This window comes from Cynocephalus volans, chromosome 4 (assembly GCF_027409185.1).
Source record: "Cynocephalus volans isolate mCynVol1 chromosome 4, mCynVol1.pri, whole genome shotgun sequence".
Taxonomy (NCBI): Eukaryota; Metazoa; Chordata; class Mammalia; order Dermoptera; family Cynocephalidae; genus Cynocephalus; species Cynocephalus volans.
In genome coordinates this window covers 155,489,374-155,561,462 of record NC_084463.1, presented here as the reverse complement: position 1 = coordinate 155,561,462, position 72,089 = coordinate 155,489,374, and the positions used below count along the sequence as shown (strand labels likewise).

General features: G+C 36.6%; 4 protein-coding genes across 4 annotated transcripts in view; all 4 read right to left on the bottom strand.

The window, feature by feature from the left end:
* The window catches only part of MS4A2 (membrane spanning 4-domains A2), a 6,833-nt gene extending 2,806 nt beyond the window's left edge, over positions 1-4,027 (bottom strand). The window contains exons 1-4 of the mRNA XM_063096005.1: positions 3,966-4,027; positions 2,975-3,098; positions 2,330-2,464; positions 53-109 (exon numbers count right to left, since the gene is read on the bottom strand). Coding sequence (XP_062952075.1) covers positions 53-109; positions 2,330-2,464; positions 2,975-3,098; positions 3,966-4,027 — 378 coding nt within the window. The remainder of the gene's footprint in view (positions 1-52; positions 110-2,329; positions 2,465-2,974; positions 3,099-3,965) is intronic.
* Positions 4,028-22,992: 18,965 nt separating this feature from the next.
* Positions 22,993-31,766, bottom strand: MS4A3 (membrane spanning 4-domains A3). The gene is given in 9 exon segments (XM_063095143.1): positions 22,993-23,082; positions 23,084-23,131; positions 23,290-23,311; positions 23,660-23,730; positions 25,019-25,176; positions 26,032-26,092; positions 27,437-27,484; positions 30,756-30,901; positions 31,610-31,766. Coding segments are annotated over 9 exon segments (801 nt in total).
* A 648-nt stretch (positions 31,767-32,414) lies between these two features.
* On the bottom strand, positions 32,415-47,922 carry OOSP2 (oocyte secreted protein 2). The gene is made up of 5 exons (XM_063095142.1): positions 47,859-47,922; positions 45,498-45,676; positions 44,394-44,497; positions 42,542-42,660; positions 32,415-32,494 (listed from the first exon to the last, which is right to left on the bottom strand). Exons 1-5 carry the CDS (start codon positions 47,920-47,922, stop codon positions 32,415-32,417), a joined length of 546 nt encoding a protein of 181 aa, XP_062951212.1.
* Positions 47,923-52,537: 4,615 nt separating this feature from the next.
* Positions 52,538-64,941, bottom strand: OOSP4B (oocyte secreted protein family member 4B). Its single transcript, XM_063095141.1, has 5 exons — positions 64,920-64,941; positions 61,064-61,245; positions 60,422-60,519; positions 55,956-56,103; positions 52,538-52,543 (listed from the first exon to the last, which is right to left on the bottom strand). The coding sequence occupies exons 1-5, from the start codon at positions 64,939-64,941 to the stop codon at positions 52,538-52,540; spliced, it is 456 nt and encodes a 151-aa protein (XP_062951211.1).
* Positions 64,942-72,089: the final 7,148 nt, after the last annotated feature.

Sequence of the window (72,089 nt, the reverse complement as noted above, 5' to 3'; positions counted from 1 at the left end):
CCTAAAATTCCATTTTCTTACCTTATCTGGGATAGACAAAGTTGCAACTCACCAGATATGTTGTATTTTTCTTTTCTAATATAATTGACAAAAGTCCTGAAATATCAAACTGTCCAAAAGAGAAGGGAAAAAGACACAGTGAGTCTCTGCTCTCCAATGTGTCCCTTTTACCCTCATCCCCCCAAAATAAAGTAAAATTTGGGGTGCCCCATAAAGCTGTGTATTAATGACCCCCATGAGCCCAGTATTTCCTTATTCTTATTTTCTATAGATGCTTCTGAAAATTAAATATGTATATAAATCATGTGAGGGTCTTGTTAAAATGCAGATTCTTATACATTAGGTCCTGGATGGGGCTTGGGACTCTTCATTTCTACCAGGCTCCCAGGTGATTCTTCCCCTGACAGTCAGGGGTTACTCTGGGAGTGGGAAGGTCCAGCAACATGTGGTGCATGACCGTTATACCACTATTGTCATTTGGTGGTAACTGTCTGTGCATCCTCTGTGTTAGACTGTCTGCTCCTTTAGGCAAGAGACGTGTATATATGTGGCATGTACATCTCCAGAGACTAACATATCTCATGTAGACATATAGTGATTATGAAAATATACGTGATAAAAGATTTAGTAAAAAATATAAGTCAATAACACAAATTCATAACAATCTCTTAAGATTGTATGATGGGTTGAGAGACACCTAATAAGCTAAGTGTTTGGAATGAAAAGACAGTGGAGGGAAGTTTTAAAAAACTATGGTAGAGGTTCAAGGAGAGTCCTGGACAAATGTTTTGAGTAGTTTCAAGCCAATGCGATATTTATTATAGTTAAAATATATACTTGTGAATGGAGTATTAATACAAAAACCAACATGAATAATTGCAAAACAATGTATGAGAGTTCTTTTTTCTCCGCAACCTCACCAGCATTTATCGTTCAGAGTCTTTTGGATTTTATCCATCATCGATACGGAAAATGTGGTACATCTACACAATGGAATACTACTCAGCTATAAAAACGAATGAAATACTGCCATTTGCAACAACATGGATGGACCTTGAGAGAATTATATTAAGTGAAACAAGTCAGGCACAGAAAGAGAAATACCACATGTTCTCACTTATTGGTGGGAGCTAAAAATTAATATATAAATTCACACACACACACACACACACACACTCACACACACACAAACTGAGGGGGTGCGGGGAAGAAGACATAACAACTACAATTCCTTGAAGTTGGTACGACAAGCAAACAGAAAGGACATTGTTGGGTGGGAGGAGGGAGAGGGAGGAGGGAGGGAGGTTTCGGTAATGGGCCACAATAATCAACCACATTGTATATCGACAAAATAAAATTAAGAAAAAAATAAAAAATAAATAAAGCTATTATTGATTTAGTTGGTAAAAATAAATAAATAAATAAATAAATTGCAAAACAATTATGTGGAACAAATGAAGACAGACAATAAAGATAGTGTGCTGTGTCACTCCATTTATATAAAGCTCTAGAAAATGTGAAGTAATCTGTAATTGTAAAAAGCAGATCAGCGACTGCTTGCAGATGGAAGACAAGAAAGGGGGGAGGGAAGGAGGGTTTACAAAGAAGCACAGGAAACTCTTGGAGATGATGGATACATTCATTGTATGTATGTAGTGATGTTTTTATGTGTGAATAATGTGTCAAAACTTATCAAATTGTATATTTAAATATGTGCGATTCGTTGTATGTCAATGATATCTCAATAGCCTCATGATGTCATTCAGCCATCTGTTTTCCAGACAGCAGAATGATTAAAGTGATACAATTAGAAAGTACCTAGAAGTCTTTCTTAGGGTATGATAGAAGTTTATCTTCTCCTTACCGCAGAATCTTTCCCCTCCCTGCATGAAGATAACTTTGTTTTTATTATTCTTTTTAACCGACAAGATAAAATGGTATGTATTTATTGTGTAACTTTATTGGTGAATAGTCTTAAGGGTATTTTCCTGGAATTGGATTTTGAAAATTCAGGTTTAATTTCTATTAGCTAAAAGATCCCTTGGGCAAGTCCTTTAACTTTTATTAGTCTCAGGTTTCTCATCTGATAAAAGTATGCTGAATGTTTGACCCACAGCTAATTATAGTAAGAATCCTTTGTTGTTGTTAATGAGCACATATATATATGAAAAAGTGCTTTGTGAACTGCAAAGATATATATATATGTTGTATACATATATGTAAAGAATTATAAATATAAATACTGAATATAAACAACTGATTAGATCTGAGTAAGAGAAAAAATCTATGTTCAGTGTTATTTCAGAAACAATTATAGATATATACTCACAAATATTGCTCCCCAGAACGGATAGCCTGCTTTAAATGATAAAAAAAAGTCTTCCTCAAAGTCTGAAAAATTGAATGCAGAGCAGACAATTGTTCCAAAACAAAGGCATATCAAACCAATCAGAATTTGTGTTACCTGTTAGAAAAACACATGGATTTTGTGAAATTACGAGATATTTCCCAAAGATTGTATCAATTTTCTTATAGTTGAGGCCAAATATAAGAAATTATTTTAGTGCTTTAGACTGTCCTAAGTAAGAAATGATTCAATCTGAAATTTTCCAGGATCCCCTGGCCACTATGAGAATTGATACAAGCATTACCTAATGCATGGATGGCTGACACCTTTCTCATATGCCTTTATTTATGTAGCCATGGCAGACTTCAGTAATAGTTCTTTCCATAAGTAAAGATTAAGAATTCTTCACTCCTATTTGCCATTCTTGTCCTAGTAATTTAAAATCTTTATGAGAAAATGTTTCTCTTTTCCTAAAAGGGCTCGATTAGTGACAACTCTTTATCTACCAGGATTTTTAGAGGACCTGTCACTCCTCATGAACCCTATTGGAGAAAGAGTTGATGCAATCAAATATTCTTTTCTAGAGCCAATTCTTACTCCAGCTGAGATTGGAGGATGCTAACTCACCCCCAGGAATATCACCTCTTTCTTCAAAAATGTCAGCCATGTATGCTGGGGTAGAGATGAGGCAGACTTCTTCAGCGGGGTATTATCGTGGACAGATATTTCTGAGAGTTCAAATTCAGGCACCCTGTGGAATTTAACAGAAATTTGGTCATGAGAAAGTTCTCTAACTTCCTGACATGAAGGGAAGTTTCATTTGTTAATTTTTTCAAAACAATCCTGCAATTGAAATCTTCATTGTCATGACTAAGAAACTGAGGTTCAGAGGGTCCAAGTAACTGACCAAGAAGACTTGAACAATGTCTGAGTAATTACATGCAACAAAAACCATACCAAGTTTTCTTATACTTAATCCAGGGTAACTAGCACCAAGGTCTTTCCCATTAACCTATACTGATAAATAAAACTGAAAACAGTCAAACAAACACGTTTACCTATGCATATCATAGTCCTTCTATCATTGAAGTGTATCTGAATATGTTTTGTCAATGATACACCCAACTTCATGTGCACCGAGGACAGTAGGGTAACAGCTTTGAACGGCTACTTGGATCTCTATTACTATTTTCTTCTTCAAAGCCGTGTCCCACAGTTTATGGTTCATAAAGATCAACCAGGAAGGTCACTTTGGAAAGCATTTGTAAGAGCATGTGTGATGGATAAGTGTCCCTCAGCTCATAGACACACAGGCAAGAGATCAATATGCATTGTAAGAACTCTCCTGTCTCACACCCAGAATATGAGCCTCTAGTGTTAGAAAACCTGTTTCTCCAATACACCAGGTGATTAAAAATCTTCCTCCCTACCCGTGAGAGAGAACCACTTGGAAAGTATAGCAAATAGGTATTAATAGGTACCAAATATATTAATTAAACTAGATGGGTCCATGCTTAAATCCATGAATTGACATCTCCCCCAAGCTGTTACTTTCTCTGGTCCACTAAGTGACTAAGTATTAAAAAAAAAAAAGATGATAATAATAGCCTGTACCTACCTGGAGGGCCCTTGTGGATTTGGGAGAGCGAGATCTGTCCTGCTCTTATTTTCCATGTCCATTTTTTCATTAACTGGGCTACCCAGGAGTAAAGAATATTGTTATATTAAGACTTGGTGGACTTCCTCTCACAGTGTGCTCTGGATGGCCAGTTAAAATGAGTTGACTCATGGCATTGATGAATATCTTCATACGGAAGCCATTTGTCAGACAGATAAGTTTCCCAGCTGATTAAGATCAACAGGGTTTTCTTGTATTGAATAGGAAAATTAAGAAGGCTACTGAATGGACACTAGTGTGAAATGAGAATATTAGCAACCCCCCAAGTATACTTCTGCCTGAGACCAGGATTTACAGAAACTAAAAATGAGACATTTTATGGGGGTTGAGGAGGTGAAAGAACTGCAGAACAGAAAAAGATGTGCCTGTCTTCTGGAGCTTTCTCTACTTATGTCCCAGTTCAGCCATTTCTATGTCAGTTCTCCAACTGCATTTTTGAAAAGCCTATCTTCACTGTTTAAGGCACATTTGGATGCACACATAGACTCAAGACTGAAGCACTGTTTCTGTGTATGAGTGTGTCTCAGTCTCTGAATCTGTGGATACATCTCTGACTTCAGTATCTATTGTCTTTCTCTCCCTTCCTTTCTTTTGGACACTGAGAAGTTTTCACACTAAAGATTCCATTGTCTGCTAAAACCTTAGACTGACTCTCTGCTGCTTAGATCTTTGTAATGGCAAGAAAGGGCCAATGGTATCACTGAGGGTTATGAACTTGTTAACAAATCCTATGAGCAATTCTAAACAGCACTGTAATGAGCAGCGTGCCTAAATTAGGGTTAGAGCCAAACCAATGTGCTCATTCTAATAACATAACTAGCCAGATCATAGCACAATGAATAAGATAAGATTCACAGAAGGTTTGGATCTCTTTTATTTCAGTTTAATTATAGACATAACCTGGAATGGCTCATCAGTAAACTGCAAGATACAACGAATTGTACCTCAAATCGCCTGTGTTGTTTTTCTGAGATGTGATAAAATTTATCCTCACAGGAAACTAAGATATTTGCATGACAAGGGATACTAAAAAACACATGGCCATTCCTTTCATAGGAAAAATGTATTAACCCAAGTGCCATCTTCCATTGTGTCTTTAAGAATTGGTGGACCTAACCAATGCACGATTGGAATTAAGAAATAAACCTTAATCATTTATACATTGATTCAGAGAGGACTTAATGCTCTATGCCAGGTGCTTCTCTTATCACTGAGCAGGCACAGATGAAAACCATAGTCCCAACCTCTGCCTAGCCCACAATCTAGCAGAGTAGAACAAAGATAAATATTACCCAGTATGTCCGAAACTAGAGGCTTTTGTAACACACAGGAGGGTGTAACAACTCTGTCTGCCAAGGGGTATGTTGAGTTTGAGGAAGGAATTCCCAGAGACAGTAACATTTAATTCCCAGAGACAGTAACATTCAACTTAATATGATAGCCTCAGGAATTTTCATTTGCTTGCCTCTCCCTCAGTGAAATTACCCCACATCTGCTGAGAAAAGTCCTGAAGTAATGGATGGTTTCTTATGATGTTTCCTAGGAGTATATAATAGTTCATTACGTATGCAGCAAATAATCAGGAATCACACTTGAGATTTAGGCAACTAACAAATCAATCGTGGTTTTTGGTGTTTGAACACAATGCTAGTTTTCTGAGAATTTTCAACAGAACCTTGAAAAATGCAAATCAGAAACTGAGACATATAACTTTCCAATTGTTTCATATCCCAATTTTCACTAGCACCTTCTTCTTACCCCTTTCTGAGATGCTTATCTTCTGTGCCCACACCTTGGTTCCCTACAGCCATTTTCTTTCATCTTTCACAATAGGGAACTTTGAAGCATATGACAAAATAACATTTTTTTTTTTTTTTGGTGGGGCAAAATTATCAAGATAAATTTTAACCATGCCTCTGCCTGAAAGGAAGAGATAATAGAGCTAACATTCCTCGCCCAGCACGTATCTTTCCTCCTTCTGGCACGGCCTTTGCACATGGCTGTCACCTGCTCTGCATCTCCAGCTTCCTCTTTGACAAGCAAAGTTTCTTCTCTCAGTTGCATACTAGATTTATTGCCCCAACCTCAAAACAAATTTGCTTTCAGATCCCACATGAACAATTGTTTTCTCAGTCTGAATGCTCTATTTACTTAAAACAAATGGGCACAAATTTGCATGTTACAAATTGGAAGTTACATTATCTCTTAGGGGGTATTTTCTGATACTCCCAAAAGAATGACAGTCTCTGTCCTCTCTCTCTCCCAACTGCTTCCCCTTCTCTCCTGTTCTTCTTCCTGTCTGTCTCTCTCTCATTTCTACATCCCATAGCCAAGCACGGTTTCAGTAAATATGGCTAAGAGGCTGAGAGAGCCTGAGATTGACACCAAGGTCCAATGCTTCCTGAAAATTTTGGTTACAAAAGTGAAGGAAATAAGAAAACATTGTTTACAAAACAAGGCGGAGGATCCTAAAAGACCTACTGCTGAGTGCAAACTTGAAGGGAAAAATCTTGGCCTCTATTTATATGACTTCAGAAATGCAAAGAGCAAGATTTATACAGGCTATCCTGGTGCTTAAAATCTCCTTGAATCCTTTCTGTAATTGAAGTTAATCTGCTATTGCAGCCACTGAGCCACTTAAAAACGTGATTGTCCAGCTCATGTTAATTCTTCATCTGCTCGGACCCTCTCTATCTTCCAAAATGACACTTCTCACAAGGAAAATAACAAGCATGTAATACATCTGTTCTCTTGTGAGCAAGAACATCTACTCGATGGGGAGAATTAGGAGACACCCAGAATTATAGGCAAGGTGTGGACATTAGCTACGTTTCCACTATGGATGATGAGCATGTTAGCTTTTTAAAATCCATTCCTCCTTCCCTCCCCCAACCCCCAACAATCCTCCTAATGTAATTATACCTAAATGTTTGGTCAGATTCATTTTTACTATTTTCAGTATTAGACCAAAACTTATAATAATATTTTATTCTTTATTGACTTGTTTCTGAAGCATAATTTTTAACTTACAAAAACTTCGACTGTTGTATAAATTGCCAATCCATACCGCTTTTCACATTGCTAACCCTGAAGACTAATGTATCACATTTTTTTTCCTGGAGTCACCTGTCTCACCTTGTGTTTCAGTCTGGACAGGTGCCTCTAAGCATCCCACACAGTTATCATTCCAGAAATTCCTATTGCCCTGTCTTATATCATATTCCCTATTCCCTTGATCCCTCACTTTTCACTCTCTTAGTGTACTATGGTGTGTGGGTAGAACATATTTTCCAGGACATCCTAAGGAAGGGAATCAGGGACAGAGAGTTTCTGAGACTTTGCTGCTCTGAACATTTCTTTTTTACACCCGTGTATTTAATTGAATTCTAGATAGGTATAGCGTTTGAACCAGAAAACATTTTTTACTCAGCTTCCTTTCTTCCATTTTCTTGTAGCTCCTAGCTTCTCCCTGGTGAGGGAGTGAAAAGACTGAGCCATAAGTCCAACGTTCTAAATTTTCTGGGAGCTGCTGAGGCACTTACTTCTGTCTTGCCTGTTTCAGAATGCAGACAGGATCTGGCATACTCTAGACACGTGGGGCCACTGAGCACGAAAACTGCAGTTTGAAATAGAAGCTAACACATGCTCCAGCTCCAACCCTCAGCTCAGCATAAAGGTGGGGGTGGGGGGTGGGGGTAACAGCCCCCAGCCTCTCCCTGGAGAGGGAAAGGAAAGGAGTAGACAGTACGTCCAACAGTCTGTTTTTTCTGGGTGCTGCAAAGGGCACTGGTTTCTGCCTTAACTGTCTTAGAGCACTGATGGGTCCTGACATACTCTAGACACCTGGGAGCCACAAAGACAGCAGTCTGAGCCAGCAAATGGACTTGAGAGTCTCAAAATTTCTGGCCTGGCTGATTGGTAAGGGGCTTCTCCTATCCGAGTCCAGTCTATATAGACTAAGAGAGGTGGCTGTTTTGTCCGGTGTGCAAAGGCCAACATAATGAGTCCAGTGTGCAAACACCAACATAATGAAGATAATAATGAAACAGAAAAATATTAAATAAAAGGTATTCAAATTGGAAAAGAAGAAGTAAATTTATCTCTCTTTGCAGATGGCATAATAATATATGTGAAGAACCATAAAGACCACACACACACACATACACACACACACACACACGCACACTGTTAGAATTAATTAATAAATTTCATAAAGTTTCAGGATACAAAATCAACACACAAAAATCAGTGGTGTTTCCATACACTAACAATGAACTGTTTGAAAAGGAAATTTTAAAAACAATTCCATTTAAATAGCATCTAGAAGAATAAAATACTTAGAAATCAACAACTAAGGGGGTGAAAGACTTGTACCCTGAAAACTATAAAACATAGATGAAAAATTAAATAAGAAACAGATAATTGAGAAGACATCCCATGTTCATGAACTGGAAGATTTAATACTGTTAAAATGTCCAGATTGGCCAAAGCAATGTAGAGATGCAACAGAATTCCTATTGAAATCCCAATGAAATTTTTACAGATATTAAAAAAATACTAAAATTCATATGGAACCACAAAGGAGCCCTAGTAGCTAAAATAATCTTGAGAAAGAACAAAGCTGGAGGTATCACACTTGATAATTTTACAATACATTACAAAGCTGCAGTAGTTACAACAGTACAATACTGGTATAAAGACAAGCATATAGACCAATGGAACAGAATAGAGAGCCCAGATATACACCAATGCATATATGGTTAACTGATCTTGGACAAGGTTGCCAAGAATACACAATGAGGAAAGGAAGTCTCTTTCACAAATGCTGTTGGGAAAAGTGGATATCCACATGTAAAATAATAAAGTTGGATTCTTATCTTATACCATACACAAAAATCAGCTCAAAAAGGATTAAAAACTTAAATGTAAGACCTGAAACTGTAAAACTCATAGAAAAAAACAATGAGGAAGAGTTTCATGGTATTGGGATTGACAATTATTTCTTGGATATGACACCAAAAGCAAAGGCAACAAAAGCCAAAATAGACAAGGAAGACTACATCAAACTAGATAGCTTCTTTACAGCAAGGGAAACGCTCAACGGAGTGAAGAGACAACCTACAAAATGGAAAAGAATATTTACAAACCATCTATCTGATAAGGGATTAACACCCAAAGTACACAAGAACCTCATACTACTCAATAGTGAAAACAAACAGAGGAACAAAAACAGTAGCCTAATTTTTAAAAATGGGCAAATAGACATTTCTCAAAAGAAGACATGCACAAGACCAATGGGTACATAAAAAGACGCTCAACCTCACTAATCATCAGGAAAATGCAAATCAAAGCCACAGTGAGATATCACCTCACACCTGTTAGACTGGCCATTATCCAAAAAAAAAAAAAAAAAAAAAAAAAAAAAGCACAAATAAAAAATAAGAAATGTTGGGATGTGGAGAGAGATTGGAACTCTTATACACTGTTAGTGGGGATATAAAATGGTGCAGCAACTGTCAAAAACTGTAAAGAGTTTCCTCAAAAAATAAAAATAGAACTACCATTTAATCCATCAATTCTACGTCTGGGTATTTACCTAAAAGAATTAAAATCAGGATCCCATGTTCATTACAGCACTATATAGAATAGTCAAGATGTGGAAACAACCTAAATGTCCATCGATGGATGAATGATTATGTGGTATATATTCGTACATACAATGGATTATTCAGCCTTTTGAAAAGAAAATCTTGCCATATTCAACAAAATGGATGAGCCTGGAGGACATTTGCTAATTGAAATAAGCTAGTCACAAAAGGACAAATACTACATGGTTTCACTTATATGAGTTACCTGAAATAGTCAAATTCATATAAATTGAAGAGTGGAATGGTGATTGCCAGGGCCTGGAAGGAGAGGGAAATGAGCAGTTGCTAATCAACGGGCATCGATACCTGCTGTATAACATTGTACCTCCAGTTTCATCCATGTTGTCACAAATGGCATGAGTTCCTTATTTTATGACTGAATAATTTTCCATTGTGTGTGTGTGTGTGTGTGTGTGTGTGTGTGTATGCCACATTTTCTTTATTCATTCATCTGTCAATACATAGATATTTAGGTTATTTTGATATCTTGGCCATTGCCGATAATGCTGCAATGAACACGGGAGTGCATATATCTCTTTGACACACAGATTTTAATTTCTTTGGAAATAGAGCCAGAAGTGGGATGGCTGAACCATATATATATAGTTCTATTTTTAATTTTTTGAGGAGCCACCCTACTGTTTTCTATAATGACTGTACCAATTTTCATTCCCACCAACAGTGCATAAGAGTTTCCTTTTCTCTACATTCTCACCAGTACTCATTATGTCTTGTTCTTTTGTTAATAACCATCATAGCAGGATGGGAGGTAATATCTCATTGTGGTTTTGATTTGCATTTCTCTGATGATTAGTGATATTGAGCATTTTTTTTTCATATAACTGTTGACCATTTATATATCTTCTTTAGAAAAATGTCTATTCAGGTTGTCCATTTTTTGATAGGGTTATTATGTGTTTTTTAGCTACTGAGTTGTACAAATTACTTATGTACTTTGGATATTAACTCAATATCAGATAGATGGTTTGAAAATATTTTCTTCCGTTCTATAGATTGCCTTTTTATTTTGTTGATAGTTTTCTTTTCTGTGGAAAACCTTTTCGGTTTGATGTGGTACCACTTGTTTATTTTATCTTTTGTTGCTGTGCTTTTGGTGTCTTACCCCAAAAAATCATTGCCACGACCATTGTGAAGGAGCTTTTCCCAATGTTTTCTTCCAGGAGTTTAATGGTTTCATATCTTACAGTTAAGCTTTTTATCCATTTTGCGTTAATTTGTGTGTATGATGTAAGACAAAGGTCCGATTTAATTCTTTTGCATGTAGATATCTAGTTTTCTGCAACACCATTCTTCCCTTTTTTAGTCTCAAACCTCCCAAATTCCAAAACTATCTTGATTCTGTGTATCTTGATTCTCACGGCCACTGCAGTCATCCCAGCTCATATTAGTGTCCAACTGCACACTGTGAATACCATTCTTATTGGACTTTTATGTATCCACTCATGCACCAACCCTTTCAAAGCTATCATTCATGATGTGGCCAGAGTGATCTTTTAAAAAGACATTATTAATGAGAAAATCTTACTCTTATTGCAACTGTTCATGACTAGGTCTTCACCTTCACTCCTCTTCACCCCATTGCTTCCAGAACTTCCTACAATCCAGTTCATTCATACAGTGGAATATCACTCAGCAATAAAAAAGGAATGCAATAACGGATAAACCTCGGATGTGCTTTAAGAAAAGCAGACCTAAAATCACATTTTATATGATTCCATTCATATGATATTCTGGAAAAGAATATATATATGAGGTGTCTTTGGAAAGATTCATATAATCTTTCAATTTGATTTTTCCATGAACTTTTTGAAGTTCCTTCATATCTATCTATCTATCTATCTATCTATCTATCTATCTATCTATCTATCTATATATCTATCTATATATTATGAGGAAAATAGCTCAGCTGTTACTAGGGTTTGGAGTGGGGAGAAAGGTTGATTTCCAAGGGACTACATAAGAGAATTTTTAGGGTGGTGGAACTGTTCTGTATGATACTGTGGATATGTAATCTATGTATTTGTTAAAATTGATATAATGATACATTGCAAGTAATGAATGATACTGTTTGTTACTATAAGAGAAAAAAAATCAACCAGAATGTGTTATGAATCAAAGATGAAATTTATACTGTGAAAAATGAATTAAGCCATATCACAAATGCTTAACAAACTCACTGGAAGGAGGGGGGTAAAAAGGACCTAAGTAACTATAAAAAACAACTACTTTGCACACTTCAGGCTAAAAATGAAAAGAACTATATGTAAACACTGTACTCCAGTAGTTAAATTTATTTCTTATAGGAATACTGGTTAGCAATTCTGAAACAAATTTACATGTATATTGAGGTTAAACAAATAAATAAATAAATTCTGCAAATTGTTGACAGATTTCTTACATTCGGAAACAGCTTATAAATAAGCAAGGTGGGGAGGTTGCTAGAACAAATCTCATGTGACCATATTTGAGTAGAATTTATCAGTAAGAACTTATACAAAAAAAATATATATAACAAGTATATATGTATACATGTATAACATATTATATACACACATATATATATTGTGAGGTACTTCAAGACGTTCATGGAAAAATAGAATTGTAAGATAATATGAATCTTTCCATGAATGTTTTGAAGTATGCTCATGTACACACACACAGATAGGCAGATACAATAAACACAGACATGCATACACATGGGTTGGTGTACACGCTTATACATATTTCATAGTTTTCTCCACTGAGAGAGCCTAAAAACAGCGACACCCAGTAGCAATGAGTGTCCCCAGATCAGGTTTTCTAAATATAGTACTCAAAAAAAAAAAAAACAAAAAAAAAAACCCAGAACCAGGGTTCCCTGAAGAAGTGGAAATTCTAGGTCTACAGCAGGGCAAGTAGACCTGGAGAAACTGCTAGAAAATAAGAAAGTGCTAGAAAAGGGAGGGAGGGTTGGGTCTCTGTCAAAACTACAAAAGCATCAACTCAGCTCCCAATGTCCAAAGCTAGAAAAATTTAAGAAATAAAAGAAATATGGGTTATATCCAAAAGAATAACATGAATATCCATGAGTACATACTGATATAAATAATTTAATTAATGAATAAATGAGAGAAGGAATACATCTTCCTTAAGAAGAATTTAAATAATAAGTAAGAAATGAGAAAATAGAAAATCATCTTTTGTTAATTATAGACACCTAACACTACTATAGAACACTAGCAATTATTTTTCCTTTCTAGCTACGAGCTTGTATCCTTTAACCAACTTCTCACTCTCCCCTCTCCTCCCTATGCTTCCCAGCCCCTAGTAACCACAATTCTACTCTCTACTTCTATGAGCTCAACGTTTTTAGCTTCCATATATGAGTGAGAACATGCAGTATTTATCTTTCCGTGCCTGACTTGCTTCACTTAACATAATGTCTTCCGGGCTCATCTATTTTGCCACAAATGACAGGATTTTTGTTGTTGTTATCTCATGGCTGAATAGTACATTATTGTTTATATATATATACCACTTTTTAAAAATCATTTATCTGTTGACAGACACTTAGGTTGATTTCTTGGCTATTATGCATTGTGGTGCAATAAACATGGGAGTGCACATGTCTCTTCAATGCACTGATTTCCTTTCCTTTGGATAAATACCCAGGTGCTACAATGCTGGATCATATGGTAGTTCTATTTTTAGTTTTTTGGGAAACCTGCATACTGTTTTCTGTAATGGCTGTACTAATTTACTTTCCCACCAATAGTGTATAAGAGTTGCCTTTCCTCCCCATCCTTACCAGCATTTGTTATTTTTTGTCTTTTTGATAATAGCCATTCTAACTTAGGTGAGAAATAATAAATTTTGGGGGTGATGGATATGCTAATTATCCTGGTCTGATCATCACACATTGTATATATGTATTGAAATTTCTCTCTGTATCCCATAATTATGTACAATTATCACGTGTCAATTAAAACATAACAAAAAAGAAAATCACCTTTTGAACATTATGCTGGCAATTGCTAAAGGCAAAATCTACATATGAATGCTAAAATTTGTGGGTGAGGCCCCTGCCCACAACCAGGCAAGCAATGGAGCCAGCCAGCCAAGATCCTGAGATGGGAGTCTGGGCCTCAAGCTCCTCCTGCTCCCACAACCAGGCAAGCAACAGAAAAGCTGTACCGGGTCCTGAGACGTGAGCTGAGGGCCAGCCCTGCCCCTCCCCCACAACAACATCTTAGAATGCAATTATTAGCCACAGCCACTTGTGTTTCTGTGGGTTGTGTCTTATTTGCTCATGTCCTTCACCAAATTTCTGCTTAGATTTTTCTAATCCATTTTTAAGATTTCATTTTGCATTAAAGATGTTAATCTTTGAGTGTTAAATTTGTTCTTTACCAATTGGCTTCAAATTAAATTTGTGATGTTTTCCTTCATTTCTATGTAGAGAAAATAATTTTCTATCTAAACATTAAGTTAAAAATTAAGAAAAAAAATTTAATTTAATTTAATTTAATTTAACTTAAATAAAATTTGTGGGTGAAACTTCAAGGAAAAATAAGATATTTTTGTAGCCTCAAAAAGTCTTCTCTATAATATTTATTACTGTGGTTGTTTTAAGAAATGTCCATATTAGTTTGACATTTCTTTGATATTCCTCTCTCCAGGAGGTGGAGCTCATTGAATCTGTAGATTCAATCTCTATCAAAATACCAATGACATTCTTCACAGAAATAGAAAAAACAATTCTAACATTTATATGGAACAACAGAAGACCTCAAAGTCACAGCAATTCTGAGCAAAAAAGAATAAAGTTGGAGGCATTATACTACTTGGCTTCAAACTATACTACAAAGCCATAGTAAACAAAACAGCATGGTGCTGGCATAAAAACAGACACATGGACCAATGGAACAGAATAGAGAATCCAGAAATCAACCCACAAGCTTATAGCCAACTGACCTTTGACAAAGACACCAAGAACACACACTGGAGAAAGGATAGCCTCTTCAATAAACGGTGCTGGGAAAACTGGGTATCCATATGTAGAAGAATGAAATTAGACCACTACCTCTCAACATATAGCAAAATCAACTCAAAATGGATTAAAGACATAAATATAAGGCCTGAAACTATAAAATTCCTGGAAGGAAACAAGGAGAAACACTTCAGGATGTAGGACTGGGCAAAGACTTTATGAATAAGACCCCATAAGCACAGGCAACAAAAGAAAAAATAAACGAATGGGATTATATCAAACTAAAAAGCTTCTGCACAGCAAAAGAAACAATCAACAGAGTGAAAAGACAACCTACAGAATGGGAGAAAATATTTGCAAACTAAAATACATCCATTGTTTGCTTGGTTTACTGCATCAGATTCCTAACCAACCTTCCCCTTTTCATTTACTCCTTCCAATGCACTCTACATTGCAACCACAATTATATTTTTAAATTTCATATAAGTACATGGCCTGCCATACTTATTCAATGGTGTGATGGTAAATGTTTAGGGATTAATATCCAGAATATACAAGGGATTCAAACAACTTAACATTTTTAAAAAAATAATAATCCAAATAAAAAATGGGCAAAGGAGCTGAATAGACATTTCTCAAAGGAAGACATACAAATAGCCAATAGGTAAATAAAAAAATGCTCATGATCACTAATCATCAGGGAAATGCTAATCAAAACCACACTGAGATATCGTCTCATCCCAGTTAGACTGGCTATTATCAAAAAGATGGAATGACAAATGCTAGTGAGGATGTGGAGAAAGGGGAACTCTTCTAAACTGTTGATGGGACTATAAATTAGTAGAAACACTATGGAAAACTGTATAGAGGTTTCTCAGACTACTACAGCTAGAACTGCCACATGATCCAGCAATTCCACTGCTGGGTATATACCCAAAGGAATGGAAATCATTATGTTGAAGGGATGCCTGCACTCCCATGTTTATTGCAGCTCTATTTACAATAGCCAAGATATGGAATCAACCTAAATGTCCATCAATGGATGGATGGATAAAGAAAACGTAGTACATAAACATAATGAAATACTACTCTGCCATAAAAAAAGAATGAAATTCTGCCATTTGCAGCAACATGGATGAACTTGGAGAAAATTATGTTAAGCAAAATAAGCCAGACATAGAAAAAGAAATACATGTCCTCACTCATACGTGCCCGGCAGAAGCTAAGAAAGAAACAAAAAACAAACACAATAATACCTTGAACTTTCAGAAGGAGAGAACAGAACTGTAGTTATTAGAGGTGGGTTAGAGAGAAATTGGTTAATGGACACAAAGAATGAGTACATTTTGTAGTGATGAATATGCCAACTATCCTGATTTGGATCAACACATATTGTACACAAATACTGATAGTAACTCTGTTCCTCACAAATATGTATAATCAATTATGTTTCAATGAAAAAAAGGTCACATCACAAAAAAATGACTAAGTTTCGCAATGATAAATACACTAATTACCCTGATTTGATCATCACACATTGCATACATGTATTGAAATATAACTTTGAACCCCATAAACATGTATAATCAATACATTTCAATTAAAAAAAGAAAGAAATTACCTTTTAGATATAAACATACATGTAATATATAATATAGATATACATGTATGTCTATATTATATATATGTAAAGAAGAGCAAGATCTGGAAAGAGAAAATTATACAATATAAATAAAGAGCATAAAATAAGACCTGAAATAGGAAAATTTGTCCTTGGTGATAAGAATAGTTATAAAGTTATACATCTAAAACAATTTGTTATTTTAACAATAAAAACATGTCATTGGAATTGGAAGTTCTCAAATAGATACATGCACACTTGTGAGGTTGAATATAATGTGATGAGATATTTAATAAAAAGTTTTGGAATTTTGAGTTCACCACAAGGTTAATAATAACAACAATGATAATAACATTACTCTCTATAGGAAATATAAGTTACAAATGTATTAAAAGCTCTTTATAGAAAAAAGAAAAACTTTAAAAATTTAATAAGAAAAGGTACAATATTGTCTCTCTTTGGCCTTGAGGTGAAGAAAGTTTTCTTGTACAAAATCCAAAATACCTAAATCATGATAAAAAATTAATAAACTGGTCCCAACAACAGTGTGGGAGTGAGGGGCACAGCAAAAGTTAATAACAACAACAACAGCAACAACAACAAAACCCCAGCCAGAATAGGAGAAGTTATTTGCAACAAGTATCATTTAAATTATAAAAAAAAAAAAAAAAAAAAAAATGCATGTGTTTGTTGAGACTTCCAATTCCAGACATAGGTTAAATTTCAGATCTGATTAGATTAGAGCTTGATTTCTGTTTTCTGAATTTCTCTTGTGCTGCCTTTAGCTTAACACTTAGACTGGTTTATGTGATGGTCACCTAATAGCTACTAGTTCTACTTGAATTTGAATTCACACATATTATGAGAGAGGTCATATACACACCTACCAAAAATGTCTCTGCCTTACCAGTGATGACTTCACAACTGAACCCCTGGTCCAGGGGAGTGTTATGAACTAACACAATCATGAATGGAATAGTCCTAGCAGATTTAGACTTTTCAGAATGTTTCCCTGGTGCTCCGGGTAATGCTAACCCCAGCAAAATCTCAAGGTTGCTGTCAATCTAGGATACAACGAATGCTGGAGAGGCAATCAGAGTGTGCACTACAGGCTGCTAATATGTTTTGATCAAAGTTTGTTGGCAGATACCTTTGGGAAAATAGAATGAAATAATTAATTTGCTTATTTATAAAATTGTCGAGAGCCATCTTGCGATAGGGAACAGCATGGGAGCCCGAGGAATGATACCCCTTGTTCAACAGGCTGCAAGGGGGCCCCGTATGTTTGACGTGGCTCCGTGGAATTTCCTGTTTGTTTACAACTAATTGATCACAACCAGTTACAGATTTCTTTGTTCCTTCTCTACTCCCACTGCTTCACTTGACTCACCAAGAACATGTCATTCCATAGTAATAATAAGAATGACGCAGTGTATTTTAACAAACTTAAGAAGGGTCATTTAACTTTTCACTTTGTCCACTGTGCTGTTCCCAGAGTCTCTTGGCAGAGAGATGAGAAGTTTTGTTACAAAGATGAATAAGTTAGATAGTAGAAAAACATAAATTTTGATATTAACAGGTTTTGTTTAAATCAGTTTGTAACGTAAAACTTGTATCAATAACATAAAATTTAATAGATATTTATAGTTAAGTTTTATGATAAAAAATCATGTTAAAAATACTGTGATTTGATTATAAATTAAAGTGATTATATTATATAGAGTATAAACAATGGTCAAACATAACTAATCAATGTTATTAAAATCAAGTATAGTAAGTATAAGTAAGATTTAAAAAGTGTTAAATTGTAAGCTAAGAAGGTTAAGAATTATAGTTCAAATTAAAAATATGATGCTCTTTAAAGCCAAACATGCTGCTATTGTATAGTTTCCTGGCCACAAGCCACAGGCTTTGGGGTGAACTATTGATGCATGAGTAGATGTTTTTGTCACAGCATGAATGCTTTGGAATGTTTTGACCTTTCTTTTTCAATAGAAACAAAATAAGAAATGTTTTGATTAAAAGATAAATCAGTGCGTAAAAGATTAAGTAAAAACATACAACAAATAAAGCAAGATTCATGTGGTCGTTATCCACACTTGCCCAATGAATCCTGCGGAGCTGGTCTCTGGCATAAAATAACGGTAGGAGAGAGGCAGAATTTAAATGAAAATGGCAATTCAAATGTTAATATAAACAGCTTTCTTTCTACTGAAGTCTGTATACACCCATTGTTTGCTTGGTTTACTGCATCAGATTCCTAACCAACCTTCCCTTTTCATTTACTCCTTCCAATGCACTCTACATTGGAACCACAATTATATTTCTAAATTTCATATTAGTACGTGGCCTGTCCTACTTATTCGGTGATGTGATGGTAAATGTTTAACAACCGGCTTTCCAGGATGGAGGGTTGGGGGTTGGAATGTAATTTGTGGCTTTTGCCAATCTCTGTAGTATAAATATTGTCATAGCGTCTTTCAAGCAACCCAAATTATGTCAACCTGTGCTCTCTGAAAATTTAAAATTGGTTCTCACAAGCCAGTGTAACCCAGTTTCAACACACCACCACATAAATGTCCAATTGCTTCTTAAGACTCACAGATTTGCCCTGTCTTATAATCTCCTGTGATGTACACCCTTCTTCTCTCTCCAGACTTATACCTTTCCATCTGCCCCTCACATACCAAAGTCAGACACACTAAGCTATCTAGTTTGTTCCTTGAATATCCAAAGCTCTTTCTAACTTAGAGGTTTCTGCATATTTCCCCTTCTTCTTTACCCCCCTTTATCATGCTGAGAGCAGAGTCTATGCATCATTCTCTGTTGTATGCCAAACTCTTAACAGAGTACATGGCATATAGTATGCACTCCCTAAATGATTGTTGAATAGATTTAAGAATAAATGAATATATATTATGAAGTAGAGAGGCAAGAATTTGTAGAGAAGATTGTAGAAGAGTCTGCACGTATCATAAACAAGGAGCTAAGAGTAACTTATGGACATGAACTTGTAGACATTGTCGATGACTCAATTGAGTATTAAGAGAGGCAAAATTAATTTATAAATGAGAAATATAAGTACTACAGCAGTAGATTTGCAAATCAGAACTGCTGTATCAGGAGTTTCAGCACCAAATTGCCACCTTAAAAAGATGGCCATTGAAGTTGTTGGAGATATAGGAGGAGTCATAACAGAAGCGTGAAGGTTTCTGCCACATCTCTGACGCATCTGACCACAATCCCACCTCGGCTTTAACAGCAACAGCAAGACCAGCAACATCATTATTAAGTAGTTGTGGTGCTATTCACATCTGCTTTATTTTCATTTAACCCTCATAAAAACTGATAAGGTAGTAGATATTATTACATTTTACAGATGAGGAGAAACAGGTCAGAGAGATTAAGTAACTTGCCCGAGTTCAGACAAATAGTAAGTTACAGTGTCAGAATTTGAACCCAGATCTGTCAGACTGTAAGTCTCGTGTTCTGTACTTCTCTGCTTTACAATGTCTTGCACAACTTTGAAGAACAAATGTTGACCTTGTTTTCCAAGTCCCCAATTCTAAACCACCATGTATGTATCAGGGCATGTGTGAATCCCAGCAGCTGATTTAAATAAAATCTCTGAGGCTTAGCCACCCCCCACCTCAAATACAATAAAAATTTATCTTAATGATGATGATAATGATTTTTTTAAAAATTTTATTTTGTCAATATACAATGTGGTTGATTATTGTGGCCCATTACTGAAACCTCCCTCCTACCTCCCTCTCCCCCCCCCACCCAACAATGTCCTTTCTGTATGCTTGTTGTGTGATAATGATTTTTTATTCGATGTTTTTTTGTAATAGTGATGTCAGCTAAAGTCAAGAAGCATCTTTCCATAATAAAACAAAAATCTGATTTATTTTCCTTTCCACTGGGTTATTAGAAGTCAGATTTTAGAAAGAATACATGAGATAGGGATTATACTACCTTCCTTTTCTGTTGCTTATAACATAAATATACAAAACTGGGTAATTTATAAGAAAAGAAAATTTATTGCTTACAGTTTTGGAGGCTGGACAGTCCAAAGTCCAGCGCATACATCTGGTGAAGGCCTTGGTGGTAGTGACATTGACACAGGGGTCTCACATGGCAGAATAAGGAAAGCCCTCAGAATCATGCCCATGACCACCATTAAAACCATCAACTTTTTAATCCATTCACTAGAGCATGGTCCTCACAATCTAATCACTTCTTCAAGGCCCTACCTTTCAATTACTATAATCAGATTTCCCACCTCTTAACAGTGTCACAGTGAGGGTTAAGTTTCTAGTACATGAACTTTGGGGGACACAATTCAATCCATAAAAGTCAAGAAGCATTTTCCTATAATAAAATAAAAATCTGACTTTTTTCTTTCAACTGGGTGACTGGAAGTTGTATTTTAGGTAGAATACATGAAATAGGGATTATACTACTTTCCGTCCTTAACCTCATAAAGCAATGGAGTAGGTGGGTAAGAAGAAAAAGATCCAATTTCTGGGAACAACTTTGGAGTAGTGATCATAAAAGTTACAGATCCAAGATTTCAGCACAGTAGCAGGATACAAAATCAACACACAAAAATCAGTAGCATTTCTTTTCTCCAATAGTGAACATGCAGAATGAGAAATCAAGAAAGCCTGCCCATTTACAATAGCCACCAAAAAAATAAAATACTTAGGAATTGAGTTAACTAAGGAGGTAAAAAATCTCTATAATGAGAACTACAAACCACTGCTGAGAGAAATTAGAGAGGATACAAGAAGATGGAAAGATATCCCATGCTCTTGGATTGGAAGAATCAACATAGTGAAAATGTCCATACTACCCAAAGTGATATACAAATTCAATGCAATCCCCATCAAAATTCCAATGACATTTTTCTCAGAAATGGAAAAAACTATCCAGACATTTATATGGAACAATAAAAGACCACGCATAGCCAAAGCAATGCTGAGCAAAAAAAAATAAAGCTGGAAGCATAACACTACCTGACTTTAAGCTATACTACAAAGCTATAATAACCAAAACAGTATGGTACTGGCATAAAAACAGACACACTGACCAATGGAATAGAATAGAGAATCCAGAAATCAACCCACACACTTACTGCCATCTGATCTTTGACAAAGGCACCAAGCCTATTCACTGGGGAAGGGACTGCCTCTTCAGCAAATGGTGCTGGGATAACTGGATATCCTTGTGCAGGAGAATGAAACTAGATCCATACCTCTCACCGTATACTAAAATCAACTCAAAATGGATTAAGGATTTAAATATACACCCTGAAACAATAAAACTTCTTAAAGAAAACATAGGAGAAACACTTCAGGAAATAGGACTGGGCACAGACTTCATGAATATGACCCCAAAAGCACGGGCAACCAAAGGAAAAATAAACAAATGGGATTATATCAAACTAAAAAGCTTGTGCACAGCAAAAGAAACAATTAACAGAGTTAAAAGACAACCAACAGAGTGGGAGAAAATATTTGCAAAATATACATCTGACAAAGGATTAATATCCAGAATATATAAGGAACTCAAACAACTGTACAAGAAGAAAACAAGCAACCCAATTAAAAAATGGGCAAAAGAGCTAAGTAGGCATTTCTCTAAGGAAGATATACAAATGGCCAACAGACATATGAAAAAATGCTCAACATCACTCAGCATCCGGGAAATGCAAATCAAAACCACACTGAGATACTGTCTAACCCCAGTTAGGATGGCTAAAATCCAAAAGACTATGAACGATAAATGCTGGCGAGGTTGCGGAGAAAAAGGAACTCTCATACATTGTTGGTGAGACTGCAAAATGGTGCAGCCTCTATGGAAAATGGTATGGAGGTTCCTCAAACAATTGCAGATAGATCTACCATAAAACCCAGCTATCCCACTGTTGGGAATATACCCAGAGGAATGGAAATCATCAAGTCGAAGGTATACCTGTTCCCCAGTGTTCATGGAGCACTCTTTACAATAGCCAAGAGTTGGAACCAGCCCAAATGTCCATCATCGGATGAGTGGATATGGAAAATGTGGTATATCTACACAATGGAATACTACTCAGCTATAAAAACGAATGAAATACTGCCATTTGCAACAACATGGATGGACCTTGAGAGAATTATATTAAGTGAAACAAGTCAGGCACAGAAAGAGAAATACCACATGTTCTCACTTATTGGTGGGAGCTAAAAATTAATATATAAATTCACACACACACACACACACACACAAAAAAAAAAAAAAAAAAACCTGGGGTGGGGGGAGAAGATATAACAACCACAACTACTTGAAGTTGATACGAGAAGCAAACAGAAAGGACATTGTTGGGGGGGAGGGGGGGATGGAGAAGGGAGGGAGGTTTTGGTGATTGGGAGCAAAATCAGCCACATTGTATATCGACAAAATAAAACTTAAAAAAAAAAATTAAATGTACAAAAAGAAAAAAAAAATAGAAATGTGGAAAATAAATAAATAAATAAAGATGAAGTCGTTTCAAGCGTAAAAAAAAAAAAAAAAAAAAAAAAGTTACAGATCCAAGAATGCCAAAAGAAAAATATTTGTCTTTTCATACCCAGAGCATACTAATGATATTTATAGTTAAGACAGAACAGATTGAGTCAAATGTCCAAGTTCTAATGATTTGTGCCATGACAGAAGGGTTGAGTTTTATGAGCTCAGGTTCTCCTGAGTTCTTGGATGAAGCTCTGATTTATTCGAGATTTTAGGTTGAATATTCATGCTCTCAGAAGTACTTTTAATCAGGAGGTATTACCGATTATACAGCGTTGGGAGGTGAGGAAGTTGCCTGGAAAATAAAACAACATCAATCCTCAACAACAGTATTATCATCATCTCCCTCTCCTCCCATCCCTTCCTGTTATCATCATGATCATCTTCAAACACCTTATAAGGATTATATACATAGTTCTCACGTCAAACATCAGAAGAGAATGAAAACATTACTTTCACTTTACAGTTAAGATACCTAAAATCTGGAAAGAATTTGTGATTTATCATGCATCCTACAGCTAGAAAGTGATGTTACAAGAAAATAATTAAATGTAATTCCACCGGTATAAAAAGGTATGCTCTTACATATTAAATACACTGTTTCCTCTTGCATTTTCACATCCAAATTCTTTTCCAGTCTTCATTCCACCTCTAACATTCATATAATTTCTAACTCCAGGAACCTTTCAAATCATTAAATTTTCTTTCCAACTCCAAGAGTCAGAAACAACTTCAAACCCTAAAGTCGGGTTTGCAGACCATGCAAATTATTAATCATTCAACAAACCCACTTCTTTTGAATCACGGCAGTTTTCTTTTGTACCTTATTGTTGAGACAGAGATGACTATGCATAGTTCCAGCAAGGTGAGGTTGGGCATCAGAGACACAAGGCCCTAGGAGATATGATGCTGCATATCAAATCCAGTAGAAACATCCAGAGGGAAAAAATGTCAACAGGAAGCCAGACTCTGACATCTCCCTTCCATAAAATGGAACAAAGTGGACCATAAATTAGATTTAAGACAGAGACACACACCAACACTGTAGAAGGGACACAATCTTAACCTAAAAGCATGGAAACATGTTCCCTGAAGAGAGAGAGATGTGGTATTTCTATATCAACCCATGTGAAGTCGTCACAGGGTAAGCAACTATAAAAGCAAAATCCTGCCACTATTACAAACTTCTACCAATTGGAATAGTAAACTAAGAAGATGAGTAGGCAGTTTAGCAAAATGGACAAACATGACCCCCTCCACCACTTTATTAACAGTACCTTATGGGGATTTAGGTATCTACATTATCCCTAGAAACTAAAACACAAAGCTGATATAAACATAAAATGAAGTTGTTGCTGGACTAGAGGTCCTTCTATTTTCACTGAGGCACCTAGAAGACACAAATACATAACTTCTCTGGAGGGAAAATAGCACTAAATTCACAGAAAAGTTAGACCCAGATAAATATAAACTTAGGTAATTAAAAATATAATAAAGAAAATGAGGATACAAACTTCCGTGATAGTGATGGAAAACAGAATTAGGAGTGAGTCAGTAAATAATAGTTTATAGATCATAGATCGTCGCGGTGAAATGGACAAATTTTTTAAAAAATTAATTCATTTCTGAGTTGACCTAGAAGAGGTAGAATACCTAAACACAAACAAAAAGTAATAATAATAACTTGAGAAGGTTATTAAAGAGCTTCCTTTTCAAAATACCATACTCAAATAAATTCAAAAGTAAAGTCATTCAAACGTTAGTTATTATTTCAACATCCCGAATCACAGATAAAGTTGTAAATCTCCCAAATTTTTTTATTAAGAAAGGAGATATGAAATAAAAATCTTAAAAATTTAATCTCTCTGGGAGTTTAATAGTAGTAGTAACATTAATAGTAATTTAACATGATGTGCTAAGATTGTCTTAATTGCTTATCAAATATTAACTTATTTAATTCTTACAGCAACCCTATGAGATGTGGGTACTAATATTATCTTCATTTCAAAGATGAGAAAATTAAAACACAGAGAAGTTATCTAATTTGTGCTTCATTATACACCCAAAAGGTGGCAGAGCCCAGATTCAAGTTAAGGTAGCAAGGTACCTGATGTATTATTTTTCTGTATATTTTGGATTGTTTGAAATATTTTATAGTTGAACAAAAGTTTTTTAAATGTATGTTTGATGAAGAACCCATGTAAATGCATATGTCTGGTGACTGTGAAAACTGACAACTCTTGAATAACTGGTTATTAATTGCTGAATTTATGGAGAGACAAAGAGTCCCAACCAGTGCAATTGTAGCACAGGCATGTTCATCCCCAAGCTGATTTACATCTAAAAAAGAATAAGAATTTTCAATTAAAATATGCAGCACATACTTCATTCCCTTGGCAACAATTTATTTAAACAAATATGAATTGAATGTTGTTTACACACTCAGCAATATCCTAGATTCTCCCCCCCCACACCCCCGCATTGAGCTTACATGCTAGCAATAAGGACAAAGAAAATAAATGTACTAATAGGTAAATTATACAGTAATTTTGAAAGTGATTAAGTACTGTGAGCTAATAGAATGAAATAAGGAGAATCTGGGAACCCAAAGAGAGCAGTGGAGGTTTGTGATACTAAATAGGAATGACACTTGGGGAGAGGCACAAAAGAGCTGAGAGTGTTAGCCAAGAGGATATCCAGGGGATGTCCTTGCAGTCAAGGAAGCACTCAGTTGAAAGGCCTGAGGCCAGAGAGTTCCAGGGAAGCAAGGAGGCCAAGGTGGTTGCAGACAACACTAAGAAATGAAGACAGAAAGTCAACAGAGAGCAAAACTATTTAAAAAGGACTTTGGTTTCAACTCTGAGAAAAATACAAAGCCACTGGAAGATTTCAAGCAAAAGGGTGATATACTTAGCTTTACAGTTTAAAGAAATTGATTGCTTTGTCTTGATTGACACTGATAAAGAGAGATTCAAGGGTAGAAGCAGGAAGCCTGATTAGGAGATGCAATGGCAGACTGGATGAAGTGCTACCAGTGCAAAGATGAGAAAACATCAAACTCAGATAAAGCTTGAAGGCAGAGCTAACAGGCTTTGATGACAAATTGAATTCAAGATTGTAAAAGAAAAAAGAGCCAAGTATGTTCTGTGATTTTTGGTCTGGAACTCTGGAAGGATGGAGATCCCATCAGCTGACGTGAGGGAAGACTGTGCATGGAGAAGGTTTGAAGAGGAACCTTAGGAAATGAGTTTTGGACCTTTTAGACATCCAAGTGGAAGCAATTAGACATGCTGATCTGATGCTCAGGAGAAAGATCTGGACTGGAAATATTTATTTCAGGGTTGTGGGGATATAGATGTTAGAATGGATGAGATCACCGAAGGAATGAGTATAGTTTGAAAAGAGCAAGTGGCAAAGAACTAAACTCTAGAACACCCCAACCTTCAAAGGTCAGAGAGGAAAATAAAGAGAGAGACTGGGAAGGAAAATCAGAAGACAGGAGGAAACCCAAGCATCAAGGTGTATTGGAAGCCAAGTGAAGAATATTTTGGAAGGAGGAGTGAGCAACAAACCATGCTAAACTGTTCATAGATTGTTAAATGAGGATCAAGGATTGACTATTGTTTAGCAATGTGGAAGTTTTCAATAACAGTAGTAGAGGTAGGATAGGAAATAAAGTCTTACTGAAGCAGGTTTAATTGAAACTGGGTAGATAGGAATTGGAGACGAAGTATAGGTAACTCCTTTAAAAGAGTTTAGCTGCAGAAGTAAAAACGAATTGTGTCTGTAAGTAGCAGGGGGAAATAACATGAAGATTTTTTTCTTTTATGTTGAGAACAGTAGCTGGATGCTTATATGTTGATTAAAAAGATCTAGTAGAGAGAAACAAATGGAGTGATGCATTTGTGTGGGGAATAAAACCGGAATCTGTAATACTCAAGGAGGAGATAGATCAGCTTTAAAGAAAATCACAAAGTTCACCTATGGTAAGAGGTTAGAATGAAACATATGTTGATACAGATCTAGTCCATGGAATAAATGTTATAGTGAGGGTCTAAAAATTCTCTTCTGAAGGCTTCAGTTTTTTTCAGAATAGGAAACAAGGGTTTCAGCAGAGACTGAGGATGAGAGAAAAGGGCTTGGTGTTTGAGGACAGAATGGAATGGTGCAATAGCCATCTAGGGAGGAGGGAAAGTAAATAAATGGAGCAGGAAAGTGGAGTATAAATGGCTAGATGACTCACAAGAACACATAATAGGGACTTAATGAATTAGTACAGGAACAGAATTGCTTGCTTTCAGTTGTGGAACTAGAGGTGGGAAAAAGAATTGATCAAACTTGACAACACACAAAAATCAAGCCTTTTTCTAAGCTTCGGATTCATCAAATTTCAGAGTAACCATCCCAGGAATGTATATTTACAATCTATATGATTTTATGATACCCAAACATCTGAATGCTTTAAGAAAAGAAATTTTCATGTGGATTAAATGAAATTCAGCGTCTCAGTTAAATTCACCAACCTCTACTCTCATAGTTTTAATGAATAATTTATTTCTACTCCTATGGTCATAGAAAAAGAGGAAGAATTGCCATTTACCAGCATTCTTGTGGGTTTTCTCCCTGCTGCAACAGACAAGATCCTGTACTAATAAACTGTTTGAAAAGAAAGAAGTAAAGCAAATAAAGATGTATCAAGTCTCAACCATTTTCCTCTTGGACCATTCTTGATTAGCAACAATCTAGCAACAATCATACAAACCTCTTTCTTTAAATTCACATCCTGGAACAGAAAATTATACTTGATGTTGTTCATTATTTTATATGACTTACATTTTTAATTAGTTTAAATCTTGAGTAAATGTATCATCTTTTCATTTTGTTTTATGTCTGGTTTTTACACATTTATGTGAATGTGGATACTTTAAAAACGTATATTATATACATATAGTTAAATTTTTTATAGGTTGCAATATTTAGAACATTTTATTAACAGGTTGCAATGTTTAGAAAATTGTATTAAAGTACAAATACATAGAGTTAATTTAATATGGTTATATTTATGCTTATGTTTATATTATATATAACACTTACATATGTGTGCATATATACATATATATTATTCTCATATTCTTACTCAAGTTTCAGATGAGTGTGATTTATTGAACGAGGTGTTCTAAAAGATCTTTTACAAGTCTCAGTTTTATATATCTCCTCTAACTTTTAAATCATTACTTTGATATGCTGTTATTTCCATGACTCTAATTTTGATCAGTTGAATTTCCTCTAGATTTATGATTTTTGCAAAGCTTTCATCCTTCTTTTTGCTTCATAAATCTTTTAACCCATTACCAGGCCACTCCAAAAGAAAAAAGGAAAAGCTGCCAAAATCATAAAGAGCACAGGCTTGCTACCTAAAATTCAATCATTGAATTCTTCCTGAACATGAAGGAAAGGGCTTTGAATTTTGTTTCAAATAACAAAGAGGTTCTCACAGGTACCCCCTGAATCACTATAGCTTTGTCTGAGGCATATACACTCGGTCTTCTGATCCCAGCTACAACTTGCATTCATTCTGTAACCTTGAACAAATCACTGAGCTCCTCTTTGCCTCAGTTTCTTCTTCTGTACAACGGAAATGTGCATATCCTCATGTTAATATTGCTTACCTTATAGCTGTGTGGGGGGATAAAGTGAAATAGAATACATATAGGGCTTAGATATTTACCCAGCATACAGAAAGGACTGAAATTATTAACAATATCTAGGTTTTTTTTTATATTTTTCCATTTAATTTTAGAGACCCAAAGAGAAGGTCCTCATGGTATTTCTACCATGCTGGTGTGGAAACTGAAGGACAAGAGCTCAAATGTGTTTTCTGAAGTCACACAGTTCATAAGGATTAGTCAGAGAGATGCTTCTGGCAATGGGAATCCAATGGTCCGATTTGAATCTTAGTGGTGAAATTATCAAAGAGAGCAAAATTCAGGCTCCTTCACCATGGCTCTTCTTTAAAATTGATTTCACTTTCTGAGAAAACTCTTTCCTGACCAAACAATTGAAAAGCTTCATTATTCTCTTTTCTACAATAGGAACATTTTTTATTCAGGTAATCAGGATTCCTTAGGCAGAGCAAATGTGTACCCTAGGTTTTCTAGAAAAATTCAGTTTAACTATTCCATCAAAATGATGATACTATCTAAAAATTTCAGAATTATTTAATACAAATTACATACTTTAGACTGTACCCAGAAACAGTGTATAATCTTTTGTCAGAATATGAGATCAGATCTTGGTCAGAAAATTTTAGCTGAATTTGGAGCAATTTCCTTTTAAAGGAAACCTGAAGGTTGGTGATTTGAAAAAATAAAAATATGAATAAATTAGAGTCCAAGACTCATTATAAATTTCTTGTTTCTTCACTTGCTAATAACATGTTCTATTTATTATTTTTGACTAAACATTCCTATCATATTTTATGGTAGCATCTTTGTTTTCAACATTCAGCTTAGGACTAAACATGTGTAAATTCTCAAAGGTCTAGTACCACAATAAATAAGCACATAATAATAATAATAATAATAATAATAATAATAATAACAATACCTGACAAACATATAGTTCCTATTAGCCACTTTAAAACATTAACCATCAGGTAAGTGATAATCAAATGAAAAAGCTGAATTAATAAATTTGAAGATCACCTAGCCTCAAATCCTATTTTTTCTGACTACATTTTGACCCACATAGGGGAAACGACTCTTGATTTTCAGTCAATAATCGGCAAGCAATTTTTTTTATTGGTTATGAATATTCATGGGGTACAAAGCAAATTGCCACCACTTGTGCCTAAGACATGATGGCCAGATCCATACTGGCAACATGCCCATAACCACAAATTGTGATTATACCTCGTGTCCCCCAAATTATCTCCTCAATTATCTCTGACCTCCCTCCCATCCCCTTTTCCCCCATTCTACTTTGTATCTCTAGGTAAGTTCTCTCCCTCTGCAAGTCCAACACCACTGTGGTCTTTCTTTCCTTCCTTCTTTCTCTTTTAGCTCCCACATATGAGTGAGCACATGCGGTATTTATCCCTCTGTGCTTTGCTTATTTCACTCAACATAAGTTTCTCCAAGCTCATCCATGTTGTTGCAAATGGGAGCATTTCATTCCTTTTTATGGCAGAGGACTATTCCATGGTGTATATATACCACATTTTCCTTATCCAGTCATCCATCGATGGACTTTTAGGTTGGTTCCATGTCTTGGCTATTGTAAACAGAGCTGTGATGAACATGGGAGTGCCGGTATCCCTTTGACATGATGATTTCCATTCCTTTGGGTGTATACCCAGCAGAGGGATTGCTGGATTGTATGGAAGAACTATCTGTAGTTATTTGAGAAAACTCCATACTGTTTTCCATAGTGGTTGTACTAATTTACAGTCCCATCAACAGTGCAGGAGTGTTCCCTTCTTTCCACACCCTCACCAGCATTTGTTATTCTCTGTCTTTTTGATTATAGCCAGTCTAAGTGGGGTGAGATGATATCTCAGTGCATTTCCCTGATGACTAGTGATGCTGAGCATTCTTTCATGTACCTGTTGGCTCCAAAGCAAGGACTCTCAGGTGCACCACAAGGCAATTCACCAACACTCATTTTGTACTGAACTTTCTTAGTGTTCATAAATTTAATATACAGATATTAAGTAAATTCGTGGGACTTGTGCTCAGAAAGTGTGATTTCTTTTAATCAGAGAAAAAGAATATTTTTTTCCTTACTGCTGGTGTCCAAAATCACAAATCAAAACCACAGCATGCAATCTTCAAATAACCTGCAAGCAATACTTTAATGATGAAACACATTCCTAGCAGTGGTATCATAGAAATGATCTATGGCCAGGGGAATGTAAATACTGCACCCAAAAACACAGCACCCCATAGCAGATAGCCCACATAGAAGGTAAAGAAACGGAAGTGGCTGATGAAATGGAACTGGTATTGTGAGGAACCCAGAAAAACACCCGTAGCCAGAATCATTGCTCCATTCAGAATCTGGATGGCTTGTATTAAAAGAAAAAGGTATGATAATCGAATACTGAAGTGTACACAGAGAAGAGACCATTTTGACTTTCCTCAGAAAGGAAATGTCAGTGTTTGAAATGGTTAAAATATCAAGCCTAAATTTACTGGGCAAAAGCTTGTCCTAGGACATTTTTGTTCCACACTGTGTGCACCAGTTCCAGTAGCAACACTTCATCTTCATCTCTCCCCCACTTCTATTCATTCTCACAAACTCCTCTCATAAGTGGCAGGAGAGTAAAGGAGATGTGGTTGGTGAGGAAATGTAGCTGGTGAGACAGATCTGGTCAGAATATCTTCCCAGCATGCTTTGGGGCCATAATAGGACAAAGGTGACAGATGTCAAGCTGTATTCCAAACAGCCTTTTCCTCAATCCATTCTTTTTTATTTAACACATGGAATATGAGTTTCATAGAGCTCAACCTCCTGATATGAATGGAAAGAAGGCACAAAGGAAGAATGAAGGGACTTCAAATCCATTACTCAAGGTCTGATAGGATAATTTTTACCATGAAAGAATGCGTGTGCATTTCTATTGCCCAGGTCTACAATACATCTCAGTCTTTCTGTCTATTCATCAACGACTCAGTAATGGATAGCTCAGAAATTCTTCCTTGTGGCCATAAAAAAGGTTTTTCACATAATATTTATTTTCTTCCCTCTTAAATCTTTTTTAACTATGGCTGACTTACCTCAAGGGCTTGTAGTTCTTTCTGATAATCTTGTGATCCATCAATGGGTTGGTAAACAGAATTATTAGCCCCTTCTGGCTTTGCCTGGCTGCCTGGGGTATCACTTGCTGAAGCTGTCCCAAGCTCTGCATTATCAGCTTCCTGGGTAGCCATTTGGGTTGTCGTGGGGAAAAAAAAATCCCAAAGGCTTGATGTTTTTCCTTTTACCACTAGCTAGTAATGTTTTTGAGTACAATAGAAGGGCCCAATTCTGTCTATACATTAAAATAACTCTCCACGAATGGGGCATGAGGACAGAATAATAGAGTTAGTACAATGTTCAATTCCATTTTCCTTGGAGTAGTAGACATCCTCAGATCATTGTAGCAGCCCTGGGTACTTCACTCAACTTTGCAATGGTAAAGAGCAACTTCTTTCTCATTTTTACATGCATTGATATATGGTCCCTGCCTCTTTTTAAACCAATTGTGGGAAACAAGACATATGTTCTCTGAGCAGTGGTGTCTTATGTGAGGAAGATGGCTTTAGTCACAGTCCAGTAATAATAACAAGTATCATTTATTTAGTATTTACTACTAAGTGCCAGGCACTGTGCATTTGCTGTGAATGTATTAATATATTTAATCCTCCCAACAAGTGTATGTTGTAATATTACTATACCAACTCACACAGCTTATAAGTGATTTCACATTCTACTAAAGATATCCTACTTTAAGTTCCAACATTTTTTAAATTATTACATTATATAGCACTATATAGAAGATGTCTTTCTGAGTTGCAATATAGCCTAATAAAAAGATTTTAAGCACTATGGAAGAGCCAGACTCGAATCGACTTGGCCACTTTATAGTTGCATGACTGGGCAGAAGGAACTTTTACATCTGTAAAATGAGAATCATTTTAATTTCATATTAACATTGTAAGGGTCAACTTCGATAATGTATGACATTCTTAACCTATAAACAGTTCATAAATGTTGACTTTTAATTTATACTCTGCCTTGTGCCAAAAAGGATGTATATTTTTATATATAAGGATCACCAAACAACCACTTCAATCATAACAGCTAAAAAATATGTATCACTTAACCACAGACAGAATGCTTATATTTCTGAATGTTGAGCAATACAGCTTCCTAATGCATAGTGTCATCCAAGACAAAATGACTGCAAAATGCTTGTATGCTTTGATAACTGATGAGATGGATGGTATGAGATTACTCATAAACCCACTAAAGGCTGCTGAATTCTGACAAAACTATTTAGTATAGGATCCTAATTTTTATAAGAAATTACACAGCAGATCTACTTTTCTAGTAACTATTTTTTCTCAAAATAAACACATGCCTCTCCCTTTCAGGGTGTTTACCTTTCTAATTCTCTATTATAGGGGGCATGTGTCATACTTACTCAAGTGTGGCAACAAATCACTATGACACTAATTTAAAAGAAGGTGAGAGGAAGAAAACAGTCTAATTTCATCACACCAAGAATTGCTAGAAAAGTTCATTAAAAACTTCCCTACTAATACTGATGAAAAGTTTATCACAAATTTTTTAAAAGTTTCCTACCATTACTGATTTTCATGCTAGCATTAAGGTACATTCTCCATCCATTTAAACACTGATACATATGAAATGATGAGGAGCCCTTGCTTCCTATGTTCAACAGTGTGCATAGTATCCAAGGGTGAGAGATCAATAAAGCTTACAACAGGTTCTCTGTTAATGATGCCTAATGTAATTATGCACCAGAAGTATAAGAAGAATAGCCCAAAGCAGAATAAGCTTCTTCAAATCCATCTCCTATCTATATTGTTCATCACCTTGCAAAGCTCAGGCTTAAAATTTATCTGTTGAGAAATTTGTATATATTTTAGATGAAATAGCTAACAATCTAGGATGTATGTAATGTGGGAAATGCTGCTGCTTCATGATCAGGTAGTTACTTGCCTCATCTCCAGCCTCATCCTATACCACTCCTTATCTCAAAAGTCAGCCCAGCCTTGTTTTGTTTCTTTCCGTGTTCAGAAGTGTCAAGCCCTCAAATGTCTTCAATCCTTCCTATTCCTGAAACACACTTTCCCTCAATCTTCACATAGATAGTGTCTGCTCTTCTTCCAGACCAAATCTCAGCCCACATGTCATATGTAGGGAAAGTGAAAGTCAATGGTCAGGATCTCTTGGATGTTTGGAATCTTGCCAAGCATTTGATGTAAATATGATAACTGTGCATGTGTGCCCAGGTGTTCATTGGCTATTGTTTGATGTAGATACGTGTGAGCACCCAGGTGTTCCTGGGTTGTCTGACTCACACCCAGGTGTCATGAGTTAACAGACTTAAGTATAAAAGACAAGCAGCTCTGATCCACAGGGCTCCTGCCCCTGAGACACTGCCGGGGGTGCCACAGGGAGGCTGCTACCGCTGCTGGAGGCTGTTGCTACAAGCTGTTGCTGCAGGGCCCCTGCGATGCCCTGGGAGGCCACCACTGCTCCTGCTGGATCTGCTGCAGGTTGCTATAAACTGCTGCTGCTACTGCTGAGGAAGCTGAGGACTGAGCTCACATTGGAATGGACTTGTCAACTCTCCCAGCGGCTCCAAGGATCTTTTTCCCAATTGCCTAGCTTGTATCCTGGGATGGGGGTGGGGGTGGGGGTGGGGGTGGGGGTCTGTGACAGTCTGTACGATGGGTTTGAAGGGTCTCTGAACCCTGGCCTGACATCATACTTTCAGGATGATTTTTTTAGTCCTGGCCAAGTCTGGATGGTGCACCCCTTTTAGTTACTCTCAGATTTCCCCTGACTTCACTTCTCATACCATTTAATCAATCTCAGCTTCAATTGCCTGGATATTTCTCTGTTATCTCACTGTCTTCTCATCACTATAACTCGAGAACCTAGCTTAGTGTCTGTCATATGATGGACTCTCAACTAATACATGTTTAGTAAATACACTTTTTGTCCAGCCCAAGGTAGACATAATTTATGGAGGATAATGGAAAATATACATGTAAGCACTGGAGCTATTCATATTGAGAAACTCCAGAGAGTTGTGGAGGGAAAAAAAAATCTATTCTAACCACATTATTCAATTCTATTTTTTAAAAAACAACCGGGGGAATTGTTAGCCATCAGATAAATTATTTTCAATAAAATATAATCAATTTAGCTTAAAAATAATTAAAGAAATGTAGATTTCCTAGGAACCTACCAATTTAGATCACCTATCACGTGACAGGTGTTCTAAGTGCTTTACTCATGGTAGTTAATTTAGTTCTCACAACATCTGTATAAACGGATACCACTGTTATGATCCTTTCCATTTTACAGGTGAGGAAGCTGAGGAACGTGTCCAGGGCTACACAGCCAGCAATTTGAGAAGTGAGGGATCAGAATCTGGTAATTTGGCTCTATTTATCATTACAATATACTGTCCCTTAGAGTTTATGCTGAAAGGTACTCATTAAATCCCATACCTCAGGGATGCCCAAATTATCCCTCATTATCAGAGCTGACAGCCAAACTCAGGTGCAGCCACTTGGATTTAATATATCTAAGGGGTGGATGGTGAGGGGGAGCTGGGAGGCGTGTATCCATGCCCACATTTTTCCAAAGCAATAGCTACAATATTATGTCTACCATTTTTTTATCATGGCACCAGGGTAACAATCGCATTGTAAGGGGAAGCCACTTTCATAGCTAAACATTTCAAATCTCTACAGAGAAACCGAACAGCAAATGTAGACATCTCCAGTGGCCCACTGGGAGGCACTCTTGACAGACAGAAAAGGAAGGGGAATTTCTATGGAGAGAGAATCTATAGAGTTTACCTTGGAGGCTCCAGACTTTGGCAGACTTCTTTCCTTCAAGTCTGTCTTGCTGCCAAGGAGACACTCAGCAATGATCACTACAGTGTTTTTTTCTGGAAAACAGCAGCTTCTTCTTCCTCGGGCTTAGTGTACCTTTGCCTTACACAATGCTTTAGTGGAGTCAGTGAAACGTTCTCTTGGCTGACTGGGGGGTGTGCTAATCACATCTCCATTTGAGTCCTCTCTAGTGCATCATGCTTCCCCAAGGCTTAGTGATGACTAGGAAACAGTTCTTAGGAGTAGCTGTCTTCTGACTTTTAGATTTTGCTTAATACGTCATTGGAAGAAGAAATACAAGCAGAAAATAAGAATAGATCAGTGGGAAGGGGTTGTGGAATGGAGGTAGAACAGTTAGTTACACAGTAAAAAGAGATAGGGCCAAACAGTAAGAGTAGCTTCTGGAGGAGGGAAGATGGTCACTCAGGCACTAATTTTACATAAGGTACCAGCAACAAGGCTACGTACCTTACATGCCTGATCACATTCAATTCTTACAAGCTTAGAGAGGTTAATTACTTTGCCCCATATCATAGATATAATAATGCTAATCGTAGTTTAAGTGCATTAAATTGCTGTGTACAAGTTACTGTTTGAAATGCTTTTATATCTATAACTTGTTTCATCCTCATAATTAACTCAAGATCTAGGTACTACTATCAATCCAATTTTATGGAAGAGGAAACTACAGCATTGCAATGTTAATCATATATTTAAGGTCAGTTCACATGGCAAACAATGGGATCATGTGCAAAATCCAGGTTCTGTGCAGGGTAAATCCAGAGTCATTCCAATATGATTTTTATAATGACTTCCTCTTTCAAAAGTGTCTCATCTGGATCACAAATTATATGATGGTCCTAAATTAATAAGTGTCCTGATATAGGTGGTGGAAAGATCAGAGCCAAGTGACAGGGAATAAAGAAGTAGGTAACTGCAAGGATTCCAATCACGGTCCTTATAAAGATCAAGGGGCAGGGCCAGAGAGGAAGGCCTGGGACAGCCCCTGATCCATGGGCTGGGGGAGTCTGTGAGAGAGAAGCAGGATTCACAGCAAAGAAAGTGAGGTCCTAGTCCAGGAAACCAGAGTGTAAGTGGGGACTTCATCAAAAGAAAAAGAGGGCCTGATACCATGACTGAGGACAATTTGGGGAGTGGAGACTGTGAACATGAAGTGAGCAGGGTCTGGCAGCTAGGAAAATGTCATGCACAGGAGCGCTGCAGCCAGGGCTGGCACTTGAGCCTCAGGAGAGGCTCAGGAGGGTCTACATTTAGCAGCAAAGGAAGGGGACAAATGACAGAGAAGACCTAGAGGGACGTCAGAAGGAAAGAGCTGAAAGGACACCCTTTCTAGCCAGAGCCATTGCAAATAGAATACTGAAGAAGAAAGGAATGACAAGAAAATGTCTTAAGGGAAGGGGAGGAAGACATATGAGGAAGGAAAAGAAAAGTGGGTCCTTTCAACATGCTTGTTTTAAATTTAGAATGTAGAAAGAAAGGGCCATGAAAGGAAGTTACTTAATACTTAAACTCTAAGACTTGATTTATCTTATTTGTAAATTTAAGATCACTGCATGCACCTTAGAGAACAGTATTAAGTTGAAATAAGAGTGCATGGAATGGACTTAGTAGCTAAGATCGTCACATGGGTTCAAAATAAATAAAAATGAAAAGGCTCTTCAATTCCTTAGAGAGAGAATGATTGTGAGAAACTGCTTTTCAGGAGAAGATTCACAAATAAAAATGGAATATATTTACTGTATACGTGAGGTATTGATACATGTGTATGTTGTGAAATGATCACCACAAATCAGCTAATTAACCCATCCATCACCTCACATAGTTATCTTGTGTGTATGTGGTTAAGAATGTTTAGGATCTCCTCTCAACAAATTTCAAATATACAATTAAGTATTGTTAACTGTAGTCATCATGTTGTATATTAGATCCCCAGAACACAGGAGGGTACTTCAAAAAGTTCTTGGAAAGATTTGTATTATCTTTTAATTCTGTTTTTTCATGATCTTTTTGAAGAACCCTCATATTCATCTTTTATACCTCAATAAACCTGAGAGATGGAGTAAATTTAATTTACTTATTTTTTAAAAAGCAATGGCATAAAGAGAAATCACGATTTGTAATAGTAAAAATAAAAATATTTAAAAAAATTTAAAAAGCAAGTTAAAAGGGAAAAAAGATTTATAGAGTTGTTTTTTTTTTTTTTCCTACTTTGCACATATTATCTCCTAATTACAGGTAGAAATTGTTACAGAGAGGTTGTCTAGTTTTCAGTGCTGAAATACTATAATGAATAATCAAGTTCCAAACTCAAGTTGCTATTACCACAGGTCCATTAAGAAAAAAATAAATTAAAAAGGAAAAAAAAATTCAGAGACAAAAATAGATGAAAGGTTACCAGAAATGGAGCAGAAAGGAATAATGACAAGTTATTGCTTAATGGATAGAGTCTATGTTTAGGATGAGGAAAAAGTTTTGGAAATAGAGGTAGTACTCACGCAGCACTTTGAATGTCATCAGTTCCTCACAATTGTATATTTAAAAGTGCTTATTTGTTTTGTAAGTGAAACAAGTCAGGCACAGAAAGAGAAATACCACATGTTCTCACTTATTGGAGGGAGCTAAAAATTAATATATAAATTCACACACACACACACACACACACACACACAAACCGGGGGGGGGGGGGAAGAAGATATAACAACCACAATTATTTGAAGTTGATACAACAAGCAAACAGAAAGGACATTGTTGGGGGGGGGAGGGAGAAGGGAGGGAGGTTTTGGTGATGGGGAGCAATAATCAGCTACAATGTATATCGACAAAATAAAATTAAAAAAATAAAAAAATAAAATAAATAAAATAAATAAATAAAACAAATGTAAAAAAAAATAAATAAATAAAAAATAAAAGTGCTTAAAATGGCAATCCTTATGCTACATGTATTTCATCACAATGAAAAAAAAATGGATAAAGAAAGGTCTGGCCCAGCTCCTAACAGTGCCAGAATCAAAGGTAGTTGGCATCTGTCCTAAGTCATGTGAAAGTTAAAAGGGTCTTCAGATATGTAGATACACAAGCTGTGTTATTGCAAACCTTCAAGGCAATTCTTATATTCTTATGTCTTTGTTTGAGTCACAAAATCTATGCTTATATTTTAAGCAGACTGTTTGCTTATGAGGGGGATACTGCTGATACCTGTTATTATTCATCATTGTAATGATATTTCTGTGTAACTTTTATATAAACTAGACATTTATTGTCTTGCTCTACACCTGTTTGACCATAGCGATTCCTATTGACTTCACAGCATCAACAAATACTCAGCATGTGAGGTAATAGTCTTCCTTCTAGCACCCGGGATAGACCACCACTCAATTACAGCATTTACCTTGCTAAGCCAGGAAACACCTCAGAATCCTCCTCAAACAATCTTCCAACTAGCCGTTAACAATATATCAGAGTTGTCTCTTGCTATGAAATATATTTAACATTCCAGACCAAGGCTATACCTGGGAGAAATAGCCTCATGTAAAGAGACCTCTGGGCAGTGGCACTGAAAATATAAGAATCATCAATGAAGTACACCAGGAATCTCTCTGAATGGAGAATAGTTCCAGGGAAGTCACACAGAGAGAGATCCTTAATTCTCAGGATCCAGAAATTGACTGAAGATAACTCTGGTTTGGACTTGGGGGGTAGATGTAGAATGGGAGCCAAAAAAAGAAAACATACTTTGGGGCTGGATCTGTAGATCCATAGATTGTCTATTTCAGTAGCTGTCCCTTAGATCCCTCTCATTTTATTGAGTGGTTTTCTGTGTTCCAAGGTGGTGCCTAATTGTGGCATCACAATGAGTAGGGAAAGGGAAAATGTTTGCTTTTCTTTTCCTACAACATAGAGGAAGGAGCCCCTTCTTTTAACCCAGTGGTTCTAAAACTTTTTAGTCTCAGGAAATTTGCAGTCAAACATTCTGGGGACCTCTCGAAGAGCTTTTGTTTATATGGGTTATACCTATCAATAGCTACCATGTTAAAAATTAAAACTGAAAAATTAAAATGACAATAGTAAATGCCTATTAATATAAATAGTATATTTTTGTGAAAATTATCTAGAATAAAAAAATTAGTAAGAAAAAAGTAGTTCAAGTTGCTAATTTTCAAAAGAAAAAAAATCTTTGAATGAATTAATCAATAATTCAGCATTTATTGACAAATGCCCTATTTGACTATTTGAAAAGTAATATATTTCTCACACTGTTTGTTTTACCCCCCCAACACACAACACACACATGTCCATGTGCACACATACTAAAATTATACTATTGAGACTGTATCTATTATAAATTCTTATTTTAAAAAAACCCCAAACTGTTAAGCACCTAAGGTCTTTGACTTCGGAATGTGTTAAATGTGTTTGATTTATAGCTTAATGGTTTCTAACTTTGCCAGTTTTTAAGTCATTGCTTTGAAATCATGCCCTGCCAGAAAAGGCATTATTTACTATAATTTTAAGACTAAAAAAAAAAAGTTAAGATGGACAAGGATTGTTGTTACAGTGTCCTGAAATAGTGAGCCATCGAATAAAACTAAAAAGTAATTAGAAACTGGCCTTGATTCTCTCCTGTTTTGACCTCATGCTGTTTTTCAGATAAAGGAGGAAAAATAGAGTTGTTAGAGATCTAATTTTAGAATTCAAAGGAAGGCATTCCTTTTTTAGAGTTCCTCAGAAAACCGGAAGAATTTATCATGACATTTGTTGCAAAACAGAGAAATAGACTAGATAGAAAACACTAACACAATGGTTCTACTTTCAACTATACGGTGGAATCTTCTGGGGAGTTTATAAGACATTAGATTAGTATCTCTGGAGTGGACCAAGCATGAACATTTTTTTTTAAAAAGGTCCCAAGGTGATTCTAATGTGAAGTCAGACTGGGGAACCATTGGGTATATCTGAAAGATCTTAAAATTAGATGGTTGGAGATAAGGCAGGAAAAAACAAACACATTTCTATAAGAAAGATTATCTTTTCTATTGAGGTGAGTACTTTACTTGAGAGGAGAAAACTAAATCTTAGCTTGGAGATAAGCAGATTTCACTCACAGGCAGCAATTTCTGTAGGACTTCGTCCTGATAACTACATTCTCTGTGGTGTAAGATGGGCTTGAAGCACAATACTGCAGCTCTTTAATTTCATCTCTCTCCTATGTCTCTCTCTTGCCTTTTATCTGCATTTTCTTCCCCACCAAAGGCAACCATTGCATTCTACATATACACATTTTTAATATATATCCATGCAATTGCATTGTAGATTTCATTTTCTTCCTTTTCTTCACTCAGATCTGTTATTAGTACCCATTCCTATTTATTCTATGTAAATGTCTGGTCTGCTCTCTCCAAATGCTGCATGGTCCTTTAGTACACATCCACCACTTTTTACCTAGTCACCAACCCAGTAACAAACACCCACATGGAATCCAGCTTGATATCAGGAATCTTCTCATTCCCATGCTCTTTACGTGTGAGAATTTTTTATGTGATACATAATCAAAACCCTGATTGGTAGGCCATAGGATATGCACATAATTTACTTGACTGAGGATTGTTATATGTATATCTTAGAATGTCTGCACCACCTCTGAGCACACATACAGCACATGTGGGATCCAATATTCCCACTTACTACCACTCATGGCATCTTCTAATTCTGTGTTTTACCATAGATTTGTCCTGGGTCAATTTAACTAAGCTGGAACTCCATTTATTAGAATTCTCCTTCCTGAATAGTTATGGGGTTGGCCACATAAGAAATTTGCATGAGATTTGGAAGGCAAAAGTGAGACATTGGCCATGGTGCTCCAAAGTAGGTTTAGGGAGCAAATTGCATATGCTTTCACTGATCCGCTGGTTCACCCTGCTAACAGGGGACCATAGTTGGGCCTGTAACTTCTTCTCTCACCATAACTCCTGCTTTAGCATCTCTGAGTCTTACATATTGCCAAATTGATATCCAGACTAGAAATGGAAGTAGATGCCTATGTATATCCTAATTAGTCCTGAGTATTGATTGAACATGTATCTCTGATGTAACAGGGTGGAGGGAGCCCTGTAGTCACTCACTCGTGGGTCCCATGGGTCCTGTCTCAATCTGTTCTTAGAAAGATTAGCATCCAAAATGTACATTTAATAAGCAGTTGAATAGCCAAAGGTGCAATTCAATTCCAACACTTGATAAAGAGATCTCCCAAAATCAGATATGATTTTTGGTATATTGTATGGACAAGCTTCCTGTTTAAGGAAAAGAATGTGGCATAATGTAGATGGTGATAAATAACCACCAAACAAATTGCTCTTAAGTGGCAAGATGATTCTATGCTTAACCACCTCAATCAATCAATTATTTCGAGTGTGGAAGAATCACCAGAGAGAAAGGAGAATCTGACATCAAATTTTAGTTAAGGGAGTGGTTATTTGAATTCTAGAATATGAATTGAATTTCATTCTGGAATAATTATTCAAATATGTTATCATAGTGAATTATTTTTAGCCCTTGAATTCCCTAGGAAAGCCCACACAAATTAATGTATCTGCACATAAAGGGATTTGTCATTCCTGGGAGTTAATATGCTGAATTTTAGGTTGTGTTCAAACTTTCAACTCTAGCACATTTACAGGTCTATCTCTATTCTTACTGAGAAATAGAACATATCTTTTGGAGGGTTACATGAATTAGATCAAATCATTGTCATTGAGGACATATTGGTGAATCTGCTATATAGAACAGAAAAGAAAATTTAAATGGAAAATATGAAATTACCTAATAGTTAATATTAAGTTAACAAGCCATACTCCTATTAAATAAAATGATCTAAAAATACACCTCCATTGATCAGGGCCTTTACTGAATTAGAGTTTTCATAAATCAGATACCTAAGGAGAGATTCATACTAACATTTTTTTTTCTATTAAAAAAACATTGGTTTTCAACAAAATTTATTTTATCAGTCGCAAATTCCCACTTCTCCTTTCGGAGAGAGCCTAAACTTTGGCAAGTATTTAATAATCCTAACTCTTCTGGTGTTGTCTCAAAGTCAGCAATAAAAGGACTAGGATCCAATTTAATTTCATTATCAGTTGAAACTGGTGTAAGCCACACTGATTTCCTAAAGAAAAGAGAAACAGAAATCAGATAGGGTTGGCATACATAATACCAGGTGTTTCTGGGTCTCAACCTGGAAGTCAAATTGTTTTTACCACTGTTTAACACCAAGATCATTTTCATTACCGTGACTTAGGAGCACAGCATAGTGCCAGCATCTTGTACCTTCTGGGTAATAGTGGATTCTTTATATAGGATATGGACAGATTCTCATATAAAAAAGCTAACTATAGATAGTGTCCTTATGGTTTCTGGATCAAACAGTGAGTAGAAAGATGAATGTTCTCCGATGATTTGTAATCTCTGTGTTAGTAGAGTACCAAAGTATCCAGTAAAACAGACAGCCAAATGGATCCCAAGAAATGTAAGTAAAAACCACCAAAAGTTTAATCTGACCCAGTGTGGTAGTAGTAAAGGTCTGTGTGTGAATGTGAGTGTGTGTATACAACAGTAAAATTCATGCACTAAAAACCTAATCATATACCCTTTGTTGGCCTAGTCTTCATTTTTTTCCAGGGAAGCTAACCTGCAAATGACATAGTAATTACTATCAAAATAGCAATACCTGTTCATCACTATTAATCTGGTAGCCTACAGAAAGGCAATAGCTCTGAGGCATTAGGTTAAAACTCTACATTACTCTAAGCATCAGGTTGTATGCAGGAATGAAACTATATATGTATATGTGTTCATATGTGTGTGTGTTGGGCAGGGGGGTGATGAAAGAATCAAGGGTTGGTTTCTATTGAGGGTTCAGCTACTACCCAGAGTCCCACTAAATCCCTCAGCCCAGTTTTGTCTTATAAAAACATGTTAAAGGAAAAATCAAGAGTATTAACAAGGTGAATGTACTTAATTAATGCTACTGAACTGTACACTTAAAAATGGCTATAAATATTATCTTATGTATATTTTACCACAATAAAAAAATTCTCCTACCCCCCTAAAAAAAAAGGTACCCTGAATATGTTAAAAGATATGGCACATTGGCTCTGAGCTGTAAATTCTTCTTTTTTGATACCAACTATTTTCATATACCAAAGGACAGAATTTCTCTATGGTTTTCAAGTGGTTTCTAAGATTTGTCCCTTAGATTTATAACTAAATATTTCAGTAATGTGATTAAATGTGTAATAGGATACCACTCACTTAGCTTCAAAGTTCATGTGGGACCCTTTTGGGATTCAGTATCTTGGTTCCACAAATTTGTAAGCAAAGTGCACTTAATGATTAGGCTGATAAACCCTTCCTTTCATGCATTCTCCATGAGTTCGTATTAAAATGAAGGATTGGTTTTTCTCTCAACTCTTTAGCCACTTACTCTCATAACACAGAATTGAGCAGCAAAACATATCAGAAGAAGAGTACTATAAAGAAGAAAACATCAAAAGATAATATTGATGCTTGATTATTTTACTTACTAAAGGTAACTTTGAGTATTTAGTAACTGCTTTGTAGTTGAGTTACTATAAAATAACCCAGTTATACTAGACTGTCTATTAGAACCATTCCAACTCTGTATGTTTTATTCTAAAATAAATATTACATTTAAAAAAATTAAAAATTAAAAAGAATATTTATTAAGATATTTTTGTAAATGCTTATTTGGGGGTTGTTTGGAATTATACTTATGAGTGAGTCAGGTTATAGTCTCTAAAATCTATGCTTCTGTGGAAGCTTCTGATAACTAAAGGTGAAGATAAACTCTTCCCAAGGATTCAGGTCTGCTGAACTCACCTAGAGGCAGAACACTCCAGAGGAATTTTCTGCCGGTAACAATGTATATTCCTTGGGGTAAAGTATATCTCAGTTTGAAAAAGAAGAATATCCTCTGAAACAACCTAGGAGAGCACAAAGTTTAAGTAGGAGTTTCTAGTAACGGAGGAGGCATACACACACTTAAATAGGAAGCAAAAAACATTCAAGACCTCAAAATGGCCACTGTCACTCCATTATATATGAAGGTCTGACAATTCACTGGGACAGTGCATTTAAACTACCTGAGGAGGGCAGAATCTTAATACATTGAAGCAAACTTAAACTGCCACTTAGAGCCATCGATACAGGTCATTAATGAAAAGGCTTTCAACAGTCCTTTTGAGAAAGATGACTTGGAAGTCAAATAACAGAGTGGTTTAAGGCACAAAGCTTTGGAGGGCAATCATACCGATTTGGCACCTAAACTACCACCAACTAGCTGTGCATTCCAGGGCAAACTGTTAAAGTACCTTCTGAAGCTCCAGTTCTCTAATTTGTAAAATAAAAACAATACCTCATTCATAGGTGACTGTTATAATTTCCATTGGCCCCAAATATTTGTGTAGCATAAATACAAATTGTTCACAATTGGGAATCTATGAGAGGATAATATCCCAGGATAACAACACATTTTAAGATTTGTGCTTAGCCAAATAGCAAACAGATTTTATTCCAGTGAAAATTCACTCCCACATTGACATACATCCTCATGGAGCATGGGTAGATTTCAAATGATCTAATGTTGGATATGCTATTCCTTCCCAGAATTGGTGACCTTCCACATTAGGAGCATTAAATGAAATTTAAAACTGCTAGGTTTCAGTGAAATATAATAGTAGCATAAAGATGACTTAAAAATCAGGCCCCTAACTAGTCTGTAAATCTGTGCTCTGAGGTCCTGTACCCACAAAATGGTCCGATATTCACTGAAGAGTAAGTGAGGAACTCTGTTGTCATCTATTCATAAATTACTACTAGTAGGAGCAAAGATAGGTTAAAAAAAAAAAAAAGCAAAAAGTTTAGCACCATGCATAAAGGTGTGACAAAACATTCAGTATTTTTACAAATAATCATTATTCTCACCTTTGTCCTGATGCCACAATCATGAACAGCGTATATGAAATCATATATATATGTCTGTATCCGAGTCACAGGGCAGCCCAATCCCAAAGACAATTCATCAGCGAATATATACAGATTGCTGTTGTGTGCATATGGGCTAACCGAGACCATCACCCAGTCCATGGAACAACTTATCTTCACTGTGGAAAGGACAACATGAGAAAGCATCAGATGTGTATCTGTCTTAAGGAAGAGCCCAAAGAATATTCAGATCTGTCCTTCATGACAAATAAAAGGCATTTCTTTTTCTGGCAAGGGTAACCATGCTTAAAAGATAGCCTATAGAGGGCTTTTGTATTATTACTATTCTCTAAAATATCAGCTGAATTATGCCCCCTAATAACTAGATTTCAGTCATTGCCTCAGGGAAAAAAAATAAATCAACATGCAAAGATAAGAAAAAACATAATTGGACAGCCCCTTGCTTCCTCCTAAAGAAATGAGATTCCACAGAGGGTTATATATAGGATGACACGGAAGGAACAGAGTAAATTGCAATCCATTAGAACAGGAGCTATATTCCCAGTATACTTTTTGGGGAGGCAGAAGGAGAAAGAATAGTGTTGATATAGGAGAGTCCACATCTAGAGCAGCCGGAGTCAGAAACAATCTCAGCCTTAAGAGGAGATAGTCTGAAGAGAGAAAATCCACTATCCGAGATGGAAGTTTTATGAAAGTTTTGTTGTAAAACCCATTCTTATTCTCTATACTCAACTTCTCAGTAAGTCAATAATAATCATTATTTTTAATGGATTCATTCAGAGGAGCTGAGTCTTACCAGCATGAAAAACAATATTTATATGATTAGTGAGCAAGTGGCCACAGAGACCTTCAGCAACACTGGAGCCTGGAAGTCCTTGGCCTCTACAGAGAAATCATCATCAAGAAGGTAAGGAATGTGCGTTTGAGAAGAGGTGAGGCTGGAGAAGGCAGGTGTTCTGTATCAGTGACGGTAACCTCCAAATCACATTTTTTCATGTGTTTGAAAGATTATTCTAAGATTATCTAGAACAAATGATCAGGAAGATCCTTATGGAAGGAAAAAAGGTTCCAATAGCTGGGATTAAAGATGGATTCAAAAGTATAAATGGACATGGACAGACAGAAAGTCTATGCTTCTGACACTACTTTAATACTAATATTAGAGCCAAGTTTCAGCTTGACGTTGAGATGGTCTCTCAAATACCTGAGAAATTTGTGAGAAAGCCTGAGGATACATAGCTGCTGGATGCATTAACTGAAGAACATTCCTTGCACCCAAGCATCATGAACTACAGCTAGGGCCCGAACACCCAAGTGAGCCCATCCCAGATAAATGGAATTCACTGGTCACTGCCCTTTCTCCACATGTGCTGTTCATTCCAGTAATTTAACTGCTGCATGGTTAGCTGCGCTAATCTAGGCATTTGGAAAGATTCATCTTAGGTAAAATGGAAAGGTATCAGAAGCTATGTGTAGTCTTTGCTCATAAAAGGTTTCAGCCCAAATGAATATGTAAAAAATTCACATATTTATTCCAAGAAAAGACCCCACTTACAACAGAAGAATGTTCAAAACGAAAGAAACACAAAAAGCAACATTAAAATGCTGCCTTAGAGTTGAGGACATTTAGTCAGGCCTTGAAGCTGGAAAGCATTTGGATTCCAGGTAAAATAGAAAAGATACATTGGAATTAACCTGTACACAGCACAAACATTGATTTAGCTTTTACCTACTGGCTCTGCAGAACTGTTAATGAATTTGACAAGAGTGAAGGTCAAACCAATGTTTCTAAAAGAACAAAAGAGCCATATTATCATCAAGTGGAAATATGAGGAGTCTGGAAGCAGGAAGATCAGTTAGGATACAACCGAGTATCTTAAGATATGATACAGTCAAGTCGTGGAAATTGGCAGCGGGCTTAAAAATTAAGGAAGACTGAGACGCGGAGCCAAGGACCTCTTCATGAAGAACCTCTACAAATGAGGATCAAGATGCATGAAAGGGGCTGGCCGAATAGCTCACCTGCTTAGAGCTCGTTGTTATAACACCAAGGTCAAAGGTTCAGATCCCCATACTGGCCAGGCGCAAAAAAATAAATAAATAAATAAGACCAGAATGAAAGAGAAAGGAGGGAAAAAATCTTGAGAACTCAGACATTTAAGCAGAAAAGGGAAAAAGTGTCCTCAATATATTGACAATCCCTCTTGGTCTGAGCATATGTATTTCTCTTCTGGCAAGTTGTGATAAGATCTATCTCTGCAGGGAGGAGAGTTCCTGCAGGGAAAGCAACCATTATGAACAACCCCTTCAAGGAAGCATTCTCTAAAACTGGTCATTTACCAGCAAAGTTCTCAGCACAAGGCCAAAGAAAGGCAGCAAGAAGAATCAAGACCTCTAAAGCCATAGAGACCTTCCTCTGGGCAGGACTTCCTCACAGCAAAAAGGAAGTGGTGAGTGGCTTAAGTGATTTTATATGGCATCAAATGCTCAGCTGCCTTTATTTTCCTACTTATTAAGGTAGCCCATGGCGTGCACTTATCACAGTGTCAACCACCTAAAGGCTACGACTCTCCTGATTACCCAAACACTGAAGGTCAAAGAGGCATTATCAGGAAGAAAGTGTTATCCGATAACTGTCTGCACAGGGCCTGGTAAATCATCTGGGAGGCTGGCACGGCACGCAATATTTCCAATAAATACTAAATTGTAGATAACTTTTTATTAGATAATCATCAGTGTTGATGTTCTAAGTTTCCATTTAATATGTGAATAGCCTGAATTACACAAGGGTACTTCAAAAAGTTCATGGAAAGATTCACATTATCATTTAATTCTATTTTTTCCATGAACTTTTTGAAGTACCCTTGTACATATTTGAAATCAAAAGACTATTATTTCTTCATTTCAATGTGGTTGGCTGAAAGAATCACAGCAGAAATGATAAAGTGACTTGACCAGGAGCATAAATCCCTAGAAGGTGACTGAGGCCCAAAGGAAAACCAATTTGCTTGATATCAGGAAAATCCACAAATCCATCTCTGTTGATTCTTACTAAATTAATGTTTTAGTTACTTCAGTCCTTTCAAACCTTGTAATTATTTTATAAGACAACAGGACATTTTATATACACATATACTCATATATATAATTTTTATGTGTATAATGAATATATACTTTCCAATACTCAATTGGAATAGAAGTTCCAGCTAACTTTTTTAGTGTACTTTCTAGAACTGGTCATAATATGAGTGTAACTATATAATTCTAAAGAGAACTTGTGTCGGGCTGGGTCACAGACCCTTCAGACCTGTTATGCAGACGACCACAGACCCCTCATATGCAGGTTGCAAGCCAGGTAGTTGGAAAGATCCTGGGAGCCATTGGCAAGGTTGACATTCTTTATTTGGATGCAAGCTCAGCCCCCAGCCTCACCAGCAGCGGCAGCAGCAGCAGCCCCCTGGTGGCCTCCCAGGGACATCCTGGGGTCACTGTGTATCAGAGCCATTTGTCCTTTATACTTAAATCAGATAACCCAGGAACATCTCGGTGCACATGCGCAATTAATGTGTTTACAACAGTCATGCTAAATCATGCTCAGCAAGTTTCTGAAAGACTGATGGAGCCTGACCATTCATTTTCATTTCCCTTACAATTTGGAAATCAAAGGCTAACAGTAAATTCAAAGAGTCTGAATTGAGTACCTAATGTTGCTTTTAGTCATATCCAAATTATATTTTTAATGTTATAATCTGCTCTCAAATGAATACAAACACAGGATTTCCCTATGTGTTACAAAGAAGACTTTTGTCTCTATCATCACATTCTCTAATGAACAAGATCCTGAAAGCTGTGACTGTCAACACAGCACTCTGCATCAGGAAAGTGTGAAAAACCCAGTCACCACCTGCAAAGAGGAAAAGAGTACCAGAGAAAGACAAGGATAAGTTCACTTATTTTTTTGTCTTTTTTCTTTTTTTTTACTTTTTTCTGGTGTTATTAACATTTCTATGACCTAAACTTCATTAACTTTACATTTACCTTTTAAATCATGCCAATATAAACATCTGTGAGGAAAACGGTGTCAGTATAGTCAGCCCCCTTGCCTCACATCTAGCTGGGTGTGACTCAGCACATCCATTGTAAGCAAGTTACATAAGAGCAGTGTAACAACGCATGCATGCCCATGTACTCCTTGGTTTGTTGCCATTGTTGTGTACCTTTCAGTATAAGAGACAGTGGCTCTTAACCACTGGCCAGCAGAGCTCGGGTGGGAATAAGGCATATCTATCCTGCTATCAGCCACCAGAATCTTTTTTCAACTACCTGACTCATGACCTGCACAGGACAGGGCAGAGGGGTCTCTGATCCAGCCTGACAACATCTAATATCGTTCCAAAAGGCATCAGAATCTACTGGTTAAGAGCTTAACCTATAGAATCACTGACCAGTTTTCTCTACTTTATTTATGTAAATTTTGGATAAACTGAGGCTCATGTTCATATTCTGTAAAAAGGAGACAATACTATTAAATTTGTTGTGAAAATTAAAAGACATAACAAGTATCAAGAGTCTAGCCAAAGTTAATAGTGCACAAAAATATATAACATGATTGTTTTTCTCAAACTTGAGCACAGTTATTTCCAGGGTTTTATGCAGCGTTTCAAATATTACCGAAAGCCATAGAATGAACACAGTTCATTTTTCTGAAATTCCAATTTTAATACAGAATTTTACTGTGAAAGAGTAATGGAATTTAAATATAACTTTAATTTAAAATGGATACAGCAGAGATTTAAAACAATCTTTCTTAAAACAATTTCTAACTTAGAGAAATGTTGTTAGCATGAAGAATTTTATTTTTCCTGAAACTTTTGAAGTAAGTTGCTGACATGATGCCCCCTTGCCCCTAAATATTTTAGAGTGAATATCCTACAAATAAGGACATTCTTCTACTGGAGTGGGTCTCAATTTGTAGTCCTTGGCTGTCTGGGGTCCATAGGATCAAAACTATTTTCATAATAAGACTAAATCATTATTTGTCTTTTTTACCATGTTGACATTTGCACAGATGTGTAAAACCAACAGTGGGTAACACTGCTGCCTCCTGAGCACTAATTGAGGCAGTGACACCAAACTGTGTTGGTTGTCGTAATATTCTTCACCCCTATATACTGACAGGAGAAGTGGGGGGAGAAGCTGGTTTTACTTAAGACTTGAAGCAGTAAAAAGAATTAATTTTATTGAACATCAACCCATGAGTACACATCTTTTTGATATTCTGAGTGATAAAATGGAGGGTATGCATCATGCACTCCTGCTCCTTATCAAAGCCTGAAGATCGTTGCAAGAAAAAGTTCTGTGCAATTATTTGAGCTGTGAGCCAAACTAGACACTTTTTACATAGAGCACCATGTTTACTTGATAGAACTGTCAGACAAACTGTGGTTATTAGGGCTTGAGTATTTGACAGATATTTTCTTGAAATTGAGTGAAGTAAGCTTGTCACTTCAAAGGACACAGCTGACAGTATTTATATCCAGTGATAAAACTGATGCTTACAAGAAAAAATTAGAATTTCGCAAAACGTGTTTTCTACTGTGAGCTTGACAGTTCAGTAGTTATATTATGTCTATGATTTTTTGTCTTGCATACTGCAACATGTCACCATTTAGAAGACCTACCTAATCAGTGAACCACTGTTTTCCAAATGATCAATGAATGATGTTACAGAAGCATGCATGGGCAAAGCGTTTGTTGTTAACATGTGAGTTTATCAGTTATTTTAAATTAAACCATAAATTCAGTTTTAATTTCTAATATGATAATTTTGGATAGATAAATCTTACAGAAATGAAAGCTCTTTGGAATTCTTAATATTTTTAATAGTTTAAAGAGGTCCTGGCATCAATAAGTTTGATGCTCAGTTATCACAATGGTGGCTACAAAGTTGTTTGATGGGTAGAGAGTTTCAGTGTTGCAAGATGAAAAGAGTTCTGGAGTTTGGTTGCAGAACATGTACTTAACACTACTGAAGAGTACACTTAAAAATGGTTAAGATGGTAAATTTTATGTTATGTATTTTTACCACAATTAAAAATTTTAAAAAACTATATTGTATATCTAAATGTAAAGGTAAAACTAAATTTTTAAGAGAAATACATAGAATATCTTTGTAACCTTGGGATAGGAAAGAGTAAGGTGGAGGTTTGGAATGGGGAAAGAGATACAGGAGCCCAGTCCATGTTACACGTATTATGGTTAAGCATTCTATTAAACAGGCAAATGGATGTGTTGTACAGGTATGTGGATGAGTCTACATTTCGAGGGGGGGGTATCCAGGCTGGATATATAAATTGAAATCATTGGCACAGAGATGTTATTAAAGCAGTTAGACTGAATGAACTTTCCAGGGAAGTGAATATGTTTAGACAAGATGAGCAGTCCAGTAACTGAGCCCTAAGAACCTCAGTAAGTTGGAAAAGAAGTTTCAACCAAGGAGGCTTTCCTAATGACTAACAGTGTTCACTTAAGAAGGATGGTGTATCGTGGAAGTTAGATTTTTTTAAAAAGTTCTAGAGAGAAAGAATCAGCAATTGTATCTGATACTGATGGTAAGATAGAGACTGAGAATCAGTTACTGAATTTACCAACACGGAAATAATAATTTTGGTTAAAACTTGATTGGACTGTGTTTAATGATTAAAGAAAAACTATATAGGGTTATCTTAATTCAACACAAATAAGCACCTGCACTTTTTATTTTCAAAAGGTACTTTACTGTTAAGGAAAAAAATGAAAGTACTAATAATATACCCAGAGACACATCATACTAAATGGAAATATTTTCATTAAAATTAGGCACAGGCTGACTGATTAGCTCAGTTGGTTAGAGCACAGTGTTAGTAACACCAGTGTCAAGGGTTTGGATCCCCATACTCTCCAGCCACCAAAAAAAAACAAAAACAAAAACACAAAACAGGGAAGGTCTAGATCTTGCTATTGCAGTAAAGAACTTATTTTCACTCCTACAAAAGGAAAAAAAAAGTTTAGATACTTGAAATAGAGGCATTATTGATATTAGTTTTACATGACATAATCAACATATCAAAATTCAACAAATCATTAGACTGACAAAGAATTCAACAAGCATGACAAATACAAGATTACTACTCAAAAGAATTTATGCAGCCATATTTACTAATTTGGATTCATTTATCCTATTCAAAAAAGTAAAATAATTCCATTACAAATTGTCTCCAAACCTGCAGAGAGCCTTCTATTTGCAAGTGTTTGGTTTTAGGATTTGTGAAGATACCTCATCACCAAGTTTTGAAGATAGCAGCCTATGTGCCTTCTTTCATTATGCTAGTTGCACTGTTTTTGTAAGAAGATTTGGGGTAAATCATAAACTATACCACTACTTTGACCTTATCCTACTGTAAAATAACTTTGCTATAGTACACATGCAAAATGAGGCAAGGGCAATAGTGAGTTTTCAACTAGTTTTAGGCACTTTGTCCAAAGTACTCTTGGTAGGGGTCACGTATAATTCTTTGTTACCCAAAGCACGTCTTAGCATAACAAACTCATATGTAGAAGTATTTGAATAACTTTCCCATATTTAAACCAGAAATCTTGCAGTTTTCTCTGTAGCCATCTAGGTTAGGCTATGTATTATATATGTTAGAAGCAAAGAAATGGGAAGAATCCAATACTTAAATACCTTTGCTAGGATTATTTTGGTGCCAACCGTGGTAGAAGCTCTCTCTAATCACACCTATCTGACTCTGATCATCTCACCTTATCCCATTCTCTAACCAAGATACCCACGGAACTGGCTTTATCTACCTTCTTTATTCTGTACTTTGTCAAGACTACTTTGAGGGGGACAAAACCTGTTTACTCCCCTAACCCCATTAAGCCTTAACCCAGCCTTTTTGGAGTCACTAACAAAAACATCCATCTGAATACTGATGGTGAGATGAAAAAGATACTGAATTTCTAAATCTTTCCAAATATTAACTGTTGACTCCCCAAAAATCATTCCCGTCCAAGTAGCACAATTCATACACTTACCAGTCCCTGATCCCAGGACACATCCCTGATTCCAGTTTTTCACATTCTACATCCAAACACACTCTTTGTATGTTTTTACATCCTCCAAAATATAGCCTCAGTTGTACCCCTTCTCACTACCTTGATTCTAACCTTTCAAATCAAACAATTTTCACCAAATTAGACTGCAATTACAACTTTCTAACCAGTCAGCCTGTTACTTCTAAGCCTCCAGGAAATTAATAGGATTCTCTATGCAGAGATGCTTTTTCATTTTCGTAACTGCATGAATTCTTGGTGAATAAAAATCAAGTGAGAAAAGTATTATCCATCTTGAGTTCCCTTGGTATACTGTCTACTCTTGGAATCAACATTAACGTTAGAATTTGGTAAAATATGTACATTGAAAGTTAATTTTATAGACACCTTGTAAGATTTTTCAAAATATCAAAAAAATAAATGTCAAAATTTGAGGTATAAAATAAGCATCTGGATGATCCAACCAGCACCTTGTGTCGAGTCCTCCTTGGTGGCTCCAAAGCCACAGAATATGCTTTGGGCTGAGGTATGTGAGTGACTACTTCTGACGGATTGGTATTGTTATCTTTGCCATCTTTTATGCAGTGGGAATCCTCATTTGGGATTTGAAGCTCGTTCACTAAGTATTGACTAGGGAGATCCGATTAGTTTAGAAGCCTCAAAAGGGAGGGCAAGTGATCTTGTTCACTAAAAAATCTCCAGCAACCTGTGGATCTGTGGCTGGAGGTAGGTGAGAAGGGTGGTGTGTGTATGGTTGTGGCCTTAGGTGGTTACACCCCAGGAATTAGGCTTAAAAGTAATTGGAATCTTATTTTCTCCCAGATTCTCACCTTATCAAGGTAACAGGTGGGATAAATGCACAATGGCAAAATAAGTTTAAAATATTTCCTCATAGGACATTATTACGAAGAAACAGAAAAAGCATTATAGAAAGCAAAAGATAAAGTTGTTAAAGCAACCAAAGAGATCAGATTCCTTCTCTTTTACATGCATTATAATGAAAGAGGAAAGAGGGGAAGAGATTTCACTATGAGACCCTAGGTAGTTACCAGGAGCAGTAAATAGAAGTTTAAAGTGGGTAGCTGAATCCTGAAAGTGCTCAATAGAATGTCAGATCTAGCATAATAGCATATACACTGAACACAGGCAAATTTTCATACAATATCAGCTTTATTATGAATGTGACTTCACAAAGTTAGGATGGCAGTTTCACTTAAAATTAACTTACTAAAAGGTTTAAACATCACTTTATAGATATACACTATCCAAAATTCCAAGAGGTATTTCAACAGGTAATGGATATTGCTACCCATCTTTGGACAGACAGAATGACAGCATTACTGAAACTGTTTCTCAGACTGGTATGTGCCACTTGTTCCTGTGTTTTAGGGAAGAGGGGAAGTCACAATACAGGCATTATTGATGCAGTGATTCATGGATAGATGTTCCTATAGGACGGAGGAAAAGCAGTTAGGAGTTGCCTTAAATATAACTGTTATCTAACACCTTGTTCAGAGAACCCACAAATGCTCAGCTAGAAGCAGGGCAAAGAACAAAATTTCTACTGTCAAATGTACTCTATTAGCATTACCCAACCAAATCAAATACACCAGTTAGGTATTATGCTATCATAAGTGATTAGCGTCTAAGTATTGGCTAGATCACTGCTTTTCTGAGACTATTGTGATATCAAGTATTTATACCATGCATCTCAACATTGATTTTTAAGTGGTTTTCAGCTCTCTAGAACAAAACTCATTTCCATGTGAAATGTCAACTTCAAGGCCATTGTCTACTTGCATGAGTTTTGTGGTACCCTTTTGAAATAAGCTCAGTAGAAAAAAATCCTTATTAAGAAGGGTGTTTTTCTGCAGGTATTAATCTTAGGAAAAGTACTAATTCGATGTAACAAATTCCTCTGAATTTATGCCCGTTTTACCTATCCCTTTACTTCTATTATCTATACATTTTCTTATACATATATACACACACATACTAATACCTACAGAAAAATATGTATATAAGGTTGGAGACCTGTTGTGGGCTTTCTATGACAAATATTTTACTTTGTCACATGCTATACTGAAAATAAATTTATTATCTGAGATAAAAGCTAAGGACACTCCTTAGCATGAAATTTATTCATATTTATTCATGTGCAACTAATATAACTGACTATACCCAAGTATGATCTATGAATCCCAAGTATACAGGGTTCACATTAAAACCAGAGCAATCTGAGCATGCAGTATTCAGATAGAGATTTACATTATTTCCATTATGAAATCGCATTTAACAAGTTGCAGTTAACCATTCAGTGATGGACAACCTAAATATTCTCACCTTAGTAGCACTGCTAAAATTAGGTTCACACGTTTTACTTTGTGTGGGAGCTGACGACCATTGCCCTTTTATTCCTCGGGAGCTGTCACTCAAGGAATTGACGTCATACCCATTCATTCCAAAAGGCACCACAGATGGAAATCTAAGCCTAAAAGTAGGGCAAAGGAAAGACACAGGATAGATAGTTGTACAGATATTTTTGTGGGAAATATATTAATCAGGTTTTAGTTATAAGTAATGAAAACCAAAAATAACTGGCTTAGTGGGAAAGAGGCAAATTAGTTCTATACGTCTTTTAAAAAAGTATATAACAATCTTGAATAGGATGTTATCTATTGACCCAAGATTGACTCTAGAGCCTCAAAGTTTCAAACACTGAAATGATTATTGGATGTTACATATGTTCTATCTAAAGCTGAACAGACTATAGCTGACTCAAACACCAAACCAGTTATAACTAGGCCACAAAAACACACACCTTGATTTGAAATTGAAAATAGAGACTTGTGTATGTGGAAGAAGATTTTACCACCAAACTCTTAGCACAGTGGGAGAGGGAGACCCCCAATTAGCATAAGCAGCAGTTAGATTCTACCTCCTTTTTGCCATCCCAACCCCTCAACCATCCCTATTTGGGGAGTTGCCGTGTCCCCCCCACCCCAGATGTTATTTCTTTCCTTGCACCTGAGGGGAAGGAGAGTGGCTCACACATCTCCCAAAGCCATATGCAGGCGGTTCTAGGAAAAGGACTCAGAATTGAAAGTCTTATGTGAAAAAAGGCTACAATCTCACTCAAATTTTCTGTATCTTTGTGAATTTAGAAAGGCTAATATGCCCCAAATTTAGAGAGGCTAATATGCCCCCGGTCTATTTGATCTGGGAGAAAATGGACTGGAGGTAGATAGATAAGGTATAATTGCCTTTACTTCTACAGCTAAGTATTAAAATAATGAATCCTTTTTTGAGAGCTTAGTGAATACCTATAAAGTAGATGTCTTGCCAAGATCCCCCTTAAGAAGGCTGGCACCAGGTGTGAAATCTAAGAATCAGATCTTGGTTCTTCATAGACCCATTCAAAAAGTCACGAAGTGAGGAAAACCAGCATTTAGACCCACCACGGAGAACGCATCCATGGTGAGTCAGGGTTGGCCAAAAGAGACCTACAACCATGTCAGTTAAGAGTCATTTTCCCCTTCCCATGTCTTAACACCATTACCCTACCCCAACATACCCAGAAAATATAGGGGAGAGAATGGACTTTAAGGCCACAAAAAGATCACATATAGGAATCTACTCCAAAACCTCAGACTACAGCATAGCTGGAATTGGGAGAAAGGAAGAAAACCAAGTTAATATGAAATTCTAATGTTAAATTATACTCCACTGGGGCTTCACAAGTCAAATGATCAGGAAATGATCAAGATGCCATTAAGCAGTGGGAAATATTTTATACTGTACGGTTATAAGCAATGATTGCAAAAACATTGCAGGTTTAGACTATTTAATAATTGGTTAAGAGGTGAATATATCAACTGTGAAAAGGCCACTGGACCTCAAGAATCAGAAGAATGTGAGTGACGTGCAACTTTTATCACATTTACGTGCTCATTGTGTTGGCCACTGCTGTAGCACCACATCTTCCCATGAGACAGAAGCAGAATGGTGGCTCAGACTTTTTAAAATCTCATAGTCTTTACCTGCTGACAAGTTTACAAAGTCTGTTTGAAAAACTGGTTGGCAAAGTCAGGGGTGACCCTCAGATCAGTTAAGTGGAAGAAGATATGCTGTTTCTATAAAAACGTAGCAACTACTGTTGTGGCCATGGCATTTGAAAAGGAATGCAGATTGGAATAACAGACATAATTCCTCAGATTCAAGAAAGGTACATTAGGCACATTTTCTACCTCTGTTCCAGAGAGTTTGGGGGACTTATACCAGTTTGCGAAAACTTCTCAACGTGCTCTTTAGAAAGTCAGACTAAAGCATCATCACATCTAGAACTAAGGGATTAGTTTCCCTATCCTCAGGCCTAGAGATAGAGTCTAAGACTTCATTTCTAGAGGACCCTAAAAAAACAGATTGTCAGATTTGTAGAAGGTCTGGGTAGAATCTGGTATCTATCAAATGGAGTCAAGTTCTGTCTCCACTACATGTTGGCTCTTCCATTTGACAGATCATATAATAACTATATGCCTCAGCACCTTCATCAACTAAAGATGAAGATTATAGCACTTGCATCACAGAATTAAGATTAAGTGAGATGATTTAAGGAAGTTATCACAGTATCTAAAACATCAGAAGTGTTCATTAACACTCCTCTTCCGTCACTTACTTATTCCTCAAGTCACCTTATACTTGTCTTCAACTCTAATACTGTCATATAATCTAAAGGCAACTAGTATCAAAAAATACAGGACTTGGAGAAATTCTATTTAAAGTTCAGAACCACATCTTTAAGACCAATATGAATGTTTATAATCATTAGCTACTATACAGTTAAATTGTGTTTATTCAGATGCAGCAACACTGTCCAATAGAATTTTCTGTGATAGAGGAAATGTTTTATGTCTGCACTGTGCAATGTTACTGCTAGCCACATGCTGCTATTCAGCACTTGAAAATAGCTAGTGCAACTAAAGAACTAAATTTTTAGTTGAATTTTAAATTAAACATAAATATTACATGTGGCTATTAGCTACAATGTTATTCAGCACAGGTTTAGAGATGACTAGTGATATTTGAAAAACAAGATTTTTTAAAAATGCTAGTTTCAAATCAGTCCTTGCCAGGTGCCTTGATTTTGTCTGACCTTTTCCAACCATCAGAAAACATGAGGATATAGTAAGGATTTATTTGAAAACATTCTGAAAAGCTGAAGATGACCTTGCAAAGTTGCAAATGAACTTAGCATGATCAGGATAACATGGTACTGACAAAGTTCAAGTAGATCAATGGAACATGAAAGTCCAGAGATACAGGAACATATATGGTCATCAATTTAACAGAAGAGTCAAAGCAACCCAAGAGTGAAAGCAAAGTAATTTCAACGAATGGTGCTGTATAAAAAGGATTTCTATATGGAAAGAGAAGAACCTTGATCTGCCTCACACTACATATAAAAATAAGTCCAGATGGATTATAAGTGCAGACAAATATAAAACCATAAAGCTTTTTAGGAGAAAATGAAAGACTTGTCAGTAAGCAAAGAACGTTAAGACAAAACAGAAAGTAATAACCGTAAAAAGGAGAGTCTATAAATTAAACCTCAAAATTAAAGATATCTGCTCATCAAAAGATACCACTAAGACAATGAGTAAGCAATCAGGAGACTGGAAAAAATATTCACAAGACATCTGACAAAGACCTGGTATTCAAGTATATGAATAATACTTACATCTCAGTAGACAGATGATGCAATAAAAGTGGACAAAAGATATAACTCACAGAGGACATATACACCAGTGAGCAGTAATAATTAGTCATCAGGAAAATACAAGTTAAACTATGAGATACCACTATGCATCAATTAGAATGGCTAGAATAGAAAGCTTGACAACCTCACATAGTGAAACCACTGTGATCTCTTACATTCCTGGTGTAAGTGCAAAATAGAACACCCTATTTGGGAAACTATTTGTCAATTTCTTTAAAAACTAAGCATATTTTTTTCCTATGATCAAGCAATCATACTCCTAGGAATTGATTCAAAGGAAATGAAGACTTACGCCTGCATGAAGATTTGCAAAATGATGGTTATAGCAGAGTTACTTATCATAGCCAAAGGCTGAAAGTAGTACAAGTCTTCATCAGAATAAATATACAATAGAATACCAGTTGGCAATATAAAGGACAAGCTACTGGAATATATAAGTGAATCTCAAACATTATGCTGGATGAAAGAAGCCAGACACAAGAGTACATGCTATAATTCTGTTTATACAAAGTTACAGAAGAGGCAAGAACAGTGAGATGTAGCAAGCAAGAAGCAACTGGGAAGAGCCACTTTGAAGTGCTCATAATCACATGTGTATTGACAGGGTAGAGTTTACAAATGCATATACTTGTATAACATTTATGTATTTAGTTGTATGTAGATTTTTCTCAAAGAAATAGCTTTAAATGTTGATCCCCAATTCATACGTATGCTGAAATACTTAAGGGGAAATGCACACACGCCTTCAATTTGAAGTGCATTAAAAAATTGATGGATAGGGAGATGGGAATGCGATAAACTTTAGAAAAACGGTAGAATCTAGGTTTTAGATATAAGCGTTCACCGTAAAATTCTTTCAGCTCTTCTGTAGTTTTGAAAGTTTTTCGAAGAAGAGTTAAGAGAAATTTTTAGAAATGTTAGTTGTGCCATAGGCATTCTCTAGGACATTTAATAGCGGCATTCTCAACAGAAACATCTGTCAGCCAAAGGATAAACTTAAGAATGTGTAAAGGAAGTAGCTGGCTACACGTACCTCTTTACAAAGCAAACCACCTGAAATTCATAGGTGATATCCAATGTTGGTCTATAATTGACCTGAGATAATATGACAACATCATTCTCTTGGGACACCTGAAATGATTGAGAGTTTTAATACTAGAAGCCATTAAATTACTTTGGCATTTTAATAATTTGAATAGTATCTGTCAGTTCTAGAAAAATCTGAAAAAGTTTACATTAATTTAACAGAATGTAAAATAGTAGATCTGAGTGAGAAAAACTTTTCCCTCATTTTTGTCTGGTCTTTCAACCTCTTTGACCCCCATCTTCACCACTAAATAAGGACAGGAGAGAACTTTAGACTCTGGAATGGTTTTAAAGTATATTTGCCCTTTCCAAGTAGAACGTTTGCACATACACACATACAATGCTCCAAAATATTAAAATCTGACCGCAGTAAGGGGTAGAGAAACTGAGAAGGCATAGGCCATAACTTTGGAGTTATTTAACCACTTATCTGAAATCTCCTCATTAAGTAGATAAGCATCTGGCCCCTGAGAATTGATCACTCCAGGTGATTGTGCTTGCAAGTTTTAATTAGGAGGAACCTTTGATACTACATAGCCCTGAAAAAAAATGCAGAATAAGTTTTAGGGATAATCATTATGGTACTTACAATTTTATTGATCCCACAATAAATGACAGGATAAGAAAACTCATAGTTAAATGACAGCATCCTTGTTATGGGACAGTTATGTCCCAGGCGTAGGTCACCAAATCTGACTTCTGTGTCATTACCAAAGGGCCTTTTGTTAATTCTGGCTACCAACCAATCATCAGAACACATTGAAGTCACTGCTAAAAAGAAAATCCAAAGAATAATGTGTTAGCACATCTTTATCTTAGGACATAACATACTCTATATCAGTGCTGTATGAAACACAAGGATACTTTGAAAAGTTTGTGGTAAAATGGAAGATAATACTAATCTTTCCATGAACTTTGTGAAGACCCCTCATATAATACAAGCCACATATGTAGCTTTCAGTTTTCTAATAGCCATTTTCAAAAACAAAAGCAGGTATATTTTTTTAAATATGTTTTTTAACCCAATATATACCAAATACTATCATTAACCTGTAATAAAACAAATTAATATTTTACATTTTCATGTGGATTTTCTGAAATCAATGTGCATCATTTGTAGAACAATTCAGATTAGCCACATTTCAAGTGCTCAATAATTGCTTGAGGGGAGGGGCTACTCTCTGCAGCTCTGTATTTCACACTGCTGTAAAAACCCACCTCAAGAGATATTATTTCTTTGCAACCATTTATTTATATTTAGAATTAATACAGTAATTATTCCCTATCTTTTATGGTTTGTGATGATTAAGTGAGATAGTCATATAAACATCTTGGAACATTCCCTAGAATTTAGGTCAATTGATGTTCATTAACATAAAAGCAATTTAAAGGTCTTTATGTAAGAGATCACCACCACCAATACCTAATATATTCTATTAAATACCGTCTTTTCATCCATCCATCCTCAGCATCCACATGCTAAACTAAATCTGGATCAGAAACTTAACATTATATAAAAGGGTTCAATCTTCTCATATTAATCTGAAGAAGCTGTGGCTATATCCCAATAACATTTTTAGAAGTAAATACCAGGGACATTTTACTATATCTCTTTAAAAAAAAAATCACATCTTAATCTCTTTGTCCTGAGCTCCATGGCATGAATTTGGTCTTCAACATGAATTTCAATTAAATAAGTGACCTGCCCAACCACATGGATGAAACACTGACCTAGGTATAATCTCAGGGCACCTGGCAGTTTCCAACCATCTGTAGATGTCTGTCACAGTAAAACATTTGGCTTAGAAAGTGGGGCCTCATTTGGCCTAGAAACCTGAAGTTGAAAACTTGACTCTATTGCTTATTAAGATGGCTAAAAGAACAGAAACACAAGTACAACATGCAACTTACCACCTAGCTTTTTGGGAAAATATTTCTGCTAGAAAGATTAATAGTACAAATTGTTCTTATAAGAAATTTGACAAATACTAACAGCAAAAGTAGTGACTATAGCTGTAGAAGTTATCCTTAAAAGCAAACCTTTCAGAGGCAGGCTGACTGTCATTCATGGGTGAATGTTATACCACAGCCTTTTCCCACTGGGAACTCCCAAATTTATTGTCACATTAAGTAAAGAGTTCTGCTGTTTATGCACCAATTCCTAGGTCAGGTGTCAACACATATAGTCTTGTCATTTAGTCCAACATGAAAACTGAGATAGGACAGGAATTTCTTCATTGTCCAGATAGGAAATAAAATGCTCAAACCATTAAATTACTTGAAAAGCATCTCAAGTCTGGCACATAATGTAGCTGGCACTAATGCAAAGTCAGATCCATGATCTTGGTCATCACTAGTCAAGTCAACTCAGTCACTGCTGGAGTCTAGACAGTAGCTTCCTTATCCTCTGAAGATCTGTGTCTTAGAATATGTAGGAGTGAAAAAAGTGAGAATTAGAACAATGATGCCTGATTCAGGTGTCACTAATTATTCTCTTTTCATTGAGAATTCTCTATTAATAATGCTAGCTAGTGATTAATTTGTCTAAGGACTTACTAATCAAAGTCTGGGCAACATCAGCCTCACCTGAGCACTCATTAGAAATACTGAATTCCGGATCTCATTCCTACCCTGTAGAATCAGTTTGAATTTTAACAAGACCCCCAGATGACTTGTATATACAAAGTTTGAGAACAGCTGGTCTAAGGGGCCCAACATTCAGAGCTGCAAGATGACCAGTGAACATAACAAGCAGGTAAAAACATGCGAAGAGAAAAACAGGTGGGAGGCAAGATTTCTTTTGCATAGCCATTCATTTAATGCTTTCTAGTACAAGGACTGAAGGTTTTGTGTGTGCCAGGCATTACGATAGACCAGAGTTAGATATTCAACAAAGAATGCACTGGTGATTTACCCCTAAATTTCCCTAGGCTAGTCTAATGTGACTCACTTATACTTGCTTCTCAATCCCATACCCTGATTTCGGTCTCATGGATTGGTAATAGAGAAGTTAGACCCACATAACAAGTACTCCGGGGCACTGAACTCACAAAATGAGGAAAGTCAAGTTCAGGTGTGATATATGGTGCTTAGAGAGCCACAGATTGACCCACCCCAGAGAAGCCAAGTTCAAATATTAAGAAAGTGATCATAGACGGATTTGATATTTGATATTGGGTAACCCCACAAGTCGTTATTCACTCTGAGACCCACGAGAAGGAGGAAGTCACTACCTTCAGTTATTAGAAATCAGATTACATAGAAAATAGGAGTGGTTTCAGCTGGTGTCAGGTCTGACACCGGTTATGCTTAGAAAAGAGGTCTCACAAACATGCCATAAAGTGCTTCTAAGCAGAGAGGTAAAACACTAAGGCTGGGTTTCTCATCTCAACCCTATTGACATTGAGAGTCAGATTTTACTGTTGTTGGCTGTACATTGTAGAATGTGTAGCATTCTTGACCACTTTTCACTAGATACCAGTGGCAACCCCAGAAGAGACAACCAAAACTGCCTCTACACATCACCAAGGGTCCCCTGGAGGGCAAACCAGCCCCTGTTGAGAACCAGGGTTCTAACATAAAGGTGGAGAGAAGTAATACATAGACATGGATACAGGAGAAAGTCCACAGGCTGCCTTCTTTGGCCAACCCCTCTCACACTGATGTTAGATACAATTAGCCTCCGGTTGGCCTGCTGAGGCAAATCAGAGATACCCTCCCAACTACCTCCCAGTAATATCAACACTTCAATTTGAGGATTTTCACTGGATCTCTTGTTTTAACGTGCAACACATCCAGGTAATTTTGTACTGGTGGCCAAAATTAGACACAATGACTTGAGTAACTTGCCGAAGTTCGTGCAGCTAACAAATACCAGAATTGAAGTTCAACTGTTTCCAGAACCCAGAACTTCAGTGTATAGATGAAGCACTTAGAACCCATCCAAATTTAGCTGCTTATTGTCAGTATAATTTTTATTCTCCCATCAAGCACCACAGATAGGCCAAGAGAGCCTATACCCTACTTTCCTCAAAACCCAGAGATCTCTGACTTAAGGTAGCCCTTCCTTTACCTGGTCTGCTCAAATTATATGAGCCCCAATTAAATTAGAAACACAAGTCTAATCATTAGAAGAGAGATAATAACAAACTAAACCTGAAGAACCCTCAAATTGGTATTTAAAAAAGCATACCTTGAGCACAGTTTAAACACACAAGGAATTATGGAGATCACAAAGAATTTTTTTTTTTTTAACTGAGTCTAATTGGAAACAGGCAGCCCTACCAGTTGGTTTATAATCTGGGGGGAAAAAACCAGTTCTTCACACAACAATGTTTTAGAAAACAAGCATATACTTTAAATCATCATTCTCCAATGATGTTTCTTATTTATACCTGGTTCACGTCCAGAAGTCCAAAACAACAAAGAAAGGAAGAAGGACCCGCCTAAGAGCACAGAGGCCTTCATCACGCAGGACTCCAACACACAACAGCCACAGAAAACAAGAAATGGCAAGGACTGGCCTTCCTTGAGAGTTATAAACCTTTGGCCACACTCAGCTGTCTGCAATTGCCCTCGACTTGGGTAGCACAGGGAAATCCCTTAGCAACTTTCTTCTCAAAGTATGGTCCATCAGCCAGAAGTAGCTGCATCTCCTCACCTGGGAGCTTGTTATATGCAAAATATCAGGTTCCACTCAGATTTACAGAATCAATTGTAATATGCATTTCAACAAGATTACCTGGTAGTTCACATGCATACTCAATTTGAGAGGCATTTCTCTTAGTGTAGTCTTAGTCTGGACTACCTGACCACTGACTTTTTAAAAATTATTTGGGTATTAGAAATTATAGTGTAAATAAAGTTAATAATTCTATTGTACATCTCTAGGTACATGGATGTACTCGGGTGATGTCCTACATATCTGCATGATTCTTGTTAATTAAGTTGAAAGGAACGAGAACTTTAGGATTTAACAAGCATCAGGAGGCTGACACAGGTGATGTGTTTGTGATTGAATCTCTTTCGTTCTTTTATTGTAATTTTAAATTTCCTGAATCACTAAAGATGTCAAGCACCTTTCCATATGTTTATTGGCCATTTGAATACACTTTCTTGTGAAATTATTTTCCCAATTTTCTATTTAGTTTTATTTTTTTAAATTAATTTTTAATATAGCCTTTGCATATTTTGGTTATAAATCTTTTGGCTTATGTGTATTGTAAATATCCTCTTAATTTTATATGTCGATATGGCTGGGCCATGAGGTGCCCAGGTATTTGGTTAAACGTTACTCTGGGTATGTCTGTGAGGGTGCTTCTTGGTGAGATTAATATTTGAATAGGTAGACTGAGTAAAGCAGATTGTCCTCCCAAAGTGAGTGGGGCTGATCCAATTTGTTGAAGGCCTGAATAGAATAAAAAGTTGAGTGAGAGAAAATTCACTCTTTCTGCGTCTTCAAGCTGGGACAATGGTCCTCTTCACCTTACTTAGACTTACACTGGAACTACACCATCGGCTGTTCTGAATCTCTGGACTGCTGACTGCAGATTTGGGGACTTTCAAGACTCCATAATCACGAGCCAATTTCTTATTTTATATCCATATAAACTGCATACGTAGTATGATATATATGTTATATGGCATATGTTTGTGTATATATATTTATATATGTATATATCATATTGATTCTGTTTCTCTGGAGAACCCAGACTAATACAGTAGGTGATCTTATTAATTTCTTCATAGTGTATGTTTTTAGTGATGGTAAATAGAATCTTTGCCTTTAAAGTTAGCACACTTTGTTTCTCTTTTAATAAAAGTCTTTAACGACTTGTAAAGATATTTTCTGATGTTCTTTTCTAAAAGCTTTACAATGTTGCTCATTGTATTTAGGTTCTAAATCTCCTTGGAATTGATTTTTGTAAATAGAAGAATCTATTTGACTATAAGGATATCCATCTGGGTATTGAAATAATTCAGCCCACTTATTTATTTTTATTTTTTTATTTTTTTGTCTTTTTCGTGACTGGTACTCAGCCAGTGAATGCACTGGCCATTCCTACATAGGATTCGAACCCGCAGTGGGAGCGTCGCTGTGCTCCCAGCACTGCACTCTCCCGAGTGTGCCACGGGCTCGGCCCTCAGCCCATTTATTTAAAAGTCTGTCTTTATCCACAGCACTGCAGTCTGTCTTTCATAAATTAAGAGACCGTATATGTGTATAGATATTTCCCAAGTCATATTTTGTTCATTGACCTATTTATTCCTGTAACAATACCAACATATCTTGTTTACCATAGATTTATCTTGATATTGCTATAGTAAGTCCTACTTTTTTTCTTTTATTTGGGTGTTTTGAATTTTCCTGACCAATCACATTTTTATGTAAATTTTAAGGAATTTTTTGCTTAAAACTGCACTTAGACATTTTTAACTTTCTGGTGTAACTTGTAGCCAATGACTGTAATTTCTGTATTTGGCACCCCAATTAGAATGGAATAACTCCACTCAAAGGTGGTTCTCTCCCCTCTGTAACCTTCCCTATAAAATCTCGTGACTTGTAACAGACTTTGGAGCATTTCCTACTTTTGATGGTTTGTGTTTCCTGGGTCGATTGTCACATTTGGCTCTCGATTAACCTTCAGAAAACTATTTCTGACTCAACAGCCTCAATTTCGGTCTGCAGAAACAACCAGGATGTCCTTCAGTAAGTGAATGGATAAACCGTGGTACATTTAGGCAATAGAATATTATTCAACACTAAAAAGAAATGAGCTATGAAGCCATGAAAAGACATGGAGGACACTTAAATATGTATTATGAAGTGAGAGAAGTGAAAGGGGACCCACTCAAATCCTTAAGATGTAATATTTAACTATTAATTGCACTCCTGTTCCCCACAACTACTCAAGCGTTGCCTCTCTGCTGTCAAGAAGCCAACCTGAAAAGGCCACATATTGTATAATTCCAGCATATGACGTTCTGGAAAAGGCAAAACTATGGAGACAGTAAAAAGGTCAGTGGTTTCCAGGAGCTGGAGGGAGAGAAGAAAGATCAGGTGGAACACAGAGGATTTTTAAGACAATGCAACTATTTTGTATGATACTATAATGATGAATACATGTCTTTATATGTCAGTCTAAACCCATAGAATGTACTACACCAACAGTAAACTCTAATGTAAACTATGGACTTTGAGTGATTATGATGTGTCAATGGAAGTTCATCAGTTGTAACAAATGTTCCACTCTGGTGGGGGGTGTTGATGATGGGGAAGACTGGGGGTGGAGGGGTCTAAGAGCATATGGGATATCCCCATACCTTACTCTCAATTTTGCTGTGAACCTAAACTTAATGCTCTAAAAAGATAAAATCTTGGGGAAAAAAAAAAGTAGTAATTTTTATAGTGACTGGAATCAATCTACAGTCCACAGGACTTCCAAAGCATGAACATTATATCTATTTATTTAGGTCTTCTTTAATGTCCAGGAGTAAAGCTTTATAATTATCCCTTTAGATTCTTGCAAAAATTTTTTTAGACTTATGCCTAAGTTGTTATTTTTGTGCTATTGTAATTTTTTTTATGTTTTCTATTCATATATTGGCTGTAGGATATTTTAATTTTTTTAAATTTATTTTTTAAATTTAATTATTTATTAATATATTATTTTTTTACATTCTAAGATGTTGCAGACCAGTTGTAGGGGAGGGGGAGAGGCGGGGGGAAAGAAATCGGGCAGGAGGAGTAGGAAGGAGGTGGGGCTTGGTTGAGGCCTGTGGCACCCCCCTCATTCCAGCAGGGGTGACAAGGAGGGTTCCAGCAGTGGCTCAGTGGTCATTGCTGGGCTAGTTGACAACGTCAGGGTGGCTTGGCTGAGGCCCTCAGCCCCTTGCCACCCCAGTTCGGGAGCCTGGGGTACTATTGGCAGTGGCTCGGTGATTGTCACTGGGATGGGTGTGGAGGTCATTGGGGGAGCGTGGCTGAGGCCCATGGCCCTCCCCACTTCCTGGCTTGGGAGCCCAGGGGGCTTCCGGTCCTTTTAGGTTTTATAGGTATTGTTTGGTGCTATTAGATTTTTATTAGTTAATATCAAAATTTGTCCATGATCTGTGGGTATTTTGTTTTTTTTTTTCAGTTCTGTGTTGGATTATTTGCTGTTTCTACCACTTAAACCCTGCACTGGAACTAATTTATTGTCCATTTTACTTCTAATATGAGGGAACATCCTGTGAGGACTGGCACTTGAGCCCTGTGGTTGAGGTAAACTGCTGCTTTGCTGCTGATTCCCTGAGGAAGGCTTTTTGTGCAGCTCAGGTTTTAATTGTTGACCTTATATGTACTCTGGGTCTTAGGTCTGGTACACCTGGATGTACCAGAAATTCTGATCTGGGCCTGAGTCTTTTCATCAAACGGCACCCCCTGCAGTTCTATATTCCTGACCAGTCTCCACTGAGTGGTCCTGTGCTGACTGGGGGGCAGATCAGCTGTCCATTCTGTGCCCCAGTGTTCCCCTGGTGGGCCCATCTCCCCCACCGCCAGCACTCCAAACACTTCCCATGGGACGGGCCATGCGCTCGTCCCTTGTGATGACTCACCAGCCTCTGAGTGGCTCCTTTTTTCTGTCTGTTTTCTATGGTTCCTTCCCCTTACATGGGTCCACAGGAACCCTGTTAGTGGTCTTGCAGGCCTAGAGGCCACCAAGGCCCTCTTCTCTCCTGTCACCTCCAAACAACTTCATACGAAGGGCACAGCTGTGGATTTTGCCACCTCTTGCTCCAGACGCTCACCAGCTCCAGTCTTGAAGTGGTCAGGGCTCAAAATGGTGGGAACGATCCTTCCTTTTTTTTAAAAATTGGATATTTCTTATTTTAAATAAAATTTTATTGGTTATGAATATTCTTGGTGAAGGAAATGGCTAATGGACTTCTGTGGTCAGCACCCAAGGACGTGTTCACTTGGCGAACTTGCAAACAAGTTAACCAAGAAATGTCAAGGATTGCAAACAATCCTTGAGAACGCCTGAAGTCATGAGAACACTTTCTTGGGATGTTCCCAGGAGGTGCATTATAGATAACCAAGTGCTTGAGAAGGGAGGTAACGGCCTTCTGCTTTTGAGAAAAGTATAACAGAATTTATGCATTAATGCTTATCTTGCATGCACAAGCTTGCTAAATGTAATAAAAGCTGTAACAGCGGCTGGGTCGGTGCTACTTGCCTGAGAGAGCAGTAGCCTCCCGCTCTTCACCTGCATCTCGTCTGCTGTGTCTTCCTTCACGTCTCTGATCATTTTAATCAACACTTGGGGTACAAAGCTAATTGTCACCACTTGTGCCCAAGATGCAATGGCCAAATCCATACTGGCAGCATGCCCATTACCATAAATTGTGACTATACCCAGTGTTACTCACCCAATTATCCCCGACCTTTCTCCCCATCCACCTTTCCCCATTCCATTTTGTATCCTTAGGTATATTCTCCCCCTCTGCAAGTCCAATGCCCCACTGTGGTCTTTCTTTCCTTCCTTCTTTCTCTCTTAGCTCCCACATATGAGTGAGTACATGTGGTATTTATCCTTCTGTGCTTTACTTATTTCACTCAACATAAGTTTCTCTAAGCTAATCCATGTTGTTTCAAATGGGAGTATTTCATTCTTTTTTATGGCAGAGTAGTATTCCATGGTGTATATATACCACATTTTCCTTATCCAGCCATCCATCAATGGACATTTAGGTTGGTTCCAACTCTGGGCTATTGTAAACAGAGTTGCGATGAACATGGGAGTGCAGGTATCCCTTTGACATGATGATTTCCATTCCTTTGGGTATATACCCAGAAGTGGGATTGCTAGATCATATGGAAGATCTATCTACAGTTGTTTGAGAAACCTCCATACTGTTTTCCATAATGGTTGTGCTGATTTATAGTCCCACCAACAGTGTAGGAGGGGAGTGATCCTTTCTTTCTCGCATTGTGGCTTCTGCCTTCATGAACTCCATAGGTCTCTCCTCCTCTTCCCCTGAGCTCTAGCAGCCCCTGCTTGGCTGTCGTTGCTTTTTAATAGTTGTAAATTGGTTGATTTGTTGGAGAGAGTGATGCTGGGGACTGTCTATTCCACCATCTTGACCAGAAGCCTGCTGTAGGATATTTTACATAACCTTTATCAAAATAAGACTATTTCTTTATGTTAATGGTTTATTCATTTTTAATCATCAAACATTGAATTTTATTATACATTTTTACTGTACTTTACTAAGTATATTATCCATTAATCTGTTAACATAGTAACATACTTTGATAGATTTTTCTAGTATTAAATCCAAATTTCACTACTGACACAAACCCAATTGATCATCATATATTTTTTAATGTATTTCTGGACTAGGTTTTAAAAATATTTTATACAGAACTTTTGCATCTATGTTCAGCTGAGCCTTTCCATTGTAGTTAGCTCTTAGTTTTATTATTATGTACCTCTTCATTCTCTGGATTTGTCTCTTCAAATCTCTTCAAATGGTTGTTTAGCACTGTACTTTTCAGACCTTCTTTTCTAATAGATACACCATAAATTTATTTGGTAGTGTCTGGAAGGGCAAAGAGAATTTTTTTTTTCTCTGCCTTCTGAAAGTTTGCTGAAAATGAACTGAAAATAGACAGATTAATAGAAAAAGGCATACAAATTTTTATTAACATGCATATGGACACAGGAACCATACACAATGTATGAGATTCAAAGGAGGAGCCAGGTGGTTGCTTAAATTCACTTTTCACTGTGAATAGGGAAGTGGGAGGTGTAGGAGTGAACAATTTTCATGGGAAAATGAATGAGCCCAAAGAACAATGCCTGGGAAGAAATTCCTCTGAGCTCTGGTGGAGCTGGAAGAAGGTGAAGGAGGGAACTACCCTGTAAATAAAGGCGGACTTATTATGCAGATAAAGTCCCCCAGGTAATCTCTTGTGACTGTCCTCAGAAGAAGAGATAAAAAGTACATCTGGGACTGGTTGGTGACAACTCCCATCTCCTCTTTTCTCTGGTGGTGAATGTTTCCTGGTTATTTGATGATTCCTTGGAGGAAGACTTTAATGGCAATTGTGTTTCTTTTGGAAAGAAGTTTACTTAGTCAGATAAGAAAATTCCAGAATCTTTCCTTGTGCTTCCAGAAGGGTGATCAGAGAGACAGGGAGGCAGGGAAGGTCAAAGAGAAACCTTGAGTCTATTCTTCGGTTAAGCATATCAAAATGCCATATTTTGGGGTATTATTTTCTGAGCCTGAATATGTTCCACAGGTTTTGACGTGATATTTTTATCATTTTTATTCAAAATATTTTAAATTACCTTTTTGATCTTTTTTTGATCCACCGATTATTAAGAGATGTGTTACTGAATATTCCTTCAAGTTAATTGTTAAAGAGATTTTTATCAATTCAAGCCAAAAACAGAGCCAGCCGAACACTGGGGGGAGGGGGAGGTCATGAGAATGGAACCATGAGCCTTAGCCCTGTCCTGGCTGCACATCTAGGCCAGTGAAAGGAAGCGGCCTGATGCCAGGGGTCCTGAGATGGAGCCAGGCGATGCCCGCCCCCACCCGCAACCAGATTTTAAAATATGCTTATT

Excerpts from the sequence above, each read along its gene's own strand:
- OOSP4B (XM_063095141.1), bottom strand. The coding sequence starts at position 64,941 with ATGAAGGCCTCTGTGCTCTTAG. Across the intron at positions 61,246-64,919 it reads GAAGGCCTCTGTGCTCTTAG|CAGTGACTTCAATGTGTTCT; the intron begins GCGGGTCCTTCT and ends TTTTCTTTTTAG. Across the intron at positions 56,104-60,421 it reads GTGGTTTGCTTTGTAAAGAG|GCTTAGATTTCCATCTGTGG; the intron begins GTACGTGTAGCC and ends CCCTACTTTTAG.
- OOSP2 (XM_063095142.1), bottom strand. The coding sequence starts at position 47,922 with ATGGCTTTAGAGGTCTTGATTCTTCTTGCTGCCTTTCTTTGGCCTTGT. Across the intron at positions 45,677-47,858 it reads TTGTGCTGAGAACTTTGCTG|TGAAGATAAGTTGTTCCATG; the intron begins GTAAATGACCAG and ends TCCTTTCCACAG. Across the intron at positions 42,661-44,393 it reads CTGGAGTGTTCTGCCTCTAG|GAAATCAGTGTGGCTTACAC; the intron begins GTGAGTTCAGCA and ends TCTTTTCTTTAG.